Source organism: Grampus griseus (genome assembly GCF_964374135.1).
Source record: "Grampus griseus genome assembly, chromosome: 8".
In the NCBI taxonomy this organism is placed as follows: Eukaryota; Metazoa; Chordata; class Mammalia; order Artiodactyla; family Delphinidae; genus Grampus; species Grampus griseus.
This window is the reverse complement of record NC_139002.1, coordinates 58437885-58497277: the sequence shown is the minus strand read 5'-3', so window position 1 is coordinate 58497277 and position 59393 is coordinate 58437885. Positions and strand designations below refer to the sequence as shown.

The 59393-nt window shown below is 50.9% G+C and overlaps 1 protein-coding gene across 7 annotated transcripts; it reads left to right on the top strand.

Annotated features, from left to right (window-relative positions):
* The first annotated feature begins 11694 nt into the window (after nucleotides 1–11694).
* On the top strand, nucleotides 11695–52052 carry P2RY2 (purinergic receptor P2Y2). Of its 7 annotated transcripts, none has more exons than XM_082659401.1 (4): nucleotides 11695–11787; nucleotides 14696–14827; nucleotides 45038–45320; nucleotides 50274–52052. In XM_082659401.1, the coding sequence occupies exon 4, from the start codon at nucleotides 50278–50280 to the stop codon at nucleotides 51406–51408; it is 1131 nt and encodes a 376-aa protein (XP_082515527.1). In that variant the 5' UTR covers nucleotides 11695–11787; nucleotides 14696–14827; nucleotides 45038–45320; nucleotides 50274–50277; the 3' UTR covers nucleotides 51409–52052. The 7 variants fall into 7 exon arrangements, with proteins under 7 accessions (XP_082515527.1, XP_082515530.1, XP_082515529.1 ...); XM_082659403.1 differs by lacking the exon at nucleotides 11695–11787 and adding an exon at nucleotides 13336–13438; XM_082659404.1 differs by lacking the exons at nucleotides 11695–11787; nucleotides 14696–14827 and adding an exon at nucleotides 13308–13438.
* The last annotated feature ends 7341 nt before the right edge of the window (nucleotides 52053–59393 follow it).

Sequence of the window (59393 nt, the reverse complement as noted above, 5' to 3'; positions counted from 1 at the left end):
CCTTTTTCTTGTGGCACCAATTGTCCCAGCAACACAGAGCTGAGACAATGAGAAATGCTGGCAGCCTGCTCCTCCTAGGAAGATACCATAGCCCTCAACTGAAAGCTGGAGAAGAAGGAGCCCTGTGTTCTTAGCTTCATCTGTCTACAGTGGGGTTTCCATCACACTGAGCTAGCTGGTGGGGGCAGAGAAATGGTCATGGCTCAGATGGTCCAGACTCTTACTGTCTTTACCAAAATTTAATAGATTTTCTTGAGTAAACATTCTGTCCTTTGCTGTGTGCTGTTACAGCAATTTCCAGAGAATGGTGTATATACATATATATATATATATAAAATTACGTATATATATATATATATATATATATATATGTAATTTTTCACAGTTACGATTTTTCCACTGGGGAGACGGTCTGCAGGGATCCTCATACCACCATTCCAGATGGTGTCCATAAGCTCATTCCTTTTTATTGCTGAGTAGGATTCCATTGTATGTATGTACCACAATTAGTTTATCCACTTATTCATTGATGAACATTTGGGTTGTTTCCAGTTTGGGGCTATTACAAATAAAGATGCTTTGATTATTTGGGTACAGGACTTGGTTTTGACATATGGTTTCATTTCTCTTGAGTAAATACCTAGAAATGGAATGGCTGGGTTATATAGGAGGCTTATGTTAAAATTTTTAAGAAATTACTAAACTTTTTCCCAAACTGGTTGTACCATGTTACATTCCCACCAACAGTGCATGAGAGTTCTAGTTGCTCCATATCCTCATCAGCAGTTGATATGGTCAGTCTTTTTAATTTTAGCCATTCTAATAGGTGTGTAGTGGCACCTCGTGGTTTTAATTTGCATTTCCCTAATGACTAATAACGCATTTGAGCATCTTGCATCTATGTTATTGAAAGATATTGGTCTGTAGTTTTCTTTTCTTGTAATGTCTTTGTCTGGATTTGGTATTAGGGTAATGCTGGCCTCATAGAATGAGATAGGAAGTATTCCCTCTGCTTCTAGCCTCTGAAAGACATTATAGAGAATTGGTATAATTTCTCCTTAAATATTTGGTAGAATTCACAAGTGAACCCATCTGGGCCTGGTGCTTTCTGTTTTGAAAGGTTATTAATTATTGATTCAATTTCTTTACTAGATATAGGCCTATTCAGATTGTCTATTTCTTCTTGTATGAGTTTTTGCAGACTGTGTCTTTCAAGGAATTAGTCCATTTCATCTAGGTTATCAAATTTGTGGGCATAGTTCCTCATGATATTCATTTATTATTCTTTTAGTGTCCATAGGATTTGTAGTGATGTCCCCCCTTTCATCTCTGATATCAGTAATTTATATCCTCTCTTTTTTTATCAGTTAGCCTGGCTAGAGGTATATCAATTTTATCAGTCTTTTCAAAGAACCAGCTTTGGTTTCATTGATTTTTCACTGTTGATTTTCTGTTTTCAATTTCATCTCTAAATCTTACTATTTCTTTTATTCTTCTTCCTTTGGATTTAATTTGCTCTTCTTATTCTAGTTTCCTAAAGTGAAACAGATTATTGATTTCAGATCTTTCTTCTTTTCTATTATATGCATTCAATGCTATAAATTTCCCTCTAAGCAATTCTTTCACTGCATTCCACAAATTTTGATGTTGTATTTTAATTTTTTCTTTTTTAATACATTTATTTATTTATTTTTGGTTGCACTGGGTCTTCATTGCTGCACGCAGGCTTTCTCTAGTTGCAGCAAGCAGGAGCTACTCTTCGTTGTGGTGTGGGGGCTTCTCATTGAGGTGGCTTCTCTTGTTGTGGAGCATGGGCTCTAGGTGCGCAGGCTTCAGTAGTTGTGGCACATGGGCTCAGTAGTTATGGCTCACAGGCTCTGGAGCGCAGGCTCAGTAGTTATGGTGCACAGGCTTAGTTGCTCTGCGGCATGTGGGATCTTCCTTGACTAGGACTCGATCCCGTGTCCCCCACATTGGCAGGTGGATTCTTAACCACTGTGCCACCAGGGAAGTTCCTCATTTTTATTTAGTTCAAAATATTAAAAAAATTTCTCTTGAGAGTTCTCCTTTGACCCACGTGTTATTTGGAAGTGCCTTATTTAATCTCCATGTATCTGGGGATTTTCCAATTATCTTTCTGTTACTGATGTCTAATTTATTTTTGTTTTGGTCTGAGAGCAGAAGTTGTCTGATTTCTATTCTTTTAAATTTGGTTAGGTGTTTTATGGCCCACAATGTGGTCTATCTTGCTGAATGTTCCATGTGAGCTTGAAAATAATGTATATTCTGCTGTTGTTGGATGAAGTAGTCTATAGATATCAATTATACACAGTTGATTGATGGTGTTGTTAAGTTCAGCTATGTCTTTACTGATTTTATGCCTGCTAGAGCCATCTTTTTTGGCTGCGCTGGCTCTTTGTTGTGGCGCGGGGGCTCTTTTTTGTGGCTCACGGGCTTCTCTAGTTGTGGCATGCAGGCTTAGTTGCCCAGCGACATGTGGGATCTTAGTTCCCCGACCAGGGATCAAACCTGTGTCTTCTGCATTGGAAGGCGGATTCTTAACCACTGGACCACCAGGGAAGTCTGCTAGACCCGTTTCTAATAGGGGTGCTGAAGTCTCCAACTATGATAGCAGATTCTTCTATTCCTCTGTGTACTTCTACTAATTTTTGCCTTTTGAGCATCTTTCCATGTGCTTATTTGCCATCCATACACCTTCTTGGTGAAGTAACTGTTCATATCTTTTGCCCATTTTTTATTGGGTGGTTTGTTTTCTTATTACTGAGTTTTCAGGGTTCTTCATATTTTTTAGTTTTTTGTTTGTTTGTTTTTGTCTTTTATAGTTGTTCTGGATACAACTCCGTTTATGGATAGTGACTTGCAATAGCTTCTGCCAGACAGTGGCTTGTCTTTTCATTCTCCTAACTGTGTCTTTCAAAGAGCAGAAATTCTTCATTTTGATGAAGTGCAATTTATCAATATTTTTCATTTACAGGTCATGTTTCTGGTATTGTTTCTATGAATCCTTTGCTTAACTCAAGGTCAGAAAGATTCTGTTTCTTTGGTGTTCCTTCCTTCTAATTTTTGGTTCACATTTTATGTATGGTTTTATATGTTGCATTTTTTCCCCAAAACTTAAAACAATTCTTTTCTAAGCTATGGAAAAGTTTAAAGAGTAGTACCATGTCCACCCACATACCCTGCATCTACAGTGCGTTCATTGTTAACATTTTGCCATGTTTGCTTTATCTCCCTGGATATGGTTCCCCCCACCCAAGAAACATTTGATAATAAGTTGCAAAATCTTGTACCATTGACTTTTTACAAAGTCTAAGCAAGCTGTTCTGGAAATATTCTTTAAAAAGCAGCACCAGGGACTTCCCTGGTGGTCCAGCAGGTAAGACTCTGTGCTCCCAATGCAGGTGGACCGGGTTCGATCCCTGGTCAGGGAACTAGATCCTGCATGCATGCCGCAACTAAGAGTCCACACACCGCAGTGAAGATCCTGTGTGCCGCTAAGACCCAGCGCAGCCAAAATAAATAAATAAATATTTTTTAAAAAAAAAAGTGGCAACAGCCACTTGTGTCATTTATTACAGGGACAAAGGCAGCACTAGCCCAGTGTGGAGGGCAAAAAAAAAAACCGAAACAAAACAGAAATAAAGAAGAAAATGAGGGCTTCCCTGGTGGCGCAGTGGTTGAGAGTCGGCCTGCCGATGCAGGGGACACGGGTTCGTGCCCCAGTCCGGGAAGATCCCACGTGCCGCGGAGCGGCTGGGCCCGTGAGCCATGGCCGCTGAGCCTGCGCATCCGGAGCCTGTGCTCCGCAACGGGAGAGGCCACAACAGTGAGAGGCCCGCGTACCGCAAAAAAAAAAAAAAAAAGAAGAAAATGAAACTGCCTCCTCTCTTTATTCCAGTTCCATCCGTAATCCCAGGGGGGCCACTTGTCTGAGAGGTGGGTGGGGAGGACACACAGGGCTCAGGAGCAAATCCCTGATTCCCACTGCAGTCCACAGTCCTGGGGCCACTTCCTGCAGAAGAGCCCTCGCCTGGGAGACCCCAATCTCCCTGTGTGACCTTGAGCCTCTCTGGGCTGGCTGGTAAAAGTAGATAAGTTGACTGCTTGGCAACCCTCCCAGGGGAGTATTTGTAGCTTTACTGTGGTAACTTCTCTACTGTCAGAAAGCTAGGTGCTCCTCCCTCCAGTATCCCACCCACAGTTGGCCTGTCCTTTAACCCTTTGCCTCTTGCTGGGGACTCAGGATTCCAGCTGCTTTTGCCTGTAATGTCAGCCCCCTCCTCAACCAATCCTCCATCCTTCAAGGTCCAGTTAAGTGTCCCTCGCCTCAGACTTCCCCCTATATCATCCCATCCTTAGAATCAACCTTGCATCTCCCTATTTCCTTGCAGTAAATCACTCACTTGCTGTGGGTCAGGCCTGTGCCGGAGACTGCTTCACACTCCTATCTCATTCAGTGCTCATGACAACTCTCAAGGAAGGTTATCATGGCCATTTCAGAGAGTAGGAAACTCATCCTCAGCATACTGGGCAAGGTCAGTCACCCCGAATTAGGGCAGAGCCAGATTTGCTCAGGTCACCGTCTCTCCTATAGAGACACTGGAGTCCTTGTCTGCAACCCCAGCAGTCTGTGCACGCAGAGGTCAGGCCTATGTCTGATATCTGGGATCTGTAATCTATCCCCCCACTTCATCTCCATGAGTCTAAATCTGCCTCTTGCTTCAGAGTCCATATAGCTGCAGGCTGCCTCCTCCATGAAGCTTTCCCTGATTCCTACTGAAAGTAATGTTCCTTTTCTGGACACCCCTACACCCTAAAATCTGTGGCCTGACTCTTCTTCCTCTTCCATCCCCACTCAGACCCCATCTCCAAGTGCCCAAGGTCCTGCATATTGACATTTAATCAGTTTCATTCGATACATTTTTGATATTTTATTTTAATTTATTTGCATTATCTCTTTCTAATATTTACTGATTTTTTAAAATTGTTTTTGTTTTTGCGGTACGCGGGCCTCTCACCGCTGCAGCCTCTCCCGTTGCAGAGCACAGGCTCCGGACACGCAGGCCCGGCGGCCATGGCCCATGGGCCTAGCCGTTCCGCGGCATGCGGGATCCTCCCGGACCGGGACGTGAACCCGCGTCCCCTGCACTGGCAGGCAGACTCCCAACCACTGCGCCACCAGGGAAGCCCCTACTGATTTTTTAAACTTCTTTTATAATATTCGCTTTTTTCCCTATGAAAGCATGTTCAAATTGTCAAAAATTTAGGAAAGAATAAAAATCACGCAAAATTGTCTGCAGATAACTAAATTAACATTTTGGTAGATTATCTTTTAGTCTGATTTCTGTAGAAATTTATATTATATAGAGTTGAGATCACACTGTATAACAGTTCTAAAGTCTACTTTTAAAAAATCTAACATTACACCAAGGACACTTTCTATGTCATTAAAAATTACATGGGTCACACTCACTAGGATGGCTAGAATATTAAAAGGACAGATAATAACACATGTGGCAAGGATGTGGAGAGATTTGAACACTCATACAATGCTGGTGGGAATGTAAAATGATGCAGTCCCTTTGGAAAATAGTCTGGCAGTTCCTCAGATAATTAAACATAGAGTTAATATATCATTCAGCAGTTTCACTCCTAGGTATATATTCAAGAGAAATGAAAACATATATCCACACAAAAACTTGTACATGAATGTTATTAGCAGCATTATTCGTAATAGCCCAAAGTGGAAACAACTTAAATGTCCATCAGCTAATGAATGGATAAATAAAATGTGGTGTATCCACAAAAAGAATGAAGTACCAATACATGCTACAACATGGACGAACCTTAAAAACATTATGCTATGTAAAAAAAAGTCAGACACAGAGGACCGCATATTATGTGATTCCATTTTCATTAAATGTCCAGAATAGGCAAATCTGCAGAGAGAAGAAGTAGATTTGTGGGCTGGGTTGAGGGGAGGGGGAGGTTTGGGAGCATATGAAAAGCGACTGCTAACGGGTTTGGGGTTTTGTTGGGGGTGACGAAAATGCTCTGAAATTGATTACAGTGATGGCTGCAAAACGTTGTGAATATGCTAAAAACCATTGCACTGTACACTTTAAGTGGGTAAATTGTATGTTATGTGAATTATAGATCAATAAAGCTATTATAATTAAAAACAAAAGAACTCCATGGCAGCATTTTTAATGCCTCTAGACACTATTCCTTTACACAGCTGCATCATAATTTATTTAGATTTATATTGTTAGAATTTTATGTTTTGTATTAATTCCTTTGTTTCAAAACATTTCAAACACACACTAAAATGAATTGAATAGTATAATGGACCACTGTACCCATCACCCACTTCAACAATAATCAACACAATTTTTGCTTTTACAGACATGGATTTGGTGAACATTCTTGTGCATAAATCTTTGTCCACATTCCACCCTGTTTCCTTCCATGTATACTGAATTCAATTCAGTTCAAACCACTTCCTCAAAGCTTCACAATGCCCTCCCAGCATATCTGAGGGATGTGATGGATCAGACCCCACCCTGCTCCTGGGGGGCTCCCAGTCTGGTGGGGGAGGTAGATATTGGATTGGAGTGACCAGCTGGGACAGGGGCTGTGTAACTGGAGAGAGTCCTCGCCCTGTATCCAGGAAGGGTACTCCCCACGCAGTGGGGTCACTCCACCCGGGGAACCTGTTTCCCAAATCTCAGCTCAGCCCTGTCTTTCTTCTCTTCTGCCACATGGGGGCGCCAAAGCCAGCGTCTTTCGCAGTCTCATCCCCGCGCTTTCCCATCAGCAAAGTGGGTGGGGTGGGCTCTGCGCACCTTTTCCTGGCGACCCTGGCCTGGTGGTGGCCCTCTCTTGGCCTTAGGATCCTCACGTGGGAAATTTAGGAGGTGAATGCTGTGAGCCATCTGGACTCACCAGTGCTGTTTCAGTCTCCCTGATGAGCTTTAGGCATCTCTCATCAGCAGTGTGTCCTAGACTCCATTCCCCTTCTCCATTCACCTGAGTCCCAGGAGAGACTAATGCCCACCCAGGCGACTTCCCATTCTTTACAGAGGCCTACAGGAGGCAGCTTATTACTCTTGGAGTGACTCAGGCAGCAAACTTGCTGGCAATGCATGGTCGGTGGGTAAGGGGTCTGCCTACTGATGCCTCACAACTGCCCATGCTGTGAGCTATCCAGGTGTGGGCAGTATCAGGGACACCACAGCTCTGGGAGCAAGGTTAGGGTGTGGGTGGAGGAAGAGAAAATGAGTCATCAGGGACTCACAAAAGCCTGACCTAATAGACATCCGGCCCGGCCCAGCCCAGAGGAGACTTGGCCCCCACTGGGGACCAAGGTCTGTACCATGAGGACTGATGTGCCTGGCATAGCTGAGGGCTGAGTCAAGATACAGGGTGTTTACTTTCCTGAGGGCTTCTCCTGAGTTGTGGGAGGAGGTGGTCTCCAGCCTTGCAGCTCTCCTGTCTCAGCCAGTGCAAGAGGCAGTGGGCCAGGCTCTAAGCTCTGTCTGGATGTCTGTCTCTCTCTGGGGGGCTCTCTCAGCTGTGACCCCAACACCACCCTATTGGCCTTGTCCCTGCTTGTCCTTGGCCCTTCCCAGGATGCCTCCTTTTAATCCAATGAACTGGCGGCAACCAGCCAGGCGAGAATCCACTCCCCAGATTGCCAAGCAGTTCAGTCATGGGGGGATGGGGGAAGGAAAGACCAACTCACACATCCTGAGCACCTACTGTGTGTCAGGCTGGCCCTGGGTGAGCTGCTTTGTGCATGTTATCACATTCCTTTCTCACAGCAGCAGCCTCATGAGGCAACTCTTATACATTCATTTCACAGAGGAGAAAGTGGAAACTCGGCTTGGCAGGGGGAGGGATCAAGCCCAGGCTGGTCTGACTCATGCCTGTGTCTCCTTCCTCCTCCCCACCTGCCTTCTGCACATGCTCTGATCGTTATGCACTGACTCCTACCTCCCCTACTCATCCTTGCTGCGGCTTCGCTCCTGCACTCGCCCATGTCCACCCAACTGCACACATGCCCCCCAGCTCACAGGCACCAAGGTGGGTGCCCCGGTCGACACTGGTGCACATGTGTAGCCCAGCCCTGACAGCAACCCTGACTGCTACTTAACAGTCGTGTGACCTTGAACAAGTCACCTAACCTCTGTGAGCCTCAATTTTCTCATCTCATCAGAGTTGTTATGAGACTTAAATAAGACATTGTATGTAAACTTGTTAGTACTTGGCCTGGGCACAGTGCTCAATAGAAGTTGGCTATTTTTCAATTTTTTAATTTTAATTTTTTGGCCACACCATGTGGCATGTGGGATCTTCGTTCCCCAACCAGGGATCGAACCCATGCCCCCTGCAGTGGAAGCACCACGTCTTAACTGTTGGACTGCCAGGGAAGTCCCTTGGCTATTTTTTTTTTAATGTTAGCAACTTTTGTTTTTATTGTTTTTTTGTTTTATTGCTTGCATTTTTGAACACTCTCTATACATGTAACAAGTCACAAGCTGGATGCACAGGGGCACAAGGATTGCCATGAACGTCTACACACCCACACAGGAACCCACAATTAAACAGTCAGCCACCTACTATATCATGTGCCCACATGCTCTACTGGGGTTGGTTGGGGAATGCCTATGAAACAGAAGACAAGGAGCCTGGCCTTGGGGTCCACCCAGGCTGGCTGGGAACTAAGATCTGTGATCAAAGTAGTCTGCAGACCAACCCCGGGACCTTGTTAGAATCCTGAAGAATCTCACATGCCACCCTAGACATTCTGAATTAAAATCTGCATTTTAACAAGATCCTCAGAGCACAAGGCAGAGAGGAAGGAAGTGGGCGGAGCTGCTATTCCTAAGTGGGAGGGGCTGGCTTTGGGCCTGTCCCTGGTATCTCCAACCTACTCTCACAGCAGGCTGACAGACCTCCTGGCTCCTCTGTGCTTGGGAATTGATGCTAAGGTGTGAGGCTGTCCAACTCAGCCTTGGGAAGAGAGGCTGGCTGCCTCAACCTTGTTCTGGAAGAATATAAATAGCAAGATCCTTCCCTGGACCCTCCCAGGGTTCTGATGGGCTGGGGAATGGGAACTCCATCAGGGCCCAAGCAACTGGCAGAGGGTGCCCGCCCTTCATCCCCTCTCCTGAAATGTGTCCATACTCATTTGTGACTCTCCCCACACAACATCATGGTAGGGACACTGCCAGAACTCTGGCTGACCTCTCCCGCCTTCAGTGAAGTGTGGGCTCAGTCCCTTGGGGCTGTTGGAGCCAGAAGCCCGGGCCAGGGCTCTCTCCCTATCCCTGTTGGGGCTAATTTTAGGGCTGCCTTGACAGCTGCCTCAGCTCAACCTGGGTCAATTACCAGCCGCTCAGTGTTGGGGTCAGTTGGGGACGGTTGGGGAGTGGGCCAGGCCATCTTTGGTTGCAACAGATGAAACTAGAATCTGTACCCCCTGGCCACCATCCCCACTGCCTGGAGCGCCCCCTCAGGGATGACCCGCGGGATGGGGTGGGAACTGGTCCTGCTCTCAGCCTGGCACACACTCTGCAGACAGAGAAACCAAATCCAGGGAAATCTGAGTCAGGGAGCTCAGAGAGCTCAGGACCTTGAAGACCCTCTAGCTCAGCAACTTGCCTGCAGAAGGCAAAGGGCAGAGGAGCTGAGGTCTTGGCCAGAGCCACATAGCTAGTGATGGCAGCATTGGGGCTGGAGCCTGGGCTTCCTGGTGCCTGGCCGGGTTCTATGCCCTGTGCACCAGGGCTAGGTAGAAATGCAGAGGGGCCCAGTGACTAAAGTAGCCCATGAAGGTTAAGCCCAGGGATTGGTGCCCCCTGGCCTGGAGGGTGCAGTGAGGGGAGACCCTTCTCAGGGACCCTCCCCGATGCCAACCTACTTCTTTTTTTTTTTTTTTAATTTTTATTTATTTATTTATTTATGGCTGCATTGGGTCTTCGTTGCTGTGCGCGGGCTTTCTCGAGTTGCGATGAACGGAGGCTACTCTTCATTGCGGTGCACAGGCTTCTCATTGTGGTGGCTTCTCTTGTTGCCGAGCACAGGCTCTAGGCACGCGGGCTCAGTAGCTGTGGCTCACAGGCTCTAGAGCGCAGGCTCAGTAGCTGTGGCACACGGGCTTAGTTGCTCCGCGGCATGGGGGATCTTCCCGGACCAGGGCTCGAACCCGTGTTGCCTGCATTGGCAGGCGGATTCTTAACCACTGGGCCACCAGGGAAGCCCCCAACCTACTTCTTGAGCTCCCTGTGCTGTGCCCAGAGGATTCAGGAGCAGATGGCACCTGGAATAGTTGACAGAAGAAGGATTTTAGCCTCTGAGGACGGAGGGATGGAGTCCTTGCTCTGTCACCAACATTCAGGTCTTTGGTTTCCTCTCTGATGAAATGGATACAGTGACACATAGGCACAGGCTGGTTGGGAGATGAACGGAGGATGGAAAGCGTGCTGGGAACTCCGGAGTGTGCTGTGACCACAGGGCTGCTCATTGGCTGGGGACCAGGGCTCCTTCCTGAGGGGAATCTGGAGCCTGAGTGGCTCCCGCAGTTTCAGCCCCCACTACCTCCATCGCCACCCTGTCCCCCACTGGGCAATGTTGCAAGAGGAAAGGGGAAGAGATCTTGAAGCCAACATGTGCAAAAGGGAAAGGAAATGCAAGCAAGGGTCAGAGAAGGAAGCTGCGGTTCTCCTCCCTCCCCCCACCTGCAGCCTTTGCTCCTTCTGTTCCCTCTGTTCCCACCTCCTGTCATGCCCTTTTCACTGTTCCCTCCTTCCAAGCCCCCCCACCTCTCTAGCCACCCTCCTTCCTCTTTCCCAACTCCCCCGACTTCCCTCACCTTGGAGCCCTGTGCCCTGGCCCTTGCGGTTCCTGGGTCTCATGTCTGCCAGAGGGAGTGTGGATGCACATGCGCACATGGATTTTGCGGCGGTTGGCTACAACTCAGTAAATGTGTAATGGTCCACCTCACATCCGTTTTTTGTTTGTTTGTTTGTTTGTTTGTTTGTTTTGCGGTACGCGGGCCTCTCACTGTTGTGGCCTCTCCCGTTGTGGAGCACAGGCTCCGGACGCGTAGGCTCAGCAGCCATGGCTCACGGGCCCAGCCGCTCCGCGGCACGTGGGATCCTCCCGGACCGGGGCACGAACCCGTGTCCCCTGCATCGGCAGGCGGACTCTCAACCACTGCGCCACCAGGGAAGCCCTCAAATCCTTTTTGAAACAAGCCTATATATACATGAATAAACAGATAAACGTTGACTGATGCTAAACATACACATGTGCCCTGAGAAAAGCCTTGTTTATCCATCCTCCCTGGATAACCAGTTGATTCCCGCCGCTGTGGACTCTCCAGATGATTGAAGGTGAAGGAATCTAAGGATTAGGAAGGAGGGAGCATTCCAGGTGGAGGGATCACCTTGAACCAAGGCTGGGAGCAGGAGAATGCTCAGCAGTCAGTGGAACAGCAGTGGGAGGTGAGCTGGTGAGGCTGGCAGGGTCCAGATCGTGAAGAGCCTCAAATATCAGGACAAGGAGCTAATTTTATCCTGAGGGCAACGGGGAGTCATGGAAAGGTTTTGAGCAGGAGAATGATGAGGGTGGATGTGCTGCCAGTAGGCTTCCTCCCTGCTGCTGCATGGAGCACGGATTGAGGGCAGAGACTGAAGGAGTCCACTGCTCAAGGTTCAGATGAGAGAAGATGAAATAAGAACACAGATGAGGCTACTGAAGGTGAGAAGTGGACAATCCCCAGGATATCACTGAGGGATGGCCAGGACTGAGTGATTGGAGGAGGGCAGGGAGGGAGGGAGAGGAGGCTCCATGATTCTCAGGTTCCTGGCACAGGTGACCAGCTGGCTGGAGGTGCCCTCGCTGAGGTTGAGATAGCAGCAGGTGCAGGAGAGATGCAAAGCTCACCTTTGGACATACCAGGGAGATCGTTTGACTAGAGGTGGAGATGTCTAGACTTGCCAGAGGGCTGGGGCCAGACAAGTCTGGACAGACCTCTCTGAGTAACATTCTCTGGTTGACATTGAAGTGTTCCAAGTGCCCTTAAGACAGTACCTGAGGCCCCAACCATCCATGGTCTCTAAGACAGATAAGGCCTGGATTTGAGCCCCAGGGAAGGACAGGGAATAGGGTCAGCAAAGGGCCTGACCAGGATAGAGGGGAGGGTCTTGGACCTAAAGATAAGGGACACCCTTAGGGTAGTGGCTGGAGCAGTGGACACCCCCAGGGTATAATACATAAACAGAGGTTGTTGTTGGCAAAGTTGCCTACAAAATAAACCTTGAGAAGAATGTGACACCAAGGTATAGTTTCTTTAGGGTTTTGAGATTACTCAGGGAAGCTTTGCTGCTGACAGCAAAATAGACCCATAGATATTATTAGAGGAACAGAAGGTATGTTTGTGACAGATGTCAAAGTGATAATCAAAGAGAGGGGAACAGAGCATGTTACTCACTGTGGCGAGTTCCTTCCCATCAGTACGTGCACAATTACTGCCATGAGAGGACTCCAAGATTTTACTGAGAGGTTACTATTTATTCATATGTTAAAAGGGAAGTCTGGGGCTTCCCTGGTGGCGCAGTGGTTGAGAGTCCACCTGCCGATGCAGGGGACACGGGTTTGTGCCCCGGTCCGGGAAGATCCCACATGCCGCGGAGCGGCTAGGCCCGTGAGCCATGGCCGCTGAGCCTGTGCGTCCGGAGCCTGTGCTCCGCAACGGGAGAGGCCACAACACTGAGAGACCCGCGTACCGCAAAAAAAAAAAAAAAAAAAAGGGAAGTCTGTTATGCAAACCTGCCGTGAGAACATAGCTGTTAGCTGGAACTGGGTACCTCTACCAAGTGGCTTAGAGTGGCTGGTGCAGAGGTCTGGGGTGGACAGGGAATAAGAAGAAACCAAAGACAGGCGGAGCTGGTGGGCCTTAGCGATCAGTCAGCCCAAAGCTGCCATTGTACAAAGAAGGAGAAAGAGGACTAGTAAGGGGAGGGGAAAGGCTGGGTAATGTGGCAAGGCAGACACGTCATCAGCTCTTGGCTCAGTGCCATCCCCTGGGCCACACTGGCTGGGAAGGTCAGCTCAGTGTAACTCTGGGATTGAGCCTCCCAGCCATGTCCGGGTGGTGTCTGGTTCACAGGGTACGCTAGGACAGACAGGTGAGAGCCCAACCCCTAAGCCATCCCAGCCCTGTGCTGTTACTTTCTCCTTCTCCGGACCCAGGCTGGGCTGCAAGTGGAGGAAGGAGCCACTGACCCAGGCCGGGGGGCTCACAGACCCGGGGCTCACAGACCCATACAGAGCTGCGCTCCTGGCAGAGGCTGTGTGGCACGCCTGGGGCTGGGGGGACTGCAGCATCATGCCACGTGCTCCACACAAGGTGAGATGTAATAGCGGCGCTTTCCTTCAACAAAGGCTTATTCAGCACCTACTCAGTGCCGGGCACTGTTCTGGGATCTCCAGAGAGTGAACAGGATTTATGTTTTAACTGGAGACGGATAATAAACAAACTAACACATAATATAATATCAAGGAGGGAAAAGTGAGATGAAGAAACACAGAGCAGGGAGGGGAGTGAGCAGGTTCAGCAGGGAGCATGGAATAACAATTTGATAGAAAAACCCTGGCCTGTGGGTCTGACTTGCCCGGGTGATTTTTTTTTTTGCGCGGTACGCGGGCCTCTCACTGTTGTGGCCTCTCCCGTTGTGGACGCGCAGGCTCAGCGGCCATGGCTCATGGGCCCAGCCGCTCCACGGCATGTGGGATCTTCCCGGACCAGGGCACGAACCCGTGTCCCCTGCAGCGGCAGGCGGACTCTCAACCACTGCGCCACCAGGGAAGCCCGCCTGGATGATTTTGATCAAGTTCCTGCCTCTACCACGCTCCCCTGCCCCCCCACCTATTTTCTTCATTGGGAGTGAAACTGAGTCATCTCTGAAGTGCCTGAGGGGGCTAGCCAGGCCTCTCCCGTGAAGTCCAGCCCCACCCACTTGCTCCAGCCCAAGAGAACCCCCTCCCACCCAGCCCCCCTATCCCTTCCCCCCCCATCCTCCCCCCATCCAACTCCTCGGGCAGCAAGCCCAGCAGGGCCTTGGAACTGCTCTAGGTGTAGTTTGGCAGGTGGTGACTCACCTGGGGTGTCAGGATCCAGGAAACTGCCTGGGGGTAGGTTAACCTGGAGGCTCCCTGCCCTGCCTTACCCAGGAGGGCCCTGGCCTTTCCTAAACCCCTACCCTCAAGGGTCCTTCTGCTCTCCAGGAGGCCCAAGTTACAGCTAGGAAGTTGGGAGGGGCCCAAGGACTTGCCAGTGCCTGTCCCCTCTGGGCCTCAGTCTCCCAGTCCATGGGGCAAGGGATGAGACTAAATAATCTTCAGTATCTCTTCCATCTAAATTCTGCCTCTGTTGAGTATATCGCAGGAGGCCCAGGATCTCTCTGATGGCTTCCCGGAGGCCCAAGGCAGGGGTGAGTGGGGTGGGGAAAGGGTTGCCAGGCTTAGCAAATAAAAATTTGAATTTCAGGTCAGCAATGAATAACTTTTTAGTATAAGCATGTCCCCAGTGTTATTTATGCTAAATAATTACTCATTGTTTGTCTGAATTTAACTGGGTGTCTTGTATTTTACCTGGCAACTCCAGGTGGGAAAGGTGACTAGAGCCGGGACTTCAACAGAGGAAGGTCCCAGACGCTCAGATGACCAGAGTTCTGGCCACCTACCTTGCTGCTCTCTGAGTCCCTTATCCATGGACGTCTTGATGCCTTGTTAGAAGGTAGGGGGATGAGGGAGGGAGAATCAGGAGTTGGGGGAAACCAAGAGCTGTGTAGAGAGGCAGAGAGGCCCCAAGAGGCAGCCCCTGAACTCCTCCTGCCCCGTATCCAGCTGACGTCACCACCCCTCCTCCCAATAAGGCAGGCAGGTCTCCCCACCATCTCTGGCACAGCCCAGACTCAGACCTACCTCCACACCCTTGCTCTATTCCTGCCCCTTTCCCTCCTATACAAACTCTACCCACTGCAGGAAGCTCCCTCAGCTGTTCTTTAGCATCAGGACCGCTTCCTCTGAGTTCCCAGAGTGTTGTCAGACTCACTGTCACAGAGCCATTCAACCAGCCAAGTGCCCTCTAGGTAGCAGGTGCTGGACACGCAACAGTGATCAGGACAGACACAGCCCCTGCCTCCCTGGAGCTCACAGTCTAGTGGGGAGACAGGCACACAAACGATCACAAAACAGCAGGATGATCGTGCTTTCACAGGACTGACCGGTCCACGTGACTAGAGGCTTTGTGCCAGTGGGGCCCTACCTGTTCTGTTTTATTCGGGCCCTACCACAGAGCAGGCTTCAATCAGTGGAAAAAATGAAAGTGCTGGGGGCGAACAGTGGAGGAAGGGCCTCCCAGGAGACCTTCCCCATTGGAGTTGGAAGAAGGGCCTTCCAGACGGAGGGAAGAGGGCAGGTGAAGGCCAGGTGTGTGCAATGAACTAAGTGGGGGAGGGGTGTGGATGGCGTAGAGGATCAGTGCAGAGGAGGCTGAGAGCCAAGAGCTCCAGTGCTGTGGCCCTGTGGCCTGGGGAGGCTTAGCGTCATGACGTGCCATTGCTTGGAGGGTGACCTGTCCTGCGAGATCCTACATTTCCAGAGGGCAGGGGCAGGGTTTTTCTCTTCTCTCATGCTCTCTAGCACTGGGCTGAGAACCCAGAACGGAAGATGAAATGATAGAGAGCTGAGGGAGGGTACGGCTGCTCCCGGCTGGCTGAGAGGACCAGTCATACTCAGGGCATCAGGTGTTGCTGGGGCAATTTTTGTAGACGAAAACAGTCACTCAGCAATATCAGGTAAGGCGAGTGGCTTTCTGCCCTACGTGGAGGCCCCTGCTGCTTTCAGCATCTGCTTGCCCAGGCTGCTCACAGCCATGGTCTGGGGCAGTGCAGTGACAGTGACAGGTGATGTCCACATACCAGACACTGAGCCCCAACTCAAAGAGCCAGGCCCCTACCAACACCATTTCCAATACCCAGATTAAAGAAGTAGGGAATTCAGGTGCTAGGAGTTTAGGCTAAACCAGGATTTTAACCCAGCTTTATCCAATGTTGAGGCTCAAGCTTTTGTCAGCCTGAGCCGCCCTTATCTTTATTTTTATTATTATTTTAAAAATTTATTTATTTTGGCTGCACCGGGTTTTAGTTGCGGTATGCGGGATCTTTGTCGGGGCATGTGGGATCTTTGTTAGGGCATGCGGGATGTAGTTGCCCGACCGAGGGATCAAACCTGGGCCCCCTGCATTGGGGAGCGTGGAGTCTTACCCACTGGACCATCAGGGAAGTCCCCGCCCTTATTTTTAAAGTAATCTCTGAGATGTTGCCTATTTTCGGCCCTGAGAAACTCAACTCCAGCTTTATCCCATTCTGAACTTTGCTACTCATGCTGCAGATGCCAGCAAAGCTGTTGCTTGTTTCTGAACTGTGCAGCAGCCTTTGCACAGAAACAATAAAGGAGGGAAGGAATCAGGAAGGCAGAGATGAGGCTGGCTCCTCCTGGGGTTCACTGGCACTTTCCCAGGGTACTCCACCCTTCCTCCAGCCCACAGCCCTGCCCTACCCTGAGTCATGCACTCTTCAGTACTCTTGGGGTAGCTGGTCCCCTTGTGCAGACACAGCCTTCCTCCTCCGTGGCCCAGGCTCACACCATCCTACCACGCATCACCCTGCAAGTGCTTCGCTCCCTCAAGGTATTCAATGGCCACAATCCAGGCTTCCTTCTGGGCAAGATGCTTCATGGGTCTGCAGTATGCCATGTCTCCTCTGCTAGACTGTGAAGGACTTGAGGACAGGTACCTTTCATTCTCTCATCTGTGTGCTCAGTAAGCACCTACTGTGTGCCAGGTACAGTGCTGGGCACCAGGGTGCAATTGGGGGTGAAACGCCCAGAGGCTTCCGACTGTTCTGCCACCCTGGCTGCCCCTGGGTGTACCACACAAGCCTCCTCACGGTCCTTCAACTAGAGGGCTCCAGGAGCTCAGGCCACATCAAAACCCACGTCTTGGACCTCCTGGACTTCGCTGGCCTCTCCAGGTATGTACCCGGTACAGGGCAAGTCCTCAAAGGAGTGGGTGTGGGGCAGTTTTCACGATGATTCATCTTACGATTGCCTCGGAGAATATAGCATACTGTTGGATACAGACATGCCTGAGACCTTGAGAGCCACTCTGTGCCAGTCTCCTCACCAGCAACCCTCAGAGTCAAGTTTGGCTGTGGATAGATCCTTTGCTACCCCTTCCTTTCCTCCTATTTGTTCCAGGATCCAGCCAGTCCTCTCTCTCTATTCTGGCTTCTGTTTCACTCAGGGACTAGTGACCTTGGTGGCAGGTGCCACTTCCCTGGAGCCTGTGGATTTCTCATCAGCTCCATCCAAGAAACTTGACAGGAACCTGAGACCTTATATCAGGTTCTGTGCTAAACACATTGCATGAATTATCTCTTCCTCCAACAATCCTATAAAATAGACATTATTATTATCATCCTTATTTTACAGTGGGGGAAACAGGGTCATAGGGTTTAAGTAAATTAACAAGTGATGGAATCAGGGTTTGAATCTAGGGTTGTTTATTCTAAACCATTCCTCTTAACTTCTACGGTGCCCTGCCCTGCATTTGTATTTGAGAAAGGCCTCGTTCAAAGGCATCCATGATATCACGTACCAAATGGAGGAATATTTGCTCAGTAGAGAAGGAAATAATCCCTGATTAATGGGTGGGAGCATCTATGGATATTATGTAGGACTAAAATATCATTCTACTTTTGATTTAGAACACAACCATCAGGCCTCGAAACTATACCTGTGAAAAGGCAATGAGGCATCTCACCTAAATTTCTTCCCCATGTAAGTCCTCTGGGGAAGATGTGTGGTCCAGGGTCTGGAAAGCAGAACTGCTATGGGGTCCTTGGCTATGGAAGAGAAACCCTGACTCTTAGTCTGGATTTTTAAAGGTATTGGTGTCTACAAGGGGGCTCCCAAGTCAGGAAGAGGCTGCTGAGGAACTTGGAAAGTAGGGTCGCAATCAGGCAAGCCCTTATTTTTCTCCCTGGGGTCACTTAGCACCCGAGAACAAATGACACCTGTTACACCAAACTGTTTAGCAGGTCACACTCCACTCTGTTCATTTCTCCATTGTCACCTCTATCTGAACAGCCTTGTTATAGCCCTTGTAAGGATTTTAGAAGGATACTTTTTTTTTTTTTTTTGCGGTACGTGGGCCTCTCACTGTTGTGGCCTCTCCCGTTGTGGAGCACAGGCTCCGGACGCGCAGGCTCAGCGGCCATGGCTCACAGGCCCAGCCACTCCGCGGTATGTGGGATCTTCCCGGACCGGGGCACGAACCCGTGTCCCCTGCATTGGCAGGCAGACTCTCAACCACTGCGTCACCAGGGAAGCCCCTAGAAGGATACATTTTTAAGATAATCTTTTAAAATAAATAAAATTTTTAAAAGAATAGCTTTTTTTTTGGTTTGTTTTTGTTTTTTTGCCATGCTGCACAGCATGCAGGATCTTAGTTCTCTGATGAGGGATCGAACCTGTGCCCTCTGCAGTGGAAGTGCGGAGTCTTAACCACTGGACCACCAGGGAAGTCCCAAGAATAGTTTTATATTTACAGAAAAGCTGCAAAGATTGTTCAGAGGATTCTCATATACTCCCCCACCCAGTTTCCTCTATTGTAACATCTTGTATTTGTCACAACTAACGAACCAGTATTGGTACACTATTGTCAACTAACTAGAGTCCATACTTTATTTGTATTTCCTTAACTTTTACCTAATGTCCTTTCTCCATCTCAGGATACTTCCTCACATTTAGTTATAATGCCTTCCTACCCTCTTTCTGGTCTGGACAGTTGCTTAGACTTTACTTGTTTTTGATGACCTTGACAGTTTTGAGGTGTATTGGTCAGGTATTTTGTAGACTGTCTCTCAATTTGGGTTTTCCTGATGTTTTTCTCGTGATTAGACTAGAGTTAAGAGTCCTTAGGAGTAAGACCTCACAGCTAAAGTGCTATTCTCATCACGTCAGATCAAGGGTACATTCGATCAACATGACTCATTACTGTGGATGTTAACCTTGATCACATGGCCAAGGTTATGTCTGTCAGGTTTCTCCACTGCAAAGTTACTAAGAGGATGCATTCTGTGTTCTAACAGCCCAGTCACTAAGATGGGAGGGGCAGCACCCCTGGAACACCATGGTGGTGTTAATAGTAACCAATGAGGGAACCCACAAAAAGGATGGTGAATCTCAGAGGGTAGCGCCCTGTTAGTGTCAAAGGCTTTGGGCTCTACCAGGCCAAAACAGGGAGCTGGTCTCCTTCATCTCAGTGTCCCCGGTACTTGGCACAAGGTTGTCTGGTGAATGCATTGGATTTTTTTCTTTTGCAGATGCATTTGTTTTCGTTTTGCTGTTGCATTTTTTATTTTTAAAGAAGATGTTGGGGGTAGGAGTTTATTAATTAATTAATTTATTTTTGCTGTGTTGGATCTTCGTTTCTGTGCGAGGGCTTTCTCTAGTTGTGGCAAATGGAGGCCACTCTTCATCGCGGTGCGCGGGCCTCTGACTATCGCGGCCTCTCTTGTTGCGGAGCACAGGCTCCAGACGCGCAGGCTCAGTAGTTGTGGCTCATGGGCCTAGCTGCTCTGCGGCATGTGGGATCTTCCCCGACCAGGGCTCGAACCCGTGTCCCCTGCATTAGCAGGCAGATTCTCAACCACTGTGCCACCAGGGAAGCCCTGCAGTTGCATTTTTTAAGTTGAGGTGAAATTCACTTAACATAAAATTAACCGTTTTAAACTGCATGATTCAGTGCCATTTATACATTCATAGTGTTGTATAATCACCCCCTCTATCTAGTTCCAAATGTTTTCATCACCCCAAAAGGAAACCCCATAGCCGTTAAGCAGTCACTCCTCATTTCCCTCTCTCCTCAGCCCCCACACCTATTCTGGATATTTCATATAAATGGAATCATAATATGTGACCTTTTGTGTTTGGCTTCTTTCACGTGGAGTAATGTTTTCAAGGTTCATCTGCACTGTAGAATGTGTCAGAACTTCATTCCTTTTATGGCTGAGTAATATTCCATCGTATGAATCTACCACATTTTGTTCATCCATTCATCCATTCCTGGACATTTGGGTTGTTTCCACCTTTTGGCTATTGTGAATAGTGCTGTTATAAACATTCACATATAAATATCTGTTTTAGTACCTGTTTTCAATTCTTTTGTGTATACCTCTGCATGATTAGATTTTTAAAGAAGGTGATATATCTTCACAGGTTTTTAGGACGCTGGTCAAACTTATGTAGCAGCTCTGGTTATGGACTAGGGCCTGTGGGAAGGGGATTTCTGTCTTGGGCCTGTCAAGTTATCATCTTATCAATAGGTTGGATAAAGACAGCACACATGTATCAAATTCTCCTACAAGAAGCCAAGAGAAAGAGTTGAATCACAACTCAAATACATAAAGAGAGCAAAGAATCAAGTCTTGCAGTAGATTTCTTCAAATGATTGTCCAAGCACAGGATGTGGGTGAACTGATTTACCAAAAATAATGCAAAAACGAGCTCAGAGTTTGAGCTGAGCACAACTCTATGTGAGCCAAGACAACAGCTACCAAACAAGCAAATGAAGGAGGCATTAACAGAGACATAGCATTCAGAAGAGAGGTGACTGCCCTGCTCTGCTGCACACTCAGCCAGACCCACCTGAGCTCTCAGGCCTCTCTGACATGTTGGGGTATGCTGTGGGTCAGGAGAAGGTGACCAGACTACAGAGGCCTGGAAACCAGGTCATGTGACAAGTGGGCACAGGATCCAAGTGTAGGCAGGGAGGCTGGAGCAGGGTCTTTGTTGTCCAGGGTCTGCAGGACTGGTGCCCAGGAAAGAAGGCTTTTGACCCACCAGGGAGTGAGCTCCCTTCCTTTTAGGGAAGGGTGTATGGAATGAGCAGGGGAAAGATTCAGAAGGACATCAGGTATGCCCAGGTGACTCTGGGGGTCAGATGACTCCCTTGGGTTTTTCAATACTGAGAAACAGATTTAGCCTGACAGGGAGAGAGGGGAAAAGAGAATGAACCTCCAGTGGGGTTGGTTTTTTCTCTTCACCTCCACTCTCCTTCCTCTCCTCCTCTTTCTCCCTTCTCCTCCAGGCTGGCACCCAGCACCCTTCTATCCTGGGAAGAGGCAGCTAAATCTCAACACAAGTTAAGGATTTTTGTAAGAATGATGAGCTGAAATCAACAGGGTAGAATTTTACTGGCTAGGTTATAGGGAATTCCCTGGCAGTCCGGTGTTTAGGACTCTGCACTCTCACTGCTGAGGGCACGGGTTCAGTCCCTGGTTGGGGAGCTAAGATCCCACAAGCCGTGTAGCGCGGCCCAAAATAAAATAAAATAAAATAAAATAAAATGACTAGGTTGTAAAATCCCAGGAAAATGTTTATTTGTGCCATGATGGTGAGTGAAAAAAAAGCAGAGGATACAATTGTATGTACATTATGACTAGGTTACAATGCATAGAAAACTCTGATACAAAACACACCACAATCTTAACATCAGTTATCTGTGTGGATTAGGACTGTCAGAACTTTTATTTTGTTTTATATTTTTCTGTATTTTTCAGATGTTTTTTAATGAAGAGACATAATTTCTATAGCCATTAAAAAAAAACTTTGTCTAATACGTACTTGAGAATGAATTTAACTGGGATAGCTGTGGGGTTCCATGGAAGCTGCCTGCAGTTTTCGCCTGGCCACTTCCTGCCTTGCCCGGGGCTGGCTGTGTGGCACTCCCCACCTCCCTGGACCCACTCTCAGCGGTTCTTCTGGTCCCCTGGACCTCCCACACAGGGCTCTGTTCCCAGCAGGCACTTGGGAAACTTCAGTAAACACATGACATTTTGCTTGAAGAGCCACACAAATAAGTGACTCAAGAGTTGGAAGGAGAGCCCTAGCCCACTTTCAGGTAGAAAAGACCCAAGGGGTGGGGAGACCGCAAGACGGGCACAGCCAACAGCACTGGGCAATTGCCAGGATGGAGCAGGCCTCTCTCTTCCCAATGGCACTGCAGTTGGCCATCAGCCTGGACGGACTCTGGGTCCTGAGGAGCCAGGGGCGTTGTTCGGCTCACGTGGCCTCCAGACATCTCCATGTGAGAGCCCGGATTCACTGAGTGCCTCCTTAGTGCTATACTGGGCTGACCCTTTGTGTACATTCATTTAATCCACACAGCAAGCCCACCGGGTCAGTGTCCCATTTTACCTACAAGAAAACTAAGGCCAGAAAGATTAAGCACCAGGTCATACAGCTCATACGTAACAGGTGCTTTTAACCACGATTGCACATGACCTTAAAATAGTCTACAACACTTCAGCTTCCTGCTTGGTAAAGTGGCCTGTCTCTTGCCCTACTTGACCTTGATGCAGCCCCATTGATCGTTTGGTTATTGCATGTGATGACAATTTAACTGTGGCCTTGGAGAAAGGATCTCCTGCTTACTTCCTCATCTCTTGGGGACGGCAGAGAGCTGGAGGTAACAGTTGCAGGGACCCCACTCCCATCCCCAGCGCTGGCTCTGGTGGCCCGTTCTGGTCCCTGGGGGCAGCTGGGGTTTGTGTGGGCTTGAAGACAGAAAGGATACCCTCAGGGAAATCACATAAGGCAGGTCCCAGATCCCAGGTTGCGGTGAGTTCCTGTTGCCAAGGGCACTGTGATCAGGGCCTGGACAGGACAGTTGGAATTTCACAAAAGGGCAATTGGAGGTCATGACCACAGAGGGCCTTTCTGTCTTTCAGATTCTAAGATTCTACAATTCTAAGACTCTCAGATATTGACAGGCTCGGGGGGGAGTGGTGGGGCAGTGGGTTGGTGTATTTTCCTACCTGCTCAGATGCTTTCAGAGCCTCAGCCTGCCCACTCAGGGACATAACCATAGGCATCCTTTTGTTTTGAAATGAATTTTAAAATATATTCTGGTTTATTTTTTAATATTTATTTACTTATTTATTTGGTTGCACTGTGTCTTAGTTGTGGCAGGCGGGCACCTTAGTTGCAGCACGTGGGCTCCTTAGTTGTGGCATGTGAACTCTTAGTTGCGGCATGCATGTGAGATCTAGTTCCCTGACCAGGGATCGCACCCAGGCCCCGTGCATTGGGAGCGCAGAGTCTTAACCACGGCACCATCAGGAAGTCCCACCATGGGTATCCTTGCCACATGCCAAGAATGGGACTGGTGTTTGTGTGGCTGCTAGCGGGGCTTCTCCTGAGGGTCGAGGAGACTAAGTCCTGGGGGTGAAGGCATAGCACTACGAACTAACTCAAGAAACAATTTCTATCATGTGCTGGGGAGAAATGGTTGTTTGGGCTGGGGGCTGGGGATACAAAGAGTGATCACCCAGTCCCTGCCCTTGGATGGAGGCAGATAGACCCAGAGATGGGGTCTCAATGCCGAGACAGAGGGCCCATGGGGGATGTGGGAGCCAGAGGAAGGGTCCCTAACTCGGGGGACATGTACCCAGGGACTTTGCAAGGCTGGTTCTCTCCTCCCTCAGTTCCTCCAACACTCTGTGGGGCCCAGGCTGATGGCCTCTGAATAACCAAGGGCTATGCTGAGTCTGCCTGCTGCCCAGGCCCCAAATATATTGAGTCATGGCAGCCCAGCTCTGGTTGCTGGACATCAGAAGAAAGTGACAGCTGCCGCATGTGGCCCGTTGGGTAACTGAAAAAAGGTTAGTGGTTTGCAGGTATTGAGTAACCACTGGGATTCCTGAAACTTCAAGTTTCTTTCTGGACCACTCCCCATCTTCCTCTTTCAGAGTCAGGCTGGGGGCTGGGGAGTATCCACAAGCCCTCATCCATTTATTTATTCATTCAATGGTCATTTGCTCACCACCTCCCCTTCTCCTGCGTGTCCTGGGCTTGGGGGACTCCAAGAGACATCCATGGGGTTCTGCCCTCCTGAGTTCCCTGGCTCAGATAATGATACCACCATCTACTTCTACAGCCAAGGTAGAAATCCAGGCATCAGTCTGGACTCCTCCCTCACACCCTCCATGTCTCCCTTCTGTTATTCTGTAGTGTCCTGTCACATCATTTATTATCTTTTATTGTAAAAGCTTCAATTGTCTATCTTTTCCTTCTAGACTGAATGAAAGCAGGGACTGTGTCTATCTTGTTTTCTGCTGTAGTCCTGGCACCTGGCACAGTGCCAGCGCTTAGTAGATGCGCATTAAACATTATTGGATGAATTAGTAAATCCCTTGAATTCCATTCCCTTAATATTCCTTGGATCCATACCCTTCCCCTTTCCCCCAGCCACAGAATTTGCTCAGATCTCCTCCTCCACCTGAACTATTGAGCAGCCTTCTCATTGCACTGCCTGCCTCACCTCCCCCATCCAATTTATTTTCCACACTACATCCAGAGACCTCATTCTAAAGTGCCCGTCTGTCCTACTCAGAACCCTTCCTGGCTCTCCATCACTCTCAGGAACAAGGCCACGTTTCTTGGATGAAAAAAAAAAATTAGGGTAGACATGACTGATCATTCCACTATCATTTTCCCTGTGATATGATCAGGAAGATAAGCAATACTACAAAAACTTGCCATGATACTATATAAACTAAAGATAAGAGAGGATCATAAGGCAAAGTGTGAGGGAGAAATTTCACTAACTAGATGGTAGACAGGGACAGATTGAGAGACACATTCTTGGATGACACACCACTTGCTTCTCCCTCTGAAACAGAATAGCATGTGTCATACTGTGTCATTAACTGACCACGTGCCTCCCTTCTCCTTTACTGCAAGCTCCTTAAGGACAAGAACCGTGTCTAAAATTTATCTTGATGCCTCTGGCACCTAGCACATGCCTTGGCACATAATAGGCACTCAATACATATTTGTTGAATGAGTGAATCATAGGATTAAATGAATTAATGGATGAAGAACCAATGGTTCCAAAGTAAATAAAACAGACTAACTCCCACTGCTTACTCTTCTCTCAGGGACACAGGGACAGCAATGACTAAATGGACTTTTGGCCATACCCCAACCGTCAGGGTTGTTGAGGGCATGGATTCCAGTGCCAGAAAGTCATGGTAGAGTCCTGGCTCCATCAGTTATTAACTGTGTGAGCTTGGGCAAGTAACCTAACCTCTCTGTGCCTCACCTTTGTCACCTGTAAAATGGGGATAGTAGTAATACCAATTTAGAGCATTGTTGTGAGAACTAAATTTACGTGCATGTGTGTAAATTTAGTGTGTATATATTTAGTATATATACATATACACATACATATATATAAATAAGTGTACCTGTATATACTATACTATATATTATACTATATATGCTATATACTACATATAATATACACTAGATATAGATATAAATATAGATAGATAGTGATATTTAAGTTCCAGCTATTATTGATGATGTTGGTGATAATTCCCTAATAAACCCCATCAGCTTCTCTTTTTTTGTGTCTACAACATCTGTTTCACGGTGGGACTGAGACTTCCACCATTATTAAGCAATGCAACGTAAAGCTGAGAGGGGCAGGAGGCGGTGCATGGCCTGGCTTTTCCTCTGCCTGGTGGAGCAAGAGTGAACAAAAACAATCGACACGGGACCTGTGAAAAGATCCTACACACAGGAGGAAGAAAACTGTTCTGAAAATTCAGATGAAGAGTTTATTATGTCTGAAATGATTTTCTGTGAGAAACAGAATAAACCTCTAAAAGTCATCTGCTTGGTATTCTCAAAACAAACACATGCCCCAGGAAGCTTTGATATAGTGATTATTTGCTGGATGCTTCCCAAGTGGGCAAAGGATGTGAACAAGCAGTTTATAGAAATGGAAATGCAAATGGCTTGCAAACATGAAAGGATGCTTGTTTCCCTGATAAGAGAAACGCAAACCCAAACTACAGGAAATGTGATTTTTCACCTATCAGACTGGCAGGAATCCAACAGTTTGATATCACAGGGTTGTGAGGCCCTTGTGAAATCCACTGTGGGGATTTTTGAATCCTTTGGGGATTTGACTTCGAAGAATTCACTCCTCCTTCCTTTTCAGCCATGTTGTTTAAGTGAGATTTCTTCCATTCCAGCTCCAGGGGTGGCCCTGATGGCCTGAAGCCTACTAAATTTCGTATCATCCAGAGGAGATCATCGAAAATTGGGGAGGCTACTTAGGCACTCTGAGCTTTGTTTCCTTGTCTGTAAAATGCAGACAGCAGTAGAGACTCAGGGAAAGCAGCCAGCACCGTGTCTAGCACATAATCAATAAGTGACACATTTTATTGACTTTAGTAACTGGGTACATATGAGTTTAAATATATGTGCTTGACAATCTGAAGGCTTATAGAATTACAAACTGGAGCTCTACTTTCTAAACCATTATAGAAGATAAAAACAAGAAAAACCTAGAATGTATAGCAGAGAAGAAAAAACAAAGCAATAAGGAAACACGAAAATAAAGAAGTAAAATGAGACTACATCAGTTATGAAATAGATATAAATAAATTATGCTATGCTAGGCAAAGATTCTCAGCCTCATGTTTAAAAATAAAATTCAACTAGACTATATTCTGCTCATCAGAAATACTTCAAATACACATAATGTCCAAGTGTAGTAAAGATATATATGTAAAAAATAGGATATGAGTGTTAAAAGAAAACATGGGGAAAAGATCTTAGAGTAGGAAAGGATTTTCTAATTATGGCTCAAAATCGAGAAACCATAAGAGAAAAGACTGATCAATTCAACAGCAGAAAAATAAAAACTTCTACAATTAAAAAAGAAAAACCTAAGTAAATTCAAAAGACAAATGATAAGTTGGGAAGAACCATTTTTAATTCAGATAACAGAGGGATAGATAATCTTTCTAAAATGTAAAAAGCTAATAGGAATCAATAAGCCCAACAACCTAATAGAAAAATGGTTAAAGGATATAATAGAAAAAGAAATGCACATAGATCTTAAGTGCCTCTTTTGTTATGGAAAGATGTGCTCAAAATAAGAGAAATGCAAATCCAAATACACCGAGACAAGATTTTTCACCTATCAGATTGGCAAAATTGCTAGTTTGCTATCACGGTGTTGGTGAAGCTATGGAGAAATAAGTTCTCTCACAGTGCTGATGGGAGGGTAAATTGGTACAACCCAATGACATGCAATTCAGCAGTAGTTATCAAATTTACAAATGCACAATACTTTTGATTTAGTAATAATATTTCTGTGAAATTTTCCTACATGGACAAAAAGTATGCACACAGCTATTCAATGCAACATTGTTTGTACTAGCAAAAATTGGAAACAATCCAAATGTCTACCAACACAGAATTGGTTAAATACATTCTGGAACCTCTATACGATGGGATACTCTGCAGCCCCTAGAAAGAATGAGGAAACTTGCAATGTGCAAGTTGAAGAAGGAAGATTAAGAAAAATCCCAGAGGTACAATTGAGTGATAAAATGCAAGATTCTGTGTATTGTGTATGTTATGTTTGTGTTTTGAAAAAAGGAAAATAGGGACTTCCCTGGTGGCGCAGTGGTTGAGGGTCAATGTGGGGGATGTGGGTTCGAGTCCTGGTCCAGGAGGATCCCACATGCTGCGGAGCGGCTAAGCCCCTGCACCACAACTGCTGAGCAACCCCTGCTCACCATAACTAGAGAGAGCCCGCACACAGCAACGAAGACCCAATGCAGCCAAAAATAAATAAATAAAAATAAATTAGGGCTTCCCTGGTGGCGCAGTGGTTGAGAGTCCACCTGCCGATGCAGGGGACACGGGTTCGTGCCCTGGTCTGGGTAGATCCCACATGCCGCGGAGCGGCTGGGCCTGTGAGCCATGGCCGCTGAGCCTGCGTGTCCGGAGCCTGTGCTCCGCAACGGGAGAGGCCACAACAGTGAGAGGCCCGTGTACCGCAAAGACACAAAAATAAAAAAAATAAAAAAATAAAATGGATTGCGTTTAAAAAAAAAGGAAAATAAGTAGAAATATTTGTATTTGCACAGAGAAACTCAAGGATACACAAGAAAATAATGAAACCACTTTCCAGCTTATGAGTGAAGGGAGAAGTGGGAAGTGGGTAGATGACTAATGGAGAATGGAGGCAGGCTTTTCTCTGTATATCTTTTTTTCTTGTATTTTTAATTGTTGAAACGTAGATACATTATTCATTCAAAATTTTAAGTAAAAAAGTTAAAAGACAAAGAAAATTTACATTAAAAACCACAAACAAAGCTATGTTAGGTAAGTGCATAGTAGGGGATGGTAAGAGTGATATAAGAAATAATAAAAATTGTGACTAAAAGCATTAAATGGGCTAAAAGGGGGATACTTTTATTCATTTAAAAAATACAATCCATGGACTTCCCTGGTGGTGCAGTGGTTGAGAATCCACCTGCAAATGCAGGGGACACAGGTTCGATCCCTGGTCCGGGAAGATCTCACATGCCGTGGAGCAACTAAGCCCTTGTGCCACAACTACTGAGCCTATGCCCCACAACTACTGAAGCCTGTGCCCTCTAGGGCCTGCATGTCACAAGTACTGAGCCTGCGCGCTGCAACTACTGAAGCCTGAGCCTAGAGCCCGTGCTCCACAGCAAGAGAAGCCACCGCGATGAGAAGCCCGTGCACCGTAACAAAGAGTAGCCCCCCTTCACTGCAACTAAAGAAAGCCTGCCCGCAGCCAAAAAAAAAAAAAAAAAAATCCATAATGAGGAAGGCTTTTATATATTGAATCATAGAGCATCAAAATAGATGAAGTACAAATAGAAGGAGAAGTTAATGTAAATAAAAAAGTATTAAGAGATACATCATTATCAGTCTGATAGGTTACATAGGCTAAAAATAAATATGGATATACATTATTTTAAAATGTATGTGTGTGTATGTGTATGGTTCAACTAAACTAATAAAATATCAAAAGATGGATCCTATAAAAAGTGAACACACATCTCCTTTTAAAAATTCCATAGAACACATAAAAAGTAAATCCTAAAAAATAAAATATACATAAACTACAGACTTTAATTAAACCAACGTCCCACTATACACCTGAAATAAAACTAGAAATTCATAACACAATATTCCTTTTAAACAAAACAAACAACTCCTAAGCCTAAATATTCCCCTAAAAAGACTTTTACTGGGTCAAAGAGAAATAAAAAATTCAATGACCAACTATTTATAAAATAATGATAAAGAAAACTTTACATATCAAAACGTACAATGTGCAGCCAAAGCTAAATTCAGAGGGAAAACATAGCTTTAAATACTTATGTTATTTAAAAAAATGCCAAGAAACAAAATAGGCATTCACTTTAATAAGATTGTAGAAAAAGAACAGAAAAGCTACCCCAAGGTAATTAAAGGGAAGAAAATAATAAAGATAAAAGCAGAATTACTTAGTAAACCATAGAGCTGAGAAATAAATTCAGGTGTGTTTTAAACAAGCAAACAAAAAAATGTCCATGGTATGTCATATAAAACCTGTCATGACTTGGCCCTTGCAGTTTATCTATCCCTTGACCCGGCCCCCCACACTCACCTCCTGCCATTCTGAACTATGGACCCCTTGCTATCTGAACCAAATAGATTGATTTAAATAAACTGTTTGAGAGAGAGCTGGTTCTGTGAGCTCTTGTTGGTTGCTTACCACTGTCATCCACCAGTCAAGTCCACCTACTCTTTAAGGCCCAGCTCAAATGCCCCCTCCTCCAGGCAGGCTTTATGGATCCAAACTACTCAAGCCAGACTGGGGTAAGCTCTGCAAAAGAATGGGTGAATCCAACATTGGGGGCAGAGCGGAGGTTACATCCAACCGTGGGGATAGCGGAAAGCTGTCTGGTAGAGGGGGCCTTGAACTGGTTAGTGAAGGAGAAAGGATTCCAGTCAGCAATGAGCAGGGGGAAAGATCTCTCCAGGAGGAAGGAAAAGCATGAGCAAACGCAGGGTTTTGTGTGAACGGACTGAGTGATTTGGAAAACTGTGGGATGCCTCATGTGACTAGGTTGTGGAAGGCTGATAGGGAGTGGGGACGGGGGGGTGTGGAAAGGTCAACAGGGCAGGTCACGAAGGACCTTGAATGACACACTGAGGTACTTATGCTTCCTCCCGCTGTGGGGGATGGAGAGTAGCCAGAAGTTTCTGAGCAGGATTGTAAGGTTGGAGCTGTCAGATGGTCAGCTCCCTGACGAGCCCCACTCTCACTGAGGTGGGGGAAAGCAAGGTGGTGGGTGGTGTGCGGGGGGGGGGAATCCCTTCAGCTGGCAGGCTGCCCAGGAGAAGCTGGGGAGAGGCAGAGTGGGGAGCTCTGGCTCTGGTGGTCTGGGCCTGGGGTTGGGATAAGGGGCCTGGCCCTGAGTCTGTTTCTCCTCCTTGACCCATTTCCCAGCTTCTGCTTGCCACCTCCTCCCCAACCCCATCACAACCAGGGAGAGGCTGGGAGGCAGCTCCTGGCACCTCCCCCAGTCACCAAGGGGCTTTTCTATCCACCCATCTGGCCCAGCCCCTGCAGGGGCCTCTGTGGTCAGGTCTTTGTGTCTGCACAGTGGCCTTCTTTGTCCTGAGCAGCAACCCCCTCCCTCTTGCCCTTCTCTCTCTGCCTGTGTTACAAAAAGCACCAATTTTGCAGAGAGACTGGCCAGGGCTCTGATCTTGGCTTCCCCCACTGAGTATCTGTGTGACCCTGACCAAGCCATTTTGCCTGAGCCTTAGTTTTTAGTTCATGAAAAGGAGCTGTGTGAGGAATCAAACTCCTGACAAGAATTGGTCTGCTAGTTAGTGCTGGGAGGTAAACAACAAATGATGGCCACACGGACCCCTACCCAACCTCACGCTGTCCACTGAAACTCCTGATTACATCTCCCACCTCATCCTTATCACTGCCTGGCCAGGTGGCCATCATTTGACAGATGAAGAAACCAAGTTCTGAGGATAGGACTGGCTTCACAGGCGTTGACCCATGCTTTGAAGGTCCCTGTACTTGATTTAATGCTCTACTGTCCCATCTTGAGATTCATACTAATTTTTGAATAAGGGGCCTGCATTTTCATTTTGCCCTGGGTCCCTCAAATTATGTAGCTGGTCCTGCTCGTAGAAAGGTAGAACAGAGGCTTGCCTAGGCCTGGACCAGGCTTCCTGCCTCTGGGGCTGCCTCCCCTGGGTGCCAGCATCTTGGCATGCCAAGAGCCAGAGCTTCCAGGCCGCATTTGACATCAGAGGCCTGGCCCCTGCCCTGGAAATCTGAGAAGCACAGTTCCCGGTCGGTGAGGGAGGCAGGGATGGTCCAGGCCGATGCAGCAGTCCAGAGAGCTAGCAAGACAAGGCTGCTGGAGCCAGCCCAGCCCTGTGTAACCAGAGCTGCAGCGTGGGTCCCAGTGCCATGGCTCAGTCATCACTCCGGGAACTCAGCAGGGCCTTCCTTCCCAGCCCACTGCAGTTTCAGGCCCAGGAGACCTACCACAGACTCACTGTGTGATTTGGACATTCACTTCCACTTTCTGCACTTCAGTTTCCCTATATGTAAAATGATAAAGATAACACTTACCTCTTAGGGTTCTGGTGAAGATTAAATTAGATACTTTAAGACAATGACTAGGGCTTCCCTGGTGGCGCAGTGGTTGAGAATCCGCCTGCCAATGCAGGGGACATGGGTCCGATCCCTGGTCTAGGAAGATCCCACATGCCGTGGAGCATCTAAGCCCGTGCGCCACAACTACTGAGCCTGCGACCTAGAGCCCGCGCCCTAGAGCCCGCGACTCACAACTACTGAAGGCCGCGCGCCTAGAGCCCATGCTCTGCGACAAGAGAAGCCACAGCAATGAGAAGCCCACGCACCACAACGAGGAGTAACCCCCACTCGTCACAACTAGAGAAAGCCTGCGCACAGCAGTGAAGACCCAACACAGCCAAAAATAAATAAATAAATAAATTTATATAAAAAAAGAGACAATGACAAGCACAAAGAAGGTGATCAGTAGAGTTCTTACTCATTTACTCATACAATAAATATTCATTGAGGTTGCCCGGGTGACAGACAGTGCTGTGTACTGGACATTTAACTGTGAACAGGAGGGACCCTAGCCCTACCCTCAAGCAGATCCCCATTAGAGGAGGAGATAGATATCGACGGTGATAAGACTGTGGTAAGTGATGTGACAGAGGGAGGTACCTGATGGGGCACCTGGGCTGGGACTTAGAGGAGCCATGGTGGGGAGTTAGGGGAAAGGGCCAAGGGTGGAGAAGCATCAAGGGGCACAGGCAGGGGGAGCTGCAAGTGCCAGGCAGGAGGCGAGTGAGGGCTCAGCACTGCAGTGTGACTGGAGCAGAGGCAGGAGGGGAGGTGGGGGGGGGGGAAAGGCCTGGTGTGGTCGCCTGCAGAGCCAGGATTTATCTTGAGGGTGGTGGTGGCCACCAGAGGGTGTAAGGCAGGCAATGGCTAAGGGGGGTAATGGCACCTGTGAAGGAGGGCTTGGAGGTGTCACGTCCCAGCTGAGCAACAAGACCTGAGCCGGGGCCGGGGCTCCACCCCCAGCACAAATTCTCAGAGTGGGTTTTCTCAGGGGAGATGAGAGCAGTCAGAGAGGGAAGATGAGAAGTCTTGAGAGAGCCAAATGCCTCCTCAGGGTTGGAGAGGCAGGAAGCCTCCTAATGCCTGGCGAGAAGCACTCCTGGGCTTGCCCTCCCCATCCTGACCCGCTGCTGCTAATGGAGCCTTGCTCCCTGCTTCCTCTCGTGGTCTCCCCTCCTCGTGGGGACCATGACGTGTCTGGGCCTTCGCCACTAGCCCGCCTCGGTCCCCGCCGCGGCGACCTGGCTTGGTTGCATGCTCTTCCACCCAGCTGTCACGGAGCCTTGTGTGGGGCTTGCTATGGGACTCGCTGGGCCTCAGTTCCCAGCCGGATCATGGTTCATCAAACTCTTACAAGAAAATGTAAGTAAATACAAAGATAAAAGCAAAGGAGCTCAGGTTGAAGTGGGATGGGGGCTCCTCAGGCTGCCCTAAGTAGAGGAGACTCAACTGGGGGATTTGGAGCCTGCTGGACTGGATGATCTCCAAAGCCCAGGGAAAGATGTCAGGAGACCTAGACTTCCAGCCCCTTATTAGAGGGGAATCCCAACCCTTTGAACCAAGGTCACTGGGGATGATGGGCAAAACCCTGGAAAAAGGACACCAGATGGGCCACTGAAAAAGGGATCATTATTGCCATTTTGCAGAAGAAGAAACTGAGGCTCAGAGAAGTATCAAAGGAGGTGAGGCAAGATGGGACTCAAGGCTGTGGTGTTCAAGGGCAAATCCCTTGCCTCTGTGCCTCAGGCCTAAGTCACCTGTTGTGGTAGCTCAGACCCTGTGTTTCTCAGGGATGCAGTTTCTTCTGCTGTAAAGTACGGGACTTGACCAGAGCAGGAGCAGAACCTGGGCTGCCCACCTTCCTGTCGACTGGAGGCTGCGGCAGAGCCCTGGCTCCTCATAATGGTAACAAAGGAATTTTTTCTCTGGACCTAAACAGCAGTTACAGTAGAGGGCTGATGGGAGGGGAAAGAAGGGGCGTGGCTGAGGCCTCCAGTGTCCAGGGGGCCTTCCGCACACTGAGACCCCAAGGCCCGGACTCTGTAAGTAGGGGCCACAGAGATTCCTAGCCCCCTAGAAGCTGCATGGACCAGCTTGGACAATATGTGGAGGAGGCTGGACAAGAGGCCTTTGTGTCTCCCGGGTGAAGGTCCCTGGGGCACTGCCGAGGCGGCTGAGCCACACAGGACTGTGTGTCCACCCTGCTCCCGCTCCTGGCAAGGCTGCAGCCAGGCCGCAGTCAGCTGATGTGGAGCCCAGCAGGACTCAAGGTCCCAGGGCCCTGGGCAAGCTCCTTGGCCACAGAAACAGACCTCCTGTGCACTGGTCCAGACACTGACTGTCTAAAGCCATACATGGAAGGTCACTGGTTGTTGGGAGGGTGAGTGTAATTGCCTCTAATTCACAGAAAAGGAGGCCCTGAAAGGGGCTGGAACTGGGTCAAGGTCTCCCAGAGTCAGTGCTGAAGCTGAGCCAGAACATGCACTCCTGACGCCTAGACCAGAAAGAGAGAGAGAGGGGCGTTCATTCATTCATCCATTCAAACATCCAACAAGTATTGAACAACTCCTGGGACCTCTGGGACCGGTGAGAAGAAGGCAGACAGACCTGGTCCCTGCTCTCCTGGAGCTCACAGTCCAGGAAAGGGACAGACATAGGGTCCCTGGCCACAGGAGCCACGGGAGTGGGGTTGAGGGTAGAGAAGGGAGTGATGTCTGTGTCTGGAGTCGTCTGAGAAGGCAGCTCAAGGGAAGCAGCTGAAGATGATGGACCAAGAAAAGCCGAGTGTTCAGGAAATTTCTAGTGACTCTTTTTGGCTGAGATTAAGCACAGAGAGCACAGGGGAAGCTCCCCCCACCCTCCTCCCCAGAGGTGGAGAGTCAGAACCCTGAATGCCCGGATTTCCTCCTGGAAATAGAAGGCGAGTGCTCTGAGCAAGGTGCCTGGGAAGAGTGGACACAGGTTCAGGGAAGGTCTCGCGGTGGGCAGCGACAGGGGCCACAAGAATGCCAAACTTTGCAAAACTTTAGCGTCTCTGAAAACCACTCATCATCCCGTATGAGGAAGCCCAGGGAGCCTCGGTCCCCAGGCGGTAGGACAGTCGCCGCCAGCCCCTCCCCGGGCAGCACCCGAAGCGGACGCCCTGACCCCGCGGCCCTATCGCCCGGCAGCGTCCCCAAGTGGTTGGCGGAGTGTCTGTCGGGACGGGAGGTGGTGATGGCTGTGCCTGGGTCTGTCCAGAGTCCGTCCCGCCCCCGGCCTGACCCGGCAGGGTAGGAAGCCGGGCGGGGCTCTCAGGCACGTGGGTCCCCGCCGCGGCGACTGGACGCTGGCGCTGGCAACCGGGAGTCGCGGCCGGGGCACTGCGGGCTGACGAGCGCCCTGCGAGGTGAGAGCGGGCCGCCTGCAGGGCCCGGAGACGAGGAGACGGCGGCGGGCGGGCCCGGATACGCGGCCGGTGGCGGCTCAGCCGGCACCGGGCAGGCAGAGCGGAGCGCGCGGGGCTGGCCGAGGAGGCGCGGTTCCCAGCCGGTGTGAGCGCTCCGGCAGGTCCGTGGTAGAGCTGGGTCTCCACTGGAGCTTCGATCTTGGGGAATGTGGACGGATACCCGCACGGATACCCGGGTGAACGTGCACGGATACCCGGGTAAATGTGCGTCCGCGTATTTGGGAAAGTCTTTGTCACTGGGTGAGTGAGTGCGCCCCTGCGGGGTCGAGTTGCTGAACCTGTGGAACTTGTTTGTGTTTGTGCTCTGGTGTGGGCGCCCCGGCAGCGTGGGACCAGGGCCAGAGACAGGCCAGCCTTGGAGGCCCGCTGAGCCCCCTCCCTCCAGGGGCGCTCTGGGGGGCAACCTCGCCTGGGCATCGGCAAGACTTGGGGGGGCCAGAGCAGAGGCCTAGAAGGACAGTTAACCCTCTGTCAGGGCAGTTTTAATCTGGCAGGCTGCGGTACGAAGGATGAGTCTGGAGAAAGACAGTTCCCTCTCTCCCCACCCCAACTAGGGCTGCAGGTGTCAGGCTTGGGGTCGCCAGGAGCCAGACCCAAGGGCCAGGCCCTGCTGTGAACCAGAACTGCCAGTTTGGAGTCTGTGGGACTGATGGCAGCTGTTCCTTTCATCATGCATCCCCAGCTTCCCTGGGCCCACAGCCTGAAGTGCCCACTTTGTTTGGGATCTAGGCTGGAATAATGGGGAGCTTTTGAGGGTCAGGGTGGGGCCCAGATAAAGTCTCAGCTAACTATTGGTGGGAGCGGCTGGGAAAGAGAGTCTTTGAGCAGACAGAGCCCCCTGAAAGCTCTCTGGAGACCCAGAGAGCTATACTCCACCGTGCCTTGTACACTGTGTGACCGTGGGCAAGGCATGTCCCTTCTCTGAGCCTCAGTGGCCTCGTCTGTAAAGGGGGAGTAATAATGATGTGGAACATGAGGACAGTTGTAGAGCTGGTGTGTGGGTCATGTTCAACACAAATATCCTCCTGGGCAGGCTCAATGCTTGGGGGTGGGGGGATCAGTTCCTGGAGGGAACTTCCTGAAACCCAAATCCCAATCATTCTCCTCCTTGGGCTAAACTTTCACAGGACTTCCACTGGACTAAGCCTGAGCCCCTTGGCCTGGGACTCAAGGCCCCTGAGAACTGGCCCTTGCCACCTTCTCCAGCCACCTCTCCTGCCTGACTCTTCACCCTCTAGTAAATGCATGTAATCTGCGCAGTAGTCAGTTTCTTGCTTCTGGACCATTGCATATTCTATACTCACTGCCTGAACTGCCCTCCTACTCTCATCTTCTTCAGTTGGAGAACTATCCAGCCTTGGAGGCCAGTTCAGATGCCCCCTCCTCTGGGAAGCCTTCCTTGATTCCCCCAGCTGGGTTGGAGCCTCTTCTGGGCTCTTGCAGTCCTGGTCCCACCTTGGACTGTTACGGTCTCTGTCTGTCTCCTCCTTCCCTCTCCCAAGGTCTGGGGACCCCTGGAGGGCAGGAACTGGGTCTCACTCATTTTTGTGTTGCCAGGACCCTGCACAATGCTGAGCTAAACTGGGAGAGCAGCAGCAGCCCCTAACCCCTGCCCCCTGTCCCCAGCTTCCCCAGTGAAAGCCTGTCTACAGTGGAGCTCCACGTCATTACAAAGAAGGGGAAACCAGAATCAGGTCACCAGAATGGGTGCACAGATCGTCAGAACAGTGTGTCCTGGGGCACTACAGGACTCAGGGTGCACAAGCTGAAAACGTGGATTTCATCCAGAAGGCAATAGGGAGCCTTGGACGTTTTGTGAGCAGGGCATGGTCAGAACAGCATTTCAGAAAGATCTCTCTGGTTGCAGCGTGGAGAATGGATTGAGTAGTGTTGAGTACGAGAAGCTTAGGGCATTTGTGAGATTGAACCAGACCCATCCAGGCATTATTTAAAGTTGGAGCCCTTGTCCCTGTGGCCAAACACTTCTCTGAGTCCTCAGATGCTCTTGCTGAGGAATTTGGGGAGAGTTAGGACTCTCCCTCCCCTAGTAGGAGCCAGGAGACTTGAAATTGATCTCATCCCAGCTTTGCCCCCAACACGCTGGGTGACCTTGGGACAGTTCTTGCCCTGCCAGCCTCTAAAAGGAGGCCAGAACCAGTGAAGTCTTGAATTGAGAGTATGTGGGGCTGGGGGGAGGGGACAGCTGGCATGAAAGGCTTATCACTTTCCACTTCGTCTTACCTTGGGCTGTCCTGGGGTCTGTTTGGAGGGGTTGGAGTGTCACGGTGGGTGACACTCACACGTGGTTGCCAAGCTTGGACTGCAAAGTGAGACTATGGCCCCTCCTTTTTTGTCCTCCTCCTGCCCAGGGTGCACAGAGCTTTGAGGTTTCTGGATCCTCCAAGGACCAGCTAAAAGAGTGTGAGAACATCACCAAGTCCTCATAGGTGACCCCGTGAAGGCTTTGATTTGGCTTCTTTCCTGGCTGTGAGGAGCCACTGTGCCCCTTTAGGTGTCAGTTTTGCCATCTGTAAATTGGGCATGATGGTCCTTGTATCTTCGGATGCAGGTTGCTATGAGGATTCTTAAGACAGTGTCTAGGAAAGGGCCTTGTAAGCTGTAAAATGCAAGGCACAGGGGAGGCGCGTGATACTTACAGACCTAAATGCGTTTTGAAGACGATACAAGAACACAAATGCAATAGTGAGGGATCGTGCTGGTTATTGGAATTTTAACTATTGACAGCCTTCCTCTCCCTGCCCTCTCTGCAGAGACAGCTTACTAGTAACATTTTATAAATGTACTTCATTTTATCTTCCACCAGCCCCGTAAGGGAGGAATTATTACTCGCATTTTGCAGATAAGGAAATAAAGGCTCAGAGAGCACCTTGACCAAAGTCACAAAGCTGGTGAAAGCTGGGATTCCTGCCTACCTGCCCTACCTAGCTTATCCCTCCGCATTCAAGACAGAAGCCCCATCTGGGTGAGGCCAGGTCCTCTAGTTTTCAGGCTGAAGGAAGTTTGAATTCCATCCTGAAAACACGTCTTCAGTTCTTGCTTGTGGCCTGATTACCCAGCTGCTGGTAAGATAGTATCTGCTCAGGCTGCCCACAGGGCTGGAGAAGCCTTGCTGATCTGGGTGAGAGGGGGTGCAGTCACCCCGGTGAAATCTTTCCTCTCCCCAGCTTCCTTCTGTGGGTCTGTCTGGTGTACCTTTTGACCCACACCTTCCTCTTAGGCCTGCCTTTGTGTCCTCAGGTCTGGCCTCTCCCAGCCATTGGGAGACTGGCTATGGGGGCCTTCCCTGACCTCTGTACTCATCCTAGAGGTCAGTTGCAGGACTAGGTCAGGCCGGGCCCACTGTCCCTCTCTGTCCACATCACCCAGCACAGGCTGGGTACAGAGAAGGTGCCAGTGAGTGTTTGGGAAATGAATGACCAGGTGAAATTAGGTGTATAATAGAAGAGAAAGATCTTGCTCCATGGAGAGATACAGTTGGTTCTTGAGCAGAGGGGTTCCTCTACTCCTCTGTCATGCCATCTCCAAGGACTGAGTTGTGTCTGGTCCAGTGAGTAGCTGGAGTCCCTGCTGGGAAGATGGGCAACCTAGGCCCTTCTGGGCAGCTGCTTCCTCCTTGGTGCTCCACCCTGGTGCCCTGTCATCACAGTGACAATGACACTGCCTGGGCACTGGAGCATGGGAGGAGGGCCTCCCTCAGTCTTCCTGGGGCCCTCTCCTCTCCTCTCCCCTCCCCCTGCCTTGGGGAGGATCCTGGTGTTGCTACAGCTTCCTGGTGAGCACGCAATCTCCCCAGCCTCAACTTGTGGGAGGAGTCTTGCTGTGGCTGGGCTGTGGGCCAGCAAGGATGCTTTCCATCTCACAAGGAAATCCAGGGCCAAGGGATCAGCTCCCCTCACTGGACCATTATGTGTGTAGTCTCCTTCTTGATCCCTCCTTTCTTTCTTTTTTTTTTTTTTTTTTTTTTTTTTGCGATACGCGGGCCTCTCACCGTTGTGGCCTCTCCTGTTGCGGAGCACAGGCTCCGGACACGCAGGCTCAGCGGCCATGGCTCACGGGCCCAGCCGCTCCGCGGCATGGGGGATCTTCCCGGACCGGGGCATGAACCTGTGTCCCCTGCATCGGCAGGCGGACTCTCAACCACTGCGCCACCAGGGAAGCCCCCGATCCCTCCTTTCTGACCCCCCCTTTCCTATCCAACTTCCATGTGGCACCATCTTTGCAAAGATCACCTCCTACCATGTCCTTCCCTGCTTAAGCCCTGCCAGGGCTCCTCATTTTCCTCAGGATTGAGGCCTCAGCCCGGCCTTCAAGCCTTTCCGTGTGAGACCTCAGGCCCTCCCACATTCTGTGCCACCTAACCCTCCACTCCAACTTCACATGACCCCCCAGTCTTCCCCCGACAGGCCACGCTGTCACACCACGGCGTCTTTGCACGTGCTCCTCCCTCTGCCTTCAGTGCTCTCCTACATTTTTGTCTACCTGACAAACTCCATATCATCCTTCAAGTCCCAGCTCAAATGACCCCTCCTCAGGGAAGCTCTCCCTGACTACATCCCCACGCCAGTTAGAGGTTACTCTGGATTCCATATCCCCAGGGCTTCCCTTAGTCATGGCTTAATCACTCAAGCGGACTTGGTCCATGTCTGTGTCTTTCTCCCCATCCGGACTGGAGCTCCACAAGGGCCTGACAGAGTCTGATCTGAGTCTGGGTTTGCAGGGTCTTTCTGAGGTTGGGCATATGGGGGTATTAGCAAGTGTTTGTTAAGACACAGTGACTCCTGGGAAAGCGATTTATGATTGTGTTACTCTGAGAGTCTAGACTCCCGTGGTTCTGAAAATCTCAAAACCAAAACTGTCAGAAGCAATGAATAACAGAAGCGAAGAAACATTTAGCATTCACTCCTGGAACCAGAGACTCCTGGAACTGGACTGTAAGAACCAATGAACTCCAAATCCTGGAAGCACTCTGAGTGAGACAATCAGAATCACAGGCTCACGTATATCCTGGCCAACACTTTTGTCCCTTTTTCTACCTTGGGGTCTCCATTCTCCCTCTTTCTGCCGAAACTGGACCCTTCCTGCTTCTCCACAGACCTGATCACGGCCCCTTCTAGGAGGCCTCCCTGACTCCTCTGACCATGACCCCTCCTCCTCTGCTAGGTCACCTGGTAAGTCCCCCTGCTGAGAAGTGTTCGGGGTCTCTTTGCCAAGATGGGCAGATGCAGCCTCCACATTAGGACAGCACATGATCTGCTAGCCCCACGGAGCACCCACCTGCCCCCCTTGTCTTGCTCATTCCTCATGAGCTGTCTTACGTAGCAGTGATTCTCCCTGTCTGACCAGTGAGGAACCTGAGGCTCAGAGAGTGGAACTGACTTGACCAAGATTGCACAGCATGGGTGGTTCCAAGTTGGAGCCTGAACCCAGGGTTCTTGCCTCTTGAGTATGGCTGGAGACGTTCGAGTGTGATGGGTTGGGGTGGGGTCCAGGGCATTGTGGTTCTGAACTTGTTCAGTTTAGCAACTGCGCGGGGCTGTGCTGTGTCAGAGGTGGATCAGATGGCTTGGAGTCCTGCCCTGGAGTGGGTTTGGGGGTGCTCAACCCCACACTGAAAATTAGAAGACCAGACCTTGATAAGCCCCTTCCTCTTCAGGAGTCTCAGTTTCCTGATCTGTAAGGTGGGAGGACCAGCCTAGCTGACCTGAGACCCACACACTCAGATGCTCTGAGCTCAACCCCAATGGGTGGCTCCTACGGTCAGGATCCTGAGGGCTCCCAAGGGGGAGAGAGATTCCAGAAGGGGCTACAGAGACCCAGGGCCTCCAGCGGAGGCTGCAGAGGCTTCACACGACAACAGCACCTGCTGATGACATCTGAGGTTAGCCCTCAGCTATTTCCCCAGACAAGCCCCAGTGTTCATGGTGCAGAAAGCACACCAGAAAATGCTGGGGGCCTATTGGCCTTCAGCCCCATGGAGGACATTTGGGAGGGGGCAGAGGATGACTTCCAAGATTCTTCCTATCCTCCAACCCAGCCTTGTCCTCTCTACTCCCCTCAAGCCACAGGGATGACTGACAGTTTCCCAAACATATTGCCCCAGTTTTTGCTCACTCTGCTCCTCTTCTCTCTCCACCCTCTTGACTCCTACCCATCTTCCAAAGGCAGGTGTCCTCTCCTCCAGGAAGCCTTCCCTGATCACTGCCCGCCCCCCATTCCCATTAGCGTCCCTCTTGGTTCCTTCAGCTCTCATCACCTTAAGTTGTTGCTGACTGTTTCTGGTTCTTCCCCTGTCCTCTTCCCTCCACCCTCAGCCTTGACAGTGAGCTCCTCAAGATCACGGAAGGGTCTGACCCACCTCAGAGTCCCTAAGTGCCCCGCACAGGGACAGGTGTAGGTATGGCAGCCCCTGTAAAGGGTGAGTGAGTGATGGGGTATGGTGGGGTGTAAGTCCTGCAGGGGATCCTAAGCTGCCCTCCCTTCTGAGGATAGCCTTCAGTGTGGGAACCTTGATCTGTGGTCAGTCTGGCTGTGACCTTGCTTCTCTGCCCATAATACCTGTGGGTTTCCTGCCCCTCTTATCTTCCTGGGATACCCCCATCCTCCCTGCCTTCTTCACGTGCTAAAATCATATCTCTTTTAATTATTTCACAAAATGAGTCTAAATCATCTCCTTTAGTTATCTCGACAAACTTACGAGGCAGGTACTGTTCTTAGATTGCAAGGAAATTGAGAGTTAAGTTGTGGAGCTGAGGCTTGTCCAGATCCTATAGCTGGGAATGGCAGAACTGGGATCTCTCACCCACCCAGTGCCCTCCCCTGCCCCTCAGTGGTGTTCTGGATCCAGAGCCTCTGTTTTCCCTTCACAGCACTCCACCCCCAGCAGAGGCAGGCAGCAGGAGTTTCCAGAATGGTGATGGGTCACTTTCCCCTGTCAAACTGGACAGGGCCAGCCAGGTGGGTATGGAGCAGGCAGTACATTCCAGAGCCACCCTAGTGGAAGCTGGAATGTTGTCCAACCACCTTGGAAATTCTGCAACCAGCCTGGGAACTGCCCCAGTCACTCCTCCTGGCTTTGGGGTCACTAGCCTGGGACCACAGGGAGAAAGACCCAGTGTGGGATAGAGACAGAGCCAGGTTAAGGGAGAGGGTAGTCCGTCTGCATGCTAGGCTTGGCTCTGCCCTTGCCTTATTGGTGACCTTGGGTGAGATCTTGGGCTACCCTTTCTGGCCTTGATGGTTTTTCTTTTTTAACTGTAAGATGGGTACAGTAACCATCATGGCTGTTTCACAATGGGGAACTACCAGGAAGAGTAGATCTTGGGCCCTGCCCGTAAGATGTTCCCTCCGGTGGAGAATTAATCAGACAGGCAAAACTGTGGGGCTCAAAGAGGGCTGGTCAGGGAGCTTCCTGGAAGAGAGGATCCGGGCTTTGGAGGGTATGAGGTAGTTACCCCAAAACTGGGTTCGCCTCTTCATGGGCATCAAGCCAAAAGGCATAACCCAGACAAAGAGCGGGACAGGGAAGTACTTACTACTTGCAGCAAGTAAGGAGAACACCGGGGACCTTTCCCAAAGCAGTGTCTCACCGAACAGCAAAATTGGGGGAGTTTTAAGCTAAGGGTACATGAATATTCACTTGCAAGGGATATGAGCAGAGAACTCAGCATATAATTGGGGCAAAGGTTGACAGGGTCTAAGCTTTAGTTGACTGAGGACTCAAGTCAGAAAAGGTCATCATCATCATTCCTTAGGTTCCAGTTGATCTGGTGGTTGAGCCCTCAAGGGGGGTTTAAATTGTGCAGAACTGCTCAAGAAAGTGCTTCAGGCTAATCTTTACCATTGAAACAGCGCTGGGAATCTTTACAACTGATTTATTGTATTTGCTATTGCTACCTCTCTTGCCCTTAAGATCATTAATTACTGAGACCTGTTCAAGGGCAAGCATTTTTGGCCAGGCTTAAATCCTAGGCCTAATATGGCTTCTCTTATGCCAAGAAAGCCATGCCTGGTTTTCTTTCTCTGGGGAACCCCTACCTTATCTGCTTACGGTCAGGGGCATAGCTCCTAAAGTCAGACAGACGGGGGCTGCTCTGCCATTTGCTAGCTCTGTGACCCTGGAGAGGTCATTCAACCTCTCTGAAATTCTCAGGACTAAACGAGAAGAGGTTGATGGAGCCATCTAACATGGAACTTGGCACAGAGAAAGCATTCAACTCTTGTTATGACATAGCTGTTAGAAGATAAGGGAGGGTATCCCTAAGCAAAGATATGACCATGGGACTGCTTTTGCTGTGTTGGAGACAGAAAGATGAGGGTGGAGGCGGAGAGGGAGAGTGGTGTGGAGGATGGCAAGCACCAGATCAGCAGGGCTTTGAGTGCCAGGCTCAGGAACTTAGATGTCAACCTGAGGGCAATGGGGAGCCATGGAAGGATTTTGAGCTCCATAGTATGTGGTCAGATGTGTGGTTTAGGAAGACCCATAACTGCAGTATGAAAGATGGACAGGAGGGGCAGGAGTGGAGGCAGGGAGTAAGTAGGCTAGTGCAATGGTCTGGAGGAGAAATGCAGGCTCAAAACCACGGGGTCGGGAAGAGTGGCACGTCTAAGCCACTGCATTGGTCGAAGTGACAGGGCTTGGTGAGTGATGGTTTCACATGGGTGGGAAAGAGAGAGGTTGTCAAGGGTATACTGGAGCTTTGAAGCCTGGAAGGATGGATGGTAGAGACCCTTCTCAGAAATGGGAGAGTGGCTTTGAGAACATGTGTTGTTCTACCTTAGTCTTTTGAGTGAAGATATCTCCCTAGGAGGAGAACACTGGGTGTGACCCTGGTGGAGTGGGCGAAAAGGTGAAGCTCTTTCTTTCACCTTGTCACTAGACTCCAGAACAGACTGGCAAACAGCTACCAGCCCACTGGCCAATGTCAGCCTGAGACTCCTGGGGCAAGGTGCACTGGGAAAACGGTGGTCCAGGGCCTTTCCAGTGCCCCCTCCCCCTGCTCTATTCCTGCAGCCACCCATCTCCTCTCCCCACTTTCCTCCATGCTTGCATTGTACTTCCAGCTTGGGGACCTGGCTCAGCTGTCTCAGACCCCACTCCCCCATTGCAGGGAAATGAAATCGGGAGAAAAAGGAGGGGGATGTTCTTCTCCGAGATGGGTCTGAGGTTCTGCTGGGACCTGACCACACAGAGGCGTTCCTCCACCAGGTCACCATCCCCTCACTGAAGCACTGTGCCTGCTCTGTGGGAGGGGCTTCAGGCAAGACATAAAACTAGGGCCAGAATCCAGACCTGGGTTCTGCTCTTGGCTCTGTCCCTGGCTTATTGTGAGGCCTTGGGCCTTAGTTTCCTCCTCTGTCAAATGGGAGGTTGGCAGAGGTGATTTCTAAAGGCTGTTCCAGGCCCTGACTGTTTAAGACTCTGGGAGAGAGTGTGTGTGTATACATCTGAGTATGACTATGTACATCTCTGTGTATCTGTGTATCTAGGTGTATCCATGCCTGTGTGTGTCCTTGTGTGTTTACAACACCTGTGGAGGAATGGTTAGAGGTGGGATGAGGGAGGAAGGGTATTCCAGATAGAGACCCAGCTTGAGCTAAACTAGATTGGCCAGAGTACTGTCGAGTGTACACTGGACAAGGAGGGTATTGACTGTTTCCAGACCAGGACCAAGGGAGGGGACACTGGAGGCTCAGCTCAACTCTGCAGGGTATGGGGGAGACTCTGCCTGGCAGAGCCACCCTCCCGTGAAAGGGGACCTGGGCCTGAAGGTTGGGAACAACCGTCCCTAGAACATGTGAGCTAAGGGTGGACGGCTAGGGGTTGAGGGTGGGCAGAGGACACTCCTGTCTACCGGGACAAGCACACCAGCTCACCTTTTTGCCTCTTTCAGACCAAGATTGGAGCAGAGGAGGCAGCCCGGGGAAGGCTCAGCCTGGCTGACTTCCCGTGACCCAGAGCCCAAGCTGTCTCCACCTCCCTGTCTCAGGAGCCCAGGCACTGCCTGCCCTGAGAAATGCTGGAAGCTGGGCGAGGCCCCAGGCCAGGGGACCTGTTTTTCCTGTTTCCCACAGAGTTCCCTGCAGCTCGGTCCAGGGGTCCAGGCGGGTGCATTCATGAGTGAGGAATCTGAGCCTGCGCTGAGCATCTTGACAGTGAGAGCAGGGGCTGGTCAGGTATGGGTGTGCAAGGGCAGGGTCTACTGGCTGGGAGGCTGGGAGGCTGGGAGGCTGGGAGGCTGGGGGGCTGGGGCCGGTGCACTCGTGCATGTGTATACACTGAACTGGGGGTAAATCAAGGGGATCTGTGCCCTGCTCCCTCGTTCCCAGGCTGTGATGAATTCAGGCTTCAGAGCCAGACAGCCCTGGGTATCAAACCCAATCTTTCCAATTCCTGGCAGTGTGACCTTGAACAAATAGCTTAACCTCTATGGCGGCATCTGCCAAGGAATGAGGTGAGGGATGAAATGAGAATGCTGCAGGGAAGTCGCTCTGCCCAGACTTGACCCCTACAAAGTGAAGGGGGTGGTGATCTAGGATCAGGAGCTCCTGAGCCAGAGATGGGTGAGGTAAAGGAATGTGGATCAGAGAGCTGACCCGTCTCCAGAATGCCTGGGTCCGGTTCCCCTCCCTCTGGCATTTCTCTGATGTGTCCGGAGTAGAGCAGGGCTCTTGAAAGAGAGACAGTCCAGGAGCCTGCCTAGGGCAGGAGCAGGCCTCAGGTGAGCTGGGCCCCTGGAGGGCTGTTGTGACCCCTGGCCACCTAGGATCAGCTGCTGAGAAATCCTTCAATGTCATTGTCCTGTGAAAGGTCCTCAGAGGAATAAGGGAAAGGAGAGCCACCATCATAAAGCTTAGCCTCCTCTGGCCTCCCATAGCTCTTGTGCTTGCTTCATTCATTCATTCACTCACTCATTCGTTCATTCTCTCATTCATGTCATACCCGCTTTGGATCAGGCCTCTTGCTGGATGATAGGACCAGAGAAAGGAATCAGATGGACCCAGCCCTCCAGGAGCACCTGGAATGTGTTGGGGTAGAGAGTGGAAGGACAAATTTCCAGCAGGGTGTGAGGAATGCCCTGGGGGATCAGTGATGGAGGGGGAGAGCTTCAGAGATGAGGTGACATTTGAGAAGAGCCTTGAGGGATGGGCAGGATAGAGTGCAGTGTGTGTGGGTCTGGAAAGGCTTTCTAGACAGAAAGAACAGCTATACACAAAGGCAGGAAAGCCTGGCAGGCACTTACATGGCTCACATCTCCCTCCACACTAGGAGCTCTTGAGCACAGGGCCAGCCAGAACTGGACACAGAGGGGCTGGTGAGTGGTGTTGGACAAAGGTAGGCGGGAGCTGGTCCTGGGGAGCTGGGAGTGAGGCCCCAAGGGCATCAGGGGTCAGGAGAGGCAGTGGAGAGGGTTGATGGAGAGGGCTGGGCACTTGGCTGTCTCCATAAGCAGGGGCTGGTCAGAGCGGGTGGGGCAGGAAAGATGTTCTCACAGGTTGGTGGGCCAGCCTGTGGAGGGGTAGGACAGGCAGGGTCAGTCTGGACAGGGGCCACAATGATAGAGTCCCCAGCTGGCCTGTGAGGGTGGAGGTCAGGATGTCTTAAAATAGGTGGAAAGGGCAGCTCCCTTGGTTCATGAGAGACTTAGGGAAGTTTCTGCCCCTCTCATCAGTGTCAGAGATTCCATCATAAGTAATTAGCAAGAAACTGTGTAGAGCAATGAGATGTTGACCATGAAGGGAAGATGAGGGCCCTGACCCCGACTCTGAGGAGAGACCCAGCAGGCCTCAGCACCTGGGCAGGAGCAGAGCAGCAGTGGGGAGGTGGGGCTGGGGGGGGTGCTCCCTGAGCAGGGAGTACAGAGGGGCCACCCACCCTGTCTCCAGCGGGGCAGAGCACCTCATGGGGGAAGTTTGAGAACCACAGTTCTACCAGGCCAGGGGATTCAGCCCATGAGAGGTCTGAACCTCAGGAGGGCAGGAAATACCTGATGTCCTCTGGGGCTCTGTGGTAGAGCTGCACACCCCAAGCCGGTGTCCCCAGGGGGAATGGCTCCTCCACAGATTCTTAGTCTCACACCCGGGCTTCCAGGCTCCTCCTACAGCTCCTGTGAGCCAGCAACTCCTGCTCATCTCCCAGTGCACCAGACCTGCTGGTCCCAGCCTTCGCCCTTCCCCACAGTCCATGATGTGGCATCTCACACTTACCATGCCCGACACTGAGTTCCCCCTCCTCCCGACCCCTGAGCCTGAGGCATCCTGGCCCCTCCTCCATGCAAACTCCCTCTGGACCAGTCTCTCCAGCCACCCTCTCAAACAGCTCTCAGACCTCTTCCCTCACGAGGTCCCCAGGCCTGACCCCAGCTTGGGCCTTGGAGTCATTCTCCTGGTCCACCACACTCACCTGCTTCACAGCCTCCAGGACCTTCTATCTCTCTCTTCCACCCCTGGCCTGAGAGAGCTCCCCAAAGATTTCAGGAAAAAGCTGCAGGTGAGCTGAGCCTCGAAGCTCGTAACACACAGTGTACCTGCTGTGTGCCAGGCATGGCTCCAAACGTGTTACACGAATTACCTAATCCTCACAGCAGCCCTGTGATATAAGTTCTGTTAATCACCTCATTTTACAGATGAGGGAACAAAGGCAGTCTGTGTCCAGAGGCCGGGTTCTTCTTAATCACTGGAGTTTGCTGCGCTGATGGACAGAGTTGTAGTTTCAACAGGTGGAGGCGACGGGTGTGAATGGATCCCAGATTGAAGGAGCAACATAAGGCTGGGAGGCAAAAAGCATTGGGTGCATTCAGGAAACTGCAGGTCACAGGGGGTGCGGCTGGTGACAGAGGCTGGATTATGAAAACCTCTGGTACCAGACCGAAGAGCTGGGTTTTCTCCTGAGAGCAGACAGGAGCCACAGGAGGTTTCAAGCAGGAGAATGACTTTGTCTTTTCCAGAGACCCCTCTGGACTGGGGGGACTGAGGCTGGAGACAGGGAGGCCGATGCAGTGGCTCCAGCAGCAAGGGTGGAGGTGACACTGGGCTGCAAGGAGTGGAGTGGGATACAGGAAGTGCTTTCATGCTGGGTCCTGAGTCCTGGCCCCAGGACAGAGGGGTCCCAGCAGTTTGGCCCTGCCAGCGCCCCCCCACCCCAACCCCATACTTACCTCCTCACCCTGGATCTGCCCCGGCTCCTTGGGGAGGAGCCTGTGTCCGTGGGAGGGAGGTCACAAGTGCAAGCTCCCTGCATCCTGGTAGCATCTTTGCTGACAATAGGAGGCAGGGAAGATGGGGAAAGGGGAGGGTTATGGGGAAAGAAGGAGGCTGAGGGAGCAGTGTGTCCTTCAGCACCCCTTAATCTTAACTTCATGGGCCTCAGGCTGCTTCTGGGAGACCAGGCTGGGCAAGAAGCTCGGTGTCTAAGGGAGCAGAGGTCACCGGCCCCACAGAATCTCTAAGCCCCAGCCTCTCAGGACCCCAGGTTCCAAAATGAAAGGGGTTTTACAGCCCCAGATTCTCAGGGTGGGGAGGACACACATGACATCTGTCCTCTCTGTCATCCCAGACACACCCACACATAGGGCACAAGCCCTTCTGCAGACTCTGCTAGAGAGATGCTTGCACACCCCCGTAAGCAGAGAGTTCACTACCTCCTCCTACAGCCCCTTCCATTGTGGGATGGACCCAGATAGGAACTGCAGCCTATCCTCAGCCTGTGACCTGGGCCAACTTACTTGAATGATCTGTGTCTCAGCCTCTTTATCGGAAACCTGGGCATGATAACCTGGCTCCCTGAACCGTGTTGTAAGGATAGAATGAAGTCACATGAATAAAGCACACATAGTAGTAGTGGGGCTTGAATAATGTCAGCTCCCCCTGCCCCTTCACACTATTAGAAAGTTATTCTTTGTGTTTGTCCCAAACCTGCCCCTCTGGCACTCCCGTTATGATTTCCAGCCTACCTTCTGAGACCTTTGGGCACACCTTTGCCTTCCAGACTGGGATAGTCTGAGAGAGCTCTTGGTCACGTTGGAGGGGTGGGGAGAGGAGGAAGGTGGCATCCTGATCTCCAGGTGCTCACTGTCTGGGCGGTCAGGCATCAGGGCTGTGTTATATGCTCACTGGGGACAAGGTAGGAGAAGGTCAAGGTAGTGATGATGTGTGAAGAGAAGCTGGGCAAGCCTGGAGGAAGCTGAATTTGCCCCCCAGCAGAAGTCCCCCAATGCCCCCACCACCACCTACACCCCAGACTTCCCTGGAATCTTCAGGAGGGTCACAGCCCCATCTGGTAGCCTCATAGGCCAGGGAGCAGGACTTCTGTTTACAGATGCAGAAAGTACCAGAATAGGAGTGCCTAAAAATATTTGCTGAGAGGTGAATGAATGACTGAAGAGGGAGACCCTTGGAAGTACTCCCTCAAATACCAAAATACCAGGCACAGGGCCAGAGCCTCCTCAGAGAGAAGAAAGCTGAGCTAAAGGAAGGAACTTCCTGATGCCACCAGGAAGGTGTGGGCTTCCCACTGGCCACAAACAGGCAGTGGGCACTGGGTGTGAGGTGGACCCAGTCAGCCTCAAAGGCCCCTTTCCGTGAATCTCAGATGGTACCCCTTTGGGACCACCAGATCCTCAGGTTCTAGAGCTCAGAATCCTAGATCTAGAACTCTGTGTTCCTGAGGTTCTCAAACAGGGTGACTGATTTTTTTTTTTAAGGCAAGCTGGTAAGTATTTTGGGCTTTGAGGAACATATGGTCTTTGTCACAACTATTCAACTCTATGTAAAGAGATGGGCATGGCTGTGTTCCAATAAAGCTTTATTTACAAAAACAGACTGGTAGGCTGGATTTGGCCCTCAGGGGGTATTTTGCCTCTCCCTGTTCCAAAGTGTTAGAATTATATGATCCTGACAGTCATGGATCTCGTGCATCCTTAAGGTTCCAGGGTTCCAAGGTTCTGGGCCCCCTGGGTCCAGGGAGAGAGGCAGATCAGATGCAATAAAAGCCTCGAACGTAGTTGGGCAGATCTTAACCGAGGGAGTCTGTGGGCACTTGTGGTCCCTCATGGCCCTGGTCAGGTGGGGGTGTCAGGCTTCCCTGCTGGGTCCTGATGGCCGTTCTCCCCACCACCCCCTTCCCTTCAGGGCGATGGCCACAGGCCCGGGCCTCTGGAATGGCACCATCAATGGCACCTGGGATGGGGATGAGCTGGGCTACAAGTGCCGCTTCAATGAGAACTTCAAGTACGTGCTACTGCCTGTGTCCTACGGCGTGGTGTGCGTGCTCGCGCTGTGTCTGAACGCCGTGGCTCTCTACATCTTCCTGTGCCGCCTCAAGACCTGGAACGCCTCCACCACATACATGTTCCACTTGGCCATGTCGGACACGCTGTACGCGGCCTCCCTGCCCCTGCTGGTCTATTACTACGCCCGCGGTGACCACTGGCCCTTCAGCACAGTGCTCTGCAAGCTGGTGCGCTTCCTCTTCTACACCAACCTTTACTGCAGCATCCTCTTCCTCACGTGCATCAGCGTGCACCGATGCCTGGGTGTCCTGCGTCCACTGCGCTCGCTGCGCTGGGGCCGGGCCCGCTACGCCCGCAGGGTGGCCGTAGCCGTGTGGGTGCTGGTGCTGGCCTGCCAGGCACCCGTGCTTTACTTCGTCACCACCAGTGCACGTGGTGGCCGCATTACCTGCCACGACACCTCGGCACCCGAGCTCTTCAGCCACTTCGTGGCCTACAGCTCCGTCATGCTGAGCCTGCTCTTCGCGGTGCCCTTCGCCATCATCCTGGTCTGTTACGTGCTCATGGCTCGGCGGCTGCTAAAGCCGACCCACGGGACCTCGGGAGGCCTGCCGCGGGCCAAGCGCAAGTCGGTGCGCACCATTGCCGTGGTGCTAGCTGTCTTCGCCCTCTGCTTCCTGCCTTTCCACGTTACCCGCACCCTCTACTACTCCTTCCGCTCGCTGGACCTCAGCTGCCACACCCTCAACGCCATCAACATGGCTTACAAGATCACCCGGCCGCTGGCCAGCGCCAACAGTTGCCTTGACCCCGTGCTCTACTTCCTGGCTGGGCAGAGGCTCGTGCGCTTTGCTCGGGACGCCAAGCCACCCACAGACCCCACCCCTACCACCCAGCTTCGCCGCAGGCTGGGCCTGCATAGGTTCAACAGAACTGACACTAAGAGGACAGAAGACTCGGCCAGCAGTGAGGACTCTAGACAGATAGAGTCCACACCGCCTGGTAGTGAAAACACTAAGGACATCCGGCTGTAGGACCGGAACCCCTTGGGCCTGTGCCAGTTTGTGTCGGGTGGGACTGTAGACTTGTCCAAATGGGACAGTCTCCCCAGATATGGGCCATCAGTGAATCAGGCCGGATGGTCAAGGGGGCCGTGACCCCAGCGCTCTGTCATTTGACAGGGGCGCAGTTTGTTCTCTGTGGTCCAGAGAGCTCAGCAGTCCCCACATCCTGAGTCACCATTTGTATGTGAGATGTGGGGAGTAAGGTTTTAAGAAAGGCAAGTGTTTGGGGCCAGCACTGCCCCTGGCCTGAATCCCACATAAATACCTGGCTGTGCCTGCCAAGGTACCTAGGCTGGGCTCCAGCCTAATCAAGTCAAGTGGAGAAACAGGCCCAGAGAGGAAAGTGACTTAACCAAGGTCACACAGCCAAGCCTGTGCCTGAGCTGCCTGGGAGGGACAGGGTCGCAGGTTGACCAGAGGATGCTGGTAAGGAGTCAGGGCTGAGCCAGAGGTTCCCACGATGAGTCGGAGTGGTCTGAGTGCCACTGTGGGCTCAGCTCTGAGGGGGACGCCCAGCCCAAGGGATGAACGTCTGGGAACTGATGTCATGAACCCATCTGGAGGCTGGGAGCCAGTTGGAGGCTGGGACTTGTACTAAAGGTGTTGTTACCTGCTGAGCCGGACCCCGCTGTGTAGTTGGAGGTTGGGGATACAGCCTGGGGAGCTCTCACCATCCACACCAGGGTCCTTTCTCCAACCTGTTCTCTTCCGCCTCCCCAGTAGCTGCCTCAGTGGTGGCCTCGTACGAGGAATATAAATGTACTCTCCAGACCCCAGGTCATCCTCCACTTTAAAGTTAACTGGCTTTTATGCCTGGTTTTGCTGGGTACAGAGGGGAGTCAGGTGGGGTCCCAGTCCTCAGGATCCCCCAGTTTAGGATTTAATGGCGATGACCAGTCATGCGCTGGTAAAAGTTCAACCATTTAGCTGACTCTCGGCGGGGGGTGCGGGGGTGAGGGGAACCCATTATTTGCAGCATTGCCAGTTTCTGTGGTACAAATACTCCTGCCACAGCCAGTTTCAGACTACCAATGTGATACCAGCCTCCTTGCAAAATTCCTGAAAAATTAACAGAGGGCTCTTGAGAGCAGGTACAAGTTTCTCTAGCACACCACTGGATAATGCTGAGTGGTTGAGGCAGTGGACCAGGGCATCAGGGAAGGCTTCCTGGAGTGGGTGGACTTCTGAGAAAAGCACTTCATCAGAGAAGAACATCCAGGTGCAGGTGCGTTCTAGGCAAAGACATGGGGGCAGGAGAGCAGGGCCTGCAGGAACTGGAAGCTGGCTGGGCAGTTGGTACCCAGGTTCAAGGCAGGAATGGGGAGGGTGGGCGGGTCACAAGGAGGCCAAGTCAGGGCTCCCTCCTTGCCCTGACCATAAGGTTTCTTTTGCACTGGGGATAAGCGTGGGAGAGATTCACTCTTCCTGTCCAGTCCTTTGCCTCTTGGGAAAATCCAGCTACCTGGCATAATGTCTGGTGCTCAGGCTGGGTCAGAGCTTAGTGTGGGGGAGATAAGTGTCACCTGGGACAGGTTCTGGGTCTAGCCAGGACCACTCTGGAGATGTGTGGAGTTCATCTGGACAGGGCCCAGCCCTAGCCTTTGGGCAGGAATAGGGCAAAACTGACAGACCTCACTTTGAACCTCAAGGATAAGGACTCTCTCTCTCTCTCTCTCTCTCTCTCTCTCTCTCTCTCTCTCTCTCTCTCTCTCCCTCTCCCTGTGGGAGAGCCCTTGCCCGATGGGCCCACTCTGCCTGAGAGAAGGTCCTTCTCTCCCCACCCCACCTACACCTACCTCCTATGACTTCTCCACCCTTCCCACTCTGCCTCTTCAAAACGGCACCCCCCAGAGGTTGCTCACATGGGCTCCCCCATAGACAGGGACCTGTCATAAGCCATGACCCAAATGATTCCTCTGCACTGTGCAATGTGGGTGACTTGCCCAAAGTAGTGTGAAATGCTCACCTCCCACATTCTAGGTTCTATACTCCTGTTAATGTAGCCCGTGTCCTTATGAGCATTTTTGTGATGATGTCTTACAGTCTGTCCTTGAACATTTCTTGCAGGCCTGAGCCTATCTCTTTCTTACCAGCTGCTGCTCAGGCTGAACCCAATCCCAGTTTACAAGGTGCCTCTACCCAGGTGAGATACTCTACTGGCCAGGAGTGTTAATGCTGAGCTCTGACCCCCTCAGCCCTGCTCAGACTCAGAGGCAGGGAGTTATACATTGTGACTTTGGGGGCTCTCTAGTGTCTGTCTGTGGTTGGGGATGGGGCTGTGTCCACCACAGGCCCAAGTTCCCCTATAGTCCCCATTCCTTTCATGTCCTGCCCAGTTACCCCTCCAGCAGCTGTCCTGGAGACCCCAAGAACTGAGAGCCCCACAGCACATAGAGACCACACTATGGCCTAGTGCCAGGATGCCTTCCTTAAAGCAACTGCCTACAGATTTCTAAGGACACAGGAGCTAGGGGACAGGAGGGCCTGACTCACCATCTAATCCTGTGGCAGGCACTGGTGGGGGTGGGGAACGAAGACCCTAAGGGAACCAGGGACAGGCCCAGGGCCCCTCCTGCGGACCCTAGTCAAACCGTCTGGCTCTGCGGTGTGGACATCTGGCCTTGTTCTCAGTGCCCAGGCCCCCTGCCTGGTGGGTGAGGTTCTTTACTCTGTTGCCGTATACTATTTTCAGCCCAAGTAAGAACAGGATTTTCCACTCCCAGCCCCAGACCATTGTCCAGCAGTGACGTGGAGGGACCTGCCTGCTCTCAAAATATCTCCTCTTACTCTCTGGGCCTTGCTGCCCTTTCTCCACCTCGTCGCCCTGACATCACTTCCTGGGGCTGTTGACTCCTGAAGGACGCTGTGAAAGGTCACAGCCCCTGCCAGGGACCCCAGGGATTATCCAGCCCAGCTGCAGACTCAAGGCCAGAGAGGGGCAGGGCCTTGTCCAAGGTCACTCAGCAGGTCGGCGTGGTGCCTGGTCGTGCGCCAGGGGCTCGGGCTGCCCCTGCAGCTCTGCTCCATTTAGTGCAGGTCAGTGCCTTTGTGGGAATCCTGCCATCACCCCCACCACCCCAGCTCTTCCCACCTCTGATGGAGCTGGGGAGCTGAGGCCAGGGACCTGGGGCGGAGGGGGGCGGGGAGAGCAGCTGGGAGGAGTAAATGCCTGCTGACTGGCCTACAGCAGCTCTTCTCAGTGAGCTCCGTGCAACGGGGGCAGGGGCCCTGGCACATAGGGGTCTCTGCCCCGGGTGGCATTTGTCCCAGGAAGGACACTCTTACCCTCCAAAGGCTAGGAAAGGCCCTGGCCAACATGCCCTCCAGACACAGTTACTCCTATCTTGGTCCAAGTCAGGCCACCAAAGCTACCCCTCTGCCACCACCCTTGTCAAGGCAGATTTGGGCTGATCTGTTTAGAGCCAGGCCCCTGAGGAAGGGAGCTAAGGTACTAACCCATGTCCCAGGCACCAGGCAGCGCCCTGTCACATCCATTATTATTTATTCTTTACCACCACCGTGTAAAATAGACATTATTACCCCCATTTAGCAGATGAGAGGACAGGCTCTGAGAGGTGAGGACTTGCTGCAGATTATACAGGCAGTAAACGGGTGAGTCAAGATTGAGTTCAGGTCCATCTGATGCCCAGATTAGTTCCCTTTCCAGTATCGCATGCCACTTGCAACCCCTGCGGGGCAGGAGAGTTTGTAAGCGACCCTTTGTGTGATTCAAGATGAGAGAGGCAGTCTAGTGAGGATGGAGTTAAGAGCACCCGTTCTCTGCCCAGACCACCTGCGTTTGAGGGTTGTCTCCACTTCTTCCAGCTGTGGCACCTTGGGCAAATCAATCTTGCAGCACCTCCATTTTCTCATTTCTAGAAGGAGATGCTACCTCCCACGTAGGGCATTGGGAGGCTTACCTGAATGAATACACATGAAGCACTTAGAACAGGACCTGGCACATGATAAGCGTTTACACACCAGGCACTGTGCCAAGGGGATACAGAGGCGAGCCAGCTGGACCCTGCCCTCAGGGAGTTGACATAACTTAATAAGTAACCACATTGGGATAAGTGAGTTGAAGGAAAGGACAGTGTGTCCGGCCAGTGAGCAAGAGAGTGTCCCCTGTGGGTGAGGCTTCCCCAGGGTGTGGTGGGAAAGAGCAGGTCCATCCTGGGGTGAGGTGTGTGACCACCCTCTGCCCTGCTTGGCACTGGGTGGCTCTCAGGCTCATGAGCTTGTGTGTGTTTACAGAACCTTGTCCAGGCGATGGGCTGTGGAAGGGCAGTAAGGAGAAGTGATGGCAGGAGGAGGAAGACGAGGATGCCTCTGATCTTCCAGAGCCCTCCCCTATGGGCTTGAGGGCTCCCACCCACCCATGGTAGCAGGCTTAACCATTTCTCCCAGACTGGTGGTGCCCACCACAGGGTGCTGCAGCCTCTCCTTGGTTTATCCAAGAGTCAGAGACCCAGGGCTGGAGGACTGGCCTGGAGCTGGGCCAGAGCAGGCAATGGATGGGCAGTTTTTGCTGTGTGACCTGAGGCCAACTGCTTGCCCTCTCTGTGTCACTCTATAGAACCTGAAGACCTTGCTTCCCACATTCCAGTTCTCCCTACCTTAGGGCAGCAGCCACCCAGATTTTTCATCAAAGACACAACTAACAACTACTCCCCCAGGCACTCCCAAGACCCCATGAGCCCTCAGTTCTGAGGACTAGAGTGGGGCAGTGGGTCTCCCCTAGTATCAAGTGACCAGAAAGGTGAAGTGACTCCACTGGCACCACACATTGCCTTGGAGTGGAGCCAGTTGAATGTCTGATGCTTCTGCCTCCTGTGGGGTGGAGGCTGGAACTTGGCCAGGAGTCACTGGGCTGCAGGATGAAGGATGCATTTACCTTCCCCAGCGGTATGTGCTTGAGGTGTGGGGTGAAGGGTGAGGGAAATGAGCTCATCCTCCTCTGTCCTGATGCACCATGTGACATGGTGAATTTTTTCTTTCTGGGCCTCAGTTTCCAATTTCCCCATATGCAGCGGGCCCTGGCTCTGCCTGGCCACTCCAGCCTCTTCAGTAGGACTCGCCTCTCTCTTGGCTCCAGCTCAGCCAGGTGTCCAGTCTCAGCCCTGTCCCAGCCAGGAACAATGGGCCAGACCGAGCCAGCCCCCAGGGGCTCACCTGAGACTATTTTCAGCCCTTGGAGATGAAGTCAGAAAAGGATTTTCCACTCCCAGCACAATGGCTGCACTTCACTATTGTCCAGCAGGCATCCGCCTGCCCCAAAGTATCGCCCCTGCTTCTACCCTCTGGGCCTCCCTGCCCTACTCCTCACTTCCCAAACTTGACATCACTTCCTGGGCCTGTTACTCCTAAAAGCCACTGTGAAACAGCATGTGAGCCCCCTGGGAGACCTGACCAACTGGAATCAGTTTTCCCTCTTGGCAGGGACCCCAGGGATTATTTGGCTGCATTGAGAGACGGGAGACCAGAGAGGCCTGTGCCTCACCCAGGGTCATGCAGCGGTCAGCATAGAGACGAAATGTGAGGCCAGGGCTCTCTGGCTTCTTCCGTTTCCTCCATCAGCACTGGTCTGTACCTCCTGGGAGTGACAGCTCATCTTGGAAGGCCTGGGGTGGACATCCTGGGGAGAAGCCTGAGTGATGTGGGTGAGAGGGGGTGTACCTTGGGTTCTGACCTTGGAGCTCCCGATTCAGTCCTGTTTGTACCAACTGTGACTTTAGTGTGTGCTGAACTCAGAGTCACCAAGTAGCAGCTTCAGGGAAAGGAGGAGGTCTGGGGACACAGGGAAGCTGAGGCAGGAAGATCAGGGTTCTGGCCCACTTTAGCCACCACTAGCCCTGTGATTGCAAACTCAGTTTCTTCATCTGTAAAACGGAACTGATAGTACCTCCTTTTCCAGTTTACTGAACAGTGAGCATGCAGTAAGGCACAAATGTGCAACTGTTTTATTTTTCTCCCATCGACTCTCTCTGCTTGATGACGTCTAATGTCCCTTTTCCATCCACAACTGCATATTTGGTAAACTCCACAACTTTGAGTCACTTTTGGATAACAACTGAAGTTCAGTCCAGTTTAAAATTCCAATCGCCTACTTAATTTACTGCTCCCTCCTCCTCTTCCCCTGTGCTGGGAGGACCCTGCTCCCTCTCCTTTGCGTGCCCCTCTCCTCTGGATGTGGGGCAAGGTGAGGAGGAAAGGGACCAGTGGATCATCCCCAGAACTGCCACAGCCCCCTCTTGCTGTCCTTGCTTCTCTGATCCTGACAACCTGTCATCAGTGCCCCTCTGCATGGAATCCCCCAAACACCAGACCACACTTTTGTAAAAGTCTCTTCATTAAACAATCCCAAAGTCACCGATTTGAGTGTGACCCATCTTTCCTCCCTGAGTGATTTTCCTAGAGCTTCCCTCACCTGGCTTGGGAGTGGGAAAGCCCTTGTCCGGCCCCCTCCCCCCTCCCACTAGGTTGTGAACTCACAGCTGCAGAGATGTCAGGTGTTCTGCTTGTAGAGTCAAGAGTGATGGGTGGGGGACTTCCCTGGTGGCACAGTGGATAAGACTCTGTGCTCCCAATGCAGGGGGCCCAGGTTCGATCCCTGGTCAGGGAACTAGATCCCACATGCATGCCTCAACTTAAGGAGCCCACCTGCCACAACTAAGGAGACAGTGAGCTGCAACTAAGGAGCCCACCTGCCACAACTAAGACCTGGTGCACCTAAATAAATAATAATTGTTTAAAAAGAGTGAAGGGTGGTAGAGAGCTGGGCTAATAAACTCAGAGAAGGTATCTAACCCCAATTGTTTTCAGGTTACTTTAGTAGGTGGGTATTTTACCCCTCTGTGTCCTCAGATTTATGTCCTGGAGCCAAATTCCAAATCAGCAGCCACATGAAAAGTCCTACCTCACTGTGGGATTAAACTGTCAGACCAGCCTTTGTGACCAAAGCAATTGCAAAATGTGGGGGAGGAAATTAAAAGTCGTCACCCAGCCTGTGGTAGTGTGTGTGTGTGTGTGTTTATGTCTGTGTTTATGTCACACACAGTGGTCACATCTGTGTGTGAGGGAGAAGTCTGAGGGGTAGGGGCTGTCCCGGCAGGTACCACATAGATACCTGGAGACAGAAGGGCCACAGGTGGGTGCCTAGACTGTGGGAGAAAGAGAGGGACCAGGAGGGGCTCCCATGGAGTCAGACTAAAACCAGGAGATAGAAGTAGACAGGGTTGGGGATGACAGGAAGAGATTGGAGTGGGGAGGGGATCCAGCTGCCAGCTCTATAGACCCCCTTTCCTTCTCTCCCTCGCCATTCTTCCTCCCTTTCCTTCAGTTTCCCTCCCTCCTTACTTCCCATTTCCCTCACCCTTTTGTCCCCTGTCCCCAGAATTCCTGGGAACAAAGGAAATCGAAAGGGGCAGTTCAGAGCTTCAGACATATCCCTTCAATCTGAGTGCTGGCTCAGCTCCCTTGCCGGGCTGTGCTTAGGCTACTGTGGGTCCTGGGTTCATGGATGCTGCCCTGCTGCCCCCTGCTGCCCAGAGCTGGCAGCAGAGGCAGGAATGGGGGCTGGGGTCCAGACTCTCTCCCGTGGAGTGATGAGAAGAAAATGATCCTGCTGGCAGCCAGGTTGTTGGAGAGTGTGAGATAGGGGTAGGACTGAGAATTGAAACTGGGAACACAATTTGCAAAACATACCTGATTTACAAAACAGTTAACAGTGCCTGACCAAGCCGTGATGTCCATCTCAGACTAAGCTCACACTTGAAAACACCCATGTATTTAGACCCACATGTTCCAAGAGAAAACCACAGGCAAACTGATTTAATAGTAATTCTCCACGAGGGCTCCTGTGTTCTCAACATAAGATCTCTGACTCTTCCAGCAACTTCCTGCTTTGCAAATCCTGACCAATCTCTGCCAGAGACCATCCTTTGACTCACTCCAGC

Excerpts from the sequence above, each read along its gene's own strand:
- P2RY2 (XM_082659401.1), top strand. The coding sequence starts at position 50,278 with ATGGCCACAGGCCCGGGCCTCTGGAATGGCACCATCAATGGCACCTGG.